General features: G+C 41.1%; 1 protein-coding gene across 1 annotated transcript; it reads right to left on the reverse strand.

Moving 5' to 3' along the window:
- Positions 1 to 655: 655 nt before the first annotated feature.
- Positions 656 to 32429, reverse strand: LOC131399826 (sulfotransferase 1C1). The gene is made up of 7 exons (XM_058534346.1): positions 32241 to 32429; positions 29654 to 29782; positions 8800 to 8897; positions 5760 to 5886; positions 3908 to 4002; positions 2583 to 2763; positions 656 to 2365 (listed from the first exon to the last, which is right to left on the reverse strand). The coding sequence occupies exons 1-7, from the start codon at positions 32410 to 32412 to the stop codon at positions 2253 to 2255; spliced, it is 915 nt and encodes a 304-aa protein (XP_058390329.1). The 5' UTR covers positions 32413 to 32429; the 3' UTR covers positions 656 to 2252.
- Between the last annotated feature and the right edge of the window lie 39660 nt (positions 32430 to 72089).

Raw genomic sequence — 72089 nt, forward strand, 5'->3', positions numbered from 1 at the left:
GCAGGGCAAGGAGCACCAATCCACGCCATTTCTGCCGGACCTGACTGGGGGGCCGCCCCTCTCCTGGATTCTTAGTCTTCTCATCCCAAAAATCTCATCCCCAAAGTGAGGCTGTTGAACAGTGTGACCTTCTTCTAATTCTCATTCCAAAGTTTCATGATTCCAAGCTCCTAGTTCCATTTCCCATTGCTGCTTTTTTTCTCCTTCTAAGTGAATGGTTTCAAAGTAACTTAACTATGAACAGCTACAGTTTGATCTTTCATGACTGTGGTATATGTAGGAGAGCGTGTGTGTGTGTGTAAATATGTATATGTGATTAGAGTAAAAGTTCTTTTAAACGTATCCATAATCATTGAGAATACTGGATCGTCCAGGATACATGGATGTATCTTTATTTTATAGTGCTGGGACTAAAGATCTTTTCAAATTGAATGAAACATTAATTCTTCTTCAGAGTACATACATCAAGTATTTTTTTTAAAGGACATAGCAGAGCTTTGTAAGAGAAGTCCATAAATACTTTCAGTGACTGAAATTTACGGAGAATATAAGAATGGAATTGATTTTAACAATTAAAGTAAAAGTAATTTTACAATTTATAACAGATGAAAAGCAAGTTTTGCCTAGTAGGAAACTCTAGACACATTGCCTATTTCTTACCATTACCTCCTATATGCCTCTGCTACATGGTATACAGAGAAGGAGCTGTTACGTGCTTGCTGTCTAAATTTTTAGGTAGTTCCTGGAATGTACACTGAAGACACGTGGTGTGAGGGTTTCCTGATAAAAGTTTATGTGCTATTCAATCTGCTGGCTCCCTTCACCTTATCTTTCCTCCTCGGTGCAGCTCAGCACTGTGCCTAAATCCTATATCGGATTATTTGTCACATGGCTAATGAGTCGCATGTTTACCTTAGAAAGTAGAAAGATGAAAGAATGCAAACAGAGCTTAATTTGTTCCTGGGTGGAGCAGATAATTTTCTGTATCGTATGATTTAGTGGCACAGGAAAGCACAACTCCTACAAAATGCACCTTCCTGACCTTTTAAAATAATGCACCGATCTTTGCACAAATTGTGTAAATGATGGTACACACTTTCTTGAGATAGGTTTTAATAAAAAGAAGCAGCAGAACACAATTACACGTGTTGGCCAATCCTGACAATTTTGCTAGAAGCGTCTTTTTAAGAAGCATAAAACGTGATTCTTCCCAGAGATAAGGGAATATCAATTCAAGTTTTCCTTAAAGTGCATGTGATGCTGGCTATTGTATTTTATTTTTTCCTTGTGCTAATCTAAGGATTTTTTCCTCTCTGTCTAAGAAGTCCACTTGAAATATAAAATCTTTTTCTGCTTTCCAGCCTTGTAGTGGCCACAGAAGTGGGCTGTTTCATGTTAATCGTGTGCTCCTCATCACTTGTTGCCCAACTTTGGCCTTTCTCTTTGGTATTCAGACCATCTCCGGCTTGAGACTGCCCAAGTCAGGTGCAGCTCACTGGCTTCCCTTCCTCCTTTCATCCTCTGTACCTCGTAACCTAATATCTCTCAGAGCTGGGCCATCCTCTGTGTCTCATTCTTTTTTTTTTTTTTTTTATAATTTTATTTATTTTTTTCCCCAAAGCCCCAGTAAATAGTTGTATGTCATAGCTGCACTTCCTTCTAGTTGCTGTATGTGGGACGTGGCTTCAGCATGGCCGGAGAAGCAGTGCGTCGGTGTGCATCCGGGATCCGAACCCGGGCTGCCAGTAGTGGAGCACACGCACTTAACTGCTAAGCCACGCGCACTTAACCGCTAAGCCACAGGGCCGGCACTGTGTCTCATTCTTGACTGGTAAGGATAAAAACTGGTTCCCCTTTCACATTCTCCCTCATGGTCACTTCTCATCTTCTTTGCTTCTCTTGTTCATTTTCTCTTATGTTGAATCTCTACTCTTGTTTATTTCTCTCTTTTCATGAATTTGCCTCTGGGAGGCCAGGCTATTGTAAACTAGTGATGGAGTTCACTCGGGTGTTTATTTTGCCTTAGTGTAGGTAGTATCATGTGGCAGGTGAGTACATGAATGATCATATCATTTAACTTTAAACATCTACTCAGGATTTGATTACATTTAATGAAGTTATTATAGTGGCATAGAATCTACGGACAGTGTAGAAAAGCTTAGGATTAGAGGAAGGGTGTCATTGTCTTAAGAATCCTTGGTTATGAGGCTCAAATGTCTAAAACCTAGTAAGGAAGTCCTGACCAGTTGCTCTCAGATCTCTGTGCGGAAGGTCAGGGTGCTTCCTGCCATCTTCTTCTGGTAGTCCTTGTCAAATTCTTCATTCTGAGCCACAGTAAAGTGGTTCTTCCAGTCCCCAGGCATCCCTGAAACAAGGCAAAGTCTCAGTGATAGCTACAGGAGTACAGGGAGAAGTGAGCATGCACCCTTAGAGCCAGCAGGAGAATGGGGAAAAAAAGGAAGTTTGCCTTCCTGTCACTGACAAGAATAAGTAATGGTGTGTGAAATGTCACTGGAAAACCTAAACGGATCATGAGGACCACAGAGTCTAATTTGGCATCTTAGAATATAAGTCTTATGTACCTTTCCTCATAAAAGGGGAGATAGAGTGGTCCATGATGCTGGTCGGTAAAGTGGTGTAGTTGGCCATTGGGTTTTGTTTCATGATGTCAAATGAGGTGTGATAGATGATTTTATCCAGAACTTCCTCCGGCGTGTCTTTCTCTAGGAACTTCACTATCTTCTGAATTTCCCGCTTTGGGTCCTGCATGTAGAACAGTCACACAAAACAAATAATTTTGGGTTTTCCATTAGGGATGACATTCTGTTTGGACAAATAGTGTTTGGGGAGGGATGATTTAAGGGATCAATTCAACCATATTCAACGAATATTCCTCAAGTGGTGACTGTGTGAGGCACAACACAAAGGAGAGAGCCATCCCTGCCTTACCTGGCAGTAGGGGATGAAGTGTAAACACAACTAACTGCAATACCTGGCCCAGAAAATACGCTGCCTCCATACAGAGAGAGTGCCATGAGCTTTGATGGGAAAGATGAATTATATGTCCTGGGGGAGATCAGGAAAGGTCATACAAAGGAGGGAAAGTGCTGCTGGTGAGGCACAGTATGGCTAACTCTAGTATTTGAGCTCTAAGAGATGGCAAAAGAGTCTATGAGTTTAACAGAAGGTCAGTAAGAGGATGACTAAAACGGATCTCAAGTTGCCCCAGAAATGTGAATCCTGTACCTTGTTTCTTTCTGATCAGAGACGGAGAAAAAAGGAGCTATAGCATTTGATTAGATTTCAGAGGACTTCTTCTTAGCATTGGCATAAGAAGTAGCTTTTTGATTCTAGGACACTAATCCACTGGGTCATGTGGGTGAACGTGTGATGCCACTTGTACACAATGACTTGAAATGGAGAAATCAGTCGCCTGACCCAATATGTGGGATCAATTCTGCTAATGTTTATATGGGTTTATATGGGTGTGGGGTATGGAAGAGGAAGAAGGAAACTAAATTTATTGAACACAACTAAGCACTTTACAAATATGATCTCATAAACCCTTAACAATAATTCCATAAGATACAAAATGAGATGACACTCATGTTGTGTGTGGAGAAACACGGTTCATAAGTGTCAGGTTTAATTCGACCATAAAGGCATGTGATATTTCCTGAGGAGGAAGGATCTTTTGGAAATTGTAAACTGTAGCAAAGAAAATATAGAAGACCAAAAGAGTAGTTAGAGCTTTTGAGGATAAAACTGAGTTGGAAATAGTGTCATGGAGAGAGAGGATTCACATTGAAGGCTTTTCTGTGGGTGAGAGCACATGTCAGGGTTCTAAGTGGTGTTTGCTGCATTGGAGAATGTGGGAGGAGCTGATGGAGACTGCCGTGGTCCTCACCTCCTTCATGTCCTCGTAGAAGAGGTAGAGAATGCGGTGCTGGTCTTTCGCATCCCACCATCCCTTTACATGGTCATACCAGGAGCCCCACAGCACTGAGGGGAAGGAGAGAGATTTGGCATCAATACCAACTTGAAACTTATAAAATGAACATGAATGTCTCAAATAAAAAAGGACATTTAATAAATACAACCAGAAGACAAAGACCCTGGGCAGAATTCTTATTTGTGGAAGACAGGGATTTTTTAATATTTAGGGAGACGATGAAAAGTATTCTGGATTCCTTGGTTTATATTTCCACCCTTGAACTTACTACCACATGAGATACAGTCTTGTGGCCAAGGATTCATAAGTTTTATTTCCCTTGCATCACTGCATAGATCAGTGTTATGCAATAAATCTTGTTTCCCAAGAGGATGATTTTGAAAGGAAGACTTTCATTCTGAAAAATCCATAATTAGCATATATTTGGGCACCTTTACTCTCTGTGATGGTGAACGGGAGGAAGAGAGGTGCACTGGGTATCTTTTGTTGACCCTGCCAGATCCAGTCTCCATCCTCTTCCACCCTGCGTGGTTGACCTCTATGGACTGTGTCAATGGGCTCCTTTGACCTCAGAAGGCTTTTGGAGGCAGGAGGAGAGTGAGGATGGTGTGTTTATTTCCCTGATGTCCTCCCTGTTGGCTTACCATGGTTGACTGTTTCCCCTACCAAAGGACTTGGCTCCTGTTAAGGGGCCCTCTCGTTTCTCCAGGGGGCAATGGCTCTCTGCTGGCGCTCTCCCCAGAATATTGTACTATCACCTGTTGGTTTCTTTAAACTCTGCCCATAGCTTTCTAAATAGTCTCTTAGCTAAACTCTCCCCAAATGACCCAGTTTGAGTGTGCCATCTATGAGATAGGCAGGAAGCTAGATATTAGCTGGGAGCAAGGTTACTCCACCAGTTGCAGCATCCTAATTGCTGGGCAGCAACTCTTCAGATGTGTAACACTCCCCCCGACTGACAAAAAGGTCACTCCACCAGGCGCAGCATCCTAATTGTTGGGCAGCGACTCTTTTTTTCTTTTTTTGCTGAGGAAGACAGGCTCTGCGCTAACATCTATTGCCAATCCTCCTCCTTTTTTTCCCCCAAAGCCCCAGTAGATAGTTGTATGTCATAGTTGCACATCCTTCTAGTTGCTGTATGTGGGACGCAGCCTCAGCATGGCCGGAGAAGCAGTGCGTCGGTGCGCGCCCGGGATCCGAACCCGGGCCGCCAGTAGCAGAGCGCGCGCACTTAGCCGCTAAGCCACAGGCCGGCCTGGGCAGCAACTCTTCTGACATGCAGGACTCCCCCCAACCCTAACTGAGAGTAGCCCCAAGCCTCATTATACCTTCCTTTGCATTGCGATTTTGAGCCCCCTGTGGGGGATCACCGCCATAACAGTGCCGGAGATGTCTATGTAAGGAAAAAATCTCCCCCTCCCGACGTGAAGGTAGAGACAATTGCCCCAATTGGCACACGTTCCCAGACCCTCACCTGCCCGCAGACCGACATTTCAAAACCACCAACAACCACAACTTCACTGCAGTTGCTCCCCCTCTAGCCTGCCGGCCCCTCCCCTTGGGGGTGTACTTTCGCTTTGCTAATAAATCCTCCTCTGTTAAAACTTCTGCTATGTGTCCATTCTCAAATTCTTTTGTGTCTGTGGACCAAGAACCTGGGACCCCACAGCATCGATCTGACAGGTGCTGGTAACAATCTACATCCTCCCAGGACATTGATGAATACAGTGTCAATGAAAACCCTTCCTTTCTGATGTCAGTATGTGAATGAATAAGGAAACATGAACCACAATTTCCTTTTATTTACCTTTTCCAGCTTTGAATGTCTCAACATATTCCTCCCACGTACCAGGATCAGGCACCATTTTATTCATTCTTGAGAAGTGGTAGTAGGACACCAGAGAGTCCTTGGCATTTCTAGCCACATAGATAATCTCGGATCAGCCAGCAAGGGGATTTAGACACAGAGAGAAAACAAGACAGAAAAGAAAAATCTTAGACTATCCCATCTGAGTAATTGAATGTCCATGTGTTTTCTATGATCAAGATGACCGTATCCTCCAGCTGTCCAGGCAGAGTTCAATTGATATCTGTGGTCTTAGCATAATTAAGAGCATCCCTTTTCTCTCTGAAAAGTACCAAGTTTGCATGATAAATACTACAGTCACCCTAACTATGATATTCCTGGAGGTTAAGGAGGCTACCGTGGTATTTTTCAGTGTGAAAGGAAGGTCCTCCTTGGCTTTCACTAAGCAGGGAATCTAACTAGATTATAGGATAGAAGGAGCTAAAGCAGTTAGCCCTCTAGTCACATTTGCACACCATGCATTGTGGCCTTACAGGTGAATTATCACTCCTAGTTTTCATTTGCTGATGAGATTCCAGGACCTCTCAGGGCAGTGCTAAGTCCACCTTTGGAGCTGCTTGTGACGATGTTTTCTCACAGGAAAAGCAGAGGTGTGATTTGGCTGAGGAGAGCTGACCTCTTTGCTTTTTGTCCTGCTGTCGCATTTTTCCCACTCACCACCCAGCCTCTGATCCTAGCCTGAGCTGCTGTGTGCACTCTCAGCAGAGCCGGGGTGGAGGAGCATATTATGGTTTCTCAAGCATTTTCCCCTATGTCTCACTTACTGAAGAGAACTTCTGTGTCCACACAACCAGTCACCCAGTCCTATTTTCCTCTTAGCGAATTACCCCAGGCTCCTGCCTCCCGGACTGCGTTTCCCCAATTGCTCTCTCAGACGAACACACACCTCCCATGATTCTGTTTCTCTGCCCCTTTTCCTATTGCTGGATTTCACTCCAATATTCATGAAAGCACTTAGGAAACCAAAAATGTGACACAACCATAAAGCCCAATTATTATGTGAATATATTTCTTAATGCTTATTATGTTGGTTATTGCCTTTTTGCAAATCAAAGCCTGAGTAACTAGAAGACGGGAAGTCTGGGCTAGACAGGGAACGTATTCAAGTGTACTTGTGATGTGGAGTCAGGTAGCTGGGTGTGATCTAACGTCAAATGCTTAAATTTTCTGAGACTGTTGATCCATCTTTGTGAGATATCTATTGCTGCTGTAACAAATTACCAGAGACCTAGTGGCTTAAAACAAGAGATATATACCCTTATGGTTCTGGAGGCCAGATTTCACCGGGCCAAAGTCACGCTGTCGGCAGGCCTGGTTCCTTCTGGTGGCTCTAGGGGAGAATCCATTTCCTTGCTGGTTCTAGCATCTGGAGCCACTTGCATGCCTTGGCTCTTGACCCTGTCCTCGAATCAGTCCGATCTCTTGCTTCAGTTGTCACATCTGCTACCTCCTCCTTTGATCTTCTTGCCTCCCTCTTATAAGGATCCTTGTGAGGCTATTTGGGGCCCACCCAGATAACTAAGGATAATTTTTCCATTTCAAGATCCTCAGCTTAATCTCATCTGCAAGGCCCATCTTACCATAGATGGTAGCATTCACAGGTTCTGGTCATCAGGATATGAACATCTTTCAGGGATCCTTAGTTAGCTCACCACTCCATCATAAAATGGAAAGCTTGGACTAAGCTCTCTAAGCTCACTTTCTACTCAAATAATCCACAATTCTAAGCAGCTAAAGGGAGGTGCTGCCATTGAGATTTTTACATTTTTAGAAGGCCTGATTTTACAAAAAGAAGGTGTTAGTGTGATGACTAACCAAGTATTAGTGTGTCTTCTCACAGAGTCTACAATATCATTTGGAAAGAATATTGTTTCTTATACAGTAAAATTAACATATGAGTGAAGTTATCTATCTGTGGGAATAAACCAAGAAGTTTTCACAAGTCAAGGTGACCTGGGTGTAATCTCCGGGAAGCAATTCAGGAATGGGATAGCATTTTGATACATGAAAACCTATTCAATTGTATCGTATCCTGTTTGGAGTTAGGAGATGGACAAGATGAAGAGCTGGTGAGTCATGGAAATCCAGAAAAAAGGGAGAGTCAAAAGCAATCACTTGCATTGTATATCTGAGCACTGCACTGAGGAGAGGGCGTCTTGGCTACACATTATAGTTTCCTTGGTAAGGGTTCAGCCCAAAAGTTGAAAGAGTCCGCCATTGGGTTTCCAAAGTAGCTTGTCCGTTGGGAGAAGGTGTGCTGGTTCAGCTGATACAAGCATTTGATTCTGCTGGGTGCCTACACTTTTCACCACAAATTTATAAGCTGATATTTGGTTTATATTCCATATTTCATTGATTTCAAGACTCACTGATGAAGCAGATATCAAAAAGAAACACTAGTAAATTCAATGCACACTGCATTTATAGGGTCTGAATTTCAAAGTGTCAAAATAATAAAATTTTTGAAAATGGAGGACAAGAGGTAGAAGAGTACCTGGGAGATTGCTCCACGAGCGATGCTCTCTGTAAGCGTGGACCAATTTCTAAACACTGAGTCATGGTCTTGTGGCTCTCCATCCTCCTTTGTCTTGCTCCACTTTTCCCCACACGGGTTTTCCTTAAATAAATCCTTTCACATCTTACTCTGCCTTGGCTTTTGTTTCTTGAAGGATTCAAACTAAGATAATAGCCTTCCTCAGGAAACATGTGCTTTGTTTCACTGCTCAGTCTCTTTGAATGTGGCTTAATTGGCAGCCAATCAGAACGACTTTGTCTGAAAACTTCCTAGTGTATACCCAGAAATAGTATTTTGAAGGAAAGGTGGATCCAGAATAGAGTGTGTGGGAATGTCGGGGTAATGCCGCCATCTGCCCTGTATCTCCACTGGTTATCTTTTGATATCTTTGTTGTTTCCACTTAGATAGAGACATTCTGTGGCCATACTGATCAAAACTGGGTTTGAAGAGTTGGCTCTTCTTACCTTTGAATTTTCTTTCCAGAAGGAAGGTGGCAGCATCTGAACAGGCAGATGAGTCTTCAGAGTTCTAGGAGAGGGCATTTTGTTGGCTCGATCCAGACCTGGGAAATAAGTTCACACCATTTAGCTGAACATTTCTCAATATTCTTGTTTTGTCAAACATCTGGAATCAGGCTTATCAAATAGTTGGCTCTGCCTATAAAAACCATACCATTATGGTTTTACATGTCTAGTTTTCCTCCTGATGAGAACTTTACCGTTCCTTCTGGTAGAGGAAAGCACTAAGGAGATACTGAAAACTACTGAGGCAACATTACTCTCCTTATCTGCTAGGTATTGCAGTGTGCTTGTGTGGGAAATAAACTGCTTTGGGAGGTTTGAGGTTGGTGATAACTACGACCCCAACAAGCTCTTAAATGTTTGTCCTTTGCGGTTTTCTGTTACTGCAATGGGAAGTAGAGAAAGGCAGCTGGAGAAGAGATGACATCCCTCTTAAGGGAGGGACATTGTTGGGCCAGCTCTACAGCCTTAGAAGCTTTGTCTAAAGAACTTCAGTCTTTCTTTCCACGTTTACTTTCAAGGCCAAGAACCACAATGGCCACCAGTCATATGCCAGCACTGTGCTCTGTGCTGGGATGTATTGTCACATGAAAACTTGAGCCTTATAGTGGTCAAGTAATTTTTCCAAGTTAGTAAATGTGAGAGCCAGGATTAGAATTCAGTTAGTCTATGGGTGTGGAGCTACGGAGGGAGGCTTAAGAGACTTTGTGAAAAATAGTAGAGAGGCAAGAAAGACTTAGATAAATACCAGACACAATCCTCCCTGGAAATAGAAAGTCCACTGCTAAATGTGAAAATCCTGAATACAGGCTGAAGTTGGCCATACACAGCACTAACCATGGGGAAGGGGTTTGCAGGTAAAGTAGAGTGGCAGCCTTGGAGAAGAACAGCGTCTGATGGAGAATCAGATATCTAGAGAAGGGGAGGTACTCCCTGGAGACCTGGCAGTGAAGGGAAAGAAGAAAGTAAGAGGGAGAAGATTTAAAGATCCTGCAGAAATGAAAGAAAAACAGAGCACGCCTATTTCTCCTTGTCCCCCAAACACCAATGTCATCCATACACAAAACTGCACAGCAGAGGGCAGAACTGACAGAAGAGGGTGCTTTCAACCAAGACCCACGGCCATGAAATGAATACAAAGAGAAAGAGGCAGATTTCACTGATACAAAACTACTACAAAATCAGAGCCTTTAACTTGATGAAATATTCTCCCCAAAAGCCAACTACAAAGCTGAACAAAATTGTAACACAACACTCCAAACTGAATGAAATATGCTGAAACAAACATTTGAGAATATGAAAAAATAACTCAAATATATAAAAATTCAGAACAGAAATAGACCAAAAACAAAAGGAGACGTAAAAAAAGATCTGATTGAACTCAAGAAAGAAATAGAAGACAAAATAACATAAGAAATGATTAAATCATAAGGTTGACAATATAAATTTAATGAAGGACAGGGAAGAACAGAAGGAAATAACCAAGAAAATGATACTGCGATAAGAAAGAAGTAAAAAGGGTCTGAGAGACAGCAGCTGACCTAGAAGACAGGCAAAGGAGATCCAACACTGGTGCAAATTGGAGTTTCTGAGAAGAAAATTAAAATAGTGGAGTAGAACTAATATTTAAACCTGTAGTCTGAACAAACTTCCTGGTAAAAATGAGACTTGAATTTATATCTGTTGCCAGTTTAGCTAAACTGATACCAGCTCGACACCAGGTTGACATAAGGGAAGCCATATTGTAGAAGAGAAACCCTGTTGTTACTTTGAATGACCTCTAATTAACTAGCCCAGACATGCTCTGTGGATTTTATGGCCCCTCTCAGCTGCTATAAGTTGATAACTTTGTTTTCTTGAGTTCCTTAGGAATGTGATGACTCCCGGGCAGAGAGTCTACACTGATGGCCATCATCGAGGACAACTGAAAGATCAGGGTATAGGGCATTGCTCTGGTCTCTGATGCATATCCAGTAAAACCAAAGACTATCAGGAACTAAGATCAGATGTCTGCCCCCACCTGGAGATCAGATGGATGCTCCACCTGGAGATCAGATGGATGCTCCACCTGGAGAGCAGATGTATGCCTCCACTTGGAGATCAGATGGATGCCCCCTTCTGGAGATCAGAGGGATGCCTCCACTTGGAGATCAGATGGATGCCCCCATCTGGAGAGCAGAGGGATGCCCCCATCTGGAGAGCAGAGGGATGCCCCCATCTGGAGAGCAGATGCCTCCCCCACCTGGAGACCAGCCCCCTATATACCCGGCTCGTAATCTTTGTTCTGGAAGATGGTTCTTTCAGACATTAGTCGGCCATCTTCCCTCTTGCTAGCAAGCTGAAATAAAAAGTCCTTTCTTTCCTACCACCTTGCCTCTTGACTCTCGGGATATCTTGCGGTGGGCAGACGAACACCCTTTATGAGCGGTAACAAAACTATTCCATAATGTCACTGCCTCGGCATCCATTCCATGTGGCCAAGCAGGCTGCAGGGGTCTTGAGCTGACACTAGCCCCTCCTGCCAGCTCATGCCCTCAGATAACAGCCTGCAGAGACTCGTCCAGTGGCCCTTGTGATAAACAGTCTCCCTGGCATCCCAGGACCTTTCCCTTAGATAAGACCCCCTTGAAACTTACCAAAACCTTGCTTTTTGTTTTGAATTGACCAATCCGGCCTCATCCCAGGAACCTCAAAGCACTCCACCTGTGGACCCTAATAAGGGTGTGTGTCCTAGGTCCTGCTGAGCTCTCTGCCTGCAGCCTGCCTTGACCTCCCCACGTAGCCCCTCAAGGCGTGCTGTGTACTTCTTCCAGGACTTGTGAGTAATAAACCTCTATTTTAATTCCCTGTGGTCTTTTGTTGGACTGAGGCTCACCATCTGACACCCTGGGGCTCTACTTAACGAAGGTTCATTTGACAAAGTCACTGACACTTGGCTTCAAAAGCAGGATGGATTGGGTCAGCTTGCAATTGACCATGGGGAATGCATATGGCTTACTGATTAGCTCTCCAGAGGGGTAATTCTATCTGGGAGGGGCCCACTGCCTGCTGGCACCTGGTTGCCCTGCTTTGTGCTACTGCATCCTGCCTCTGCAGAGTGCTGCCTGAGTTCCCTCCCAAAGTGCAAGCTCTGAAAAAAGCAACCCAGGTCCTCACGAACCTTGGAGCATTGCTCTTTGGAGCTGGTTTGAGGGGCCACAGATGTGTTTCCCACCTCTTAACTCCCCACAGGGGTAAATTACCCCAGCAGATGTTAGACTTTGGGTGTGTTTCCCAACTCTAAGCACAGACCCAGCTGCTGACTCAGGACAATTGGCTAAGATTTTCACAAGGTCCTGCTGCATTTGTTAATAGCTGGGACCTGTGAGTGGCAACCCCTGCCCTGCTGTTGGCTACTGGATAAAGGTGCCGAGCAGTGCCCTTAGAAGGAGCAGAGGGACATTCCCCTCCCTGACCACTGTTCTTACTGGAGGCTCTAGGACTCTCTCTGGGTTCTCCCCTGTATCATAGGGACACCCTTGCTGGGGAAGTCATGGCTTCTCATAAAGGCAAGAATGGCTGAGGACAGCAGTCCGTCTGTTGCTGCATATACCTTGCTGCTGTCACACTTCATCCTCTGACCCATAGGTTATTGTAGGTCCCACTCCTGGTGCATGGTGGCACAAAATCTAATGGCCCGATACAAACAGTCTGAGCACCTGGTGCCTGCACCAACTAAAATGCCCGAGGAAGGTAGCAAGCTCCTCACTAAATGTAAACTGCACATAATGGTGGCCTGGGTGCTGCTCGGTGACATGGAGTGCCAACATGCCAAGACACTGGTTCTATGCTCTCAGGGTCTAGGAGCCACCTAATGATCCTGCCACCATTGGGCTAGTAGAGGTTGACCCCAATCCCAGAGAGGTCAATTGGGACACTCTGGAGAGGGAAGTGGCCTCCTAGGAGTCTGGCCACTGGGGACGTCCACCACAGATCTTTCCAGTGACAATTCATAAGGTCAAATCAGTGTGGAATAATAGAGAATTAGAAACTGAAACTCAGAACTTTATACGCCTTGAGATTCAAAATATTTGAAAAGACTTTGTACAGCAGGAAGGAGAAAAAGGGGCTGACTGGCTGTTGAGAGTGTTTAATACTGGCTCTGAGCTCTTACTCACTGATGCAAAAATGGGGCAACTAGCCCATATTTCCAAGAACCCCAAAATGCATAGCCTTTAAAAGACCCCCAGAGCCTGAGGGCCAAACCTTGAGAGACACAGGTGATCCAACCCTCCACTTCTGAGAGGCCGCCCCAGGACTAATTAAACCAGAATTAAAGCAAAGGCTGATGCCATGGACAATTCCAATGTTATAGTTGAGATTTCTAATCATGAGGGAGAGTCCAAACCCAAGGCACAAGCCCTAAAGATGTAGAGGGAGAATCCCTTCCTCTGCTACTTGGATTTTTATGGCTTGGCATCGAGCCCACCCTTCTCCCTTGGTTATTACTGCAAAGGCTCAAAGCCAATGGAAGACTTAGGTGAAGCCTGACTTCTTCTCCATATGATTAGTATGGTCCAATCGGTCTATCGCTTCTTTGAACATAGCAACCCAGATGACTCGGGTTTCATCTCCAATCCTGAGGAGGCCCCAGTAGACCTCGAATTCAGAGAACTCTTCTTATAGGGAGTCCCCCTCCCCACCAAATTACCAGGCCATACTCCATTTTGTGGGGACCTCCCATATTATTCAGGAGGCCTTGGTGGGAATAGACATAATGGCCCATAATGAGGGAGACACTTACCCAGACTCCTAGATTTTACAGTACCAAGGCAGCCCACAACCCCAAGGATAGCCCTTGGGTGCCATGCCCCACAACCCACCTCCTGGTTCTGGAGCCACCATGCCAACCCCATCGGGAAGCAACACCCAGGATGATTCTAAACAGCATAAGATCTTATGCTGGCAGCTCTGCCAATTGGGGGTCCCCAATGATCTTATATCTGGACAGTCCTGGTGCAAGTTCCTCTCAAAAACAAGCGATCACCTCATGACAGAGTCCAATCTCAACGGCCCAGAGGCCTTCAGTGTTTCCTGAGACTCCCTCTGCCTCAAACAACTTCCCTGACCTGCGGGCTTGACAACCCCCCAGAGTGTTACTGTAGAACTCAGCAGCTGCCCAGTGCTTATCATCTCATGGAGACAATCACCTATTCATGACTCTGGTGGTCCACTGGGACAAAGGCAATAACCAGAGATTCTTGGCTCTATTAAACACAAGAGCCCAAGTCATAGTAGTTTCAGGTAATTCTAAATTCCCCAAGGGAACCTCCTACAGCCTACAAGTCATAGCAGGTAAAACTGTAAAGGGGGTATGCGGTAAGCTGGATGTGTCTATTGGCACCCTGTTTCCAAAACAGTTGCCACTGGTGGTGGCCCCCCCGGCTCTTTCTTTTCCTGTTAGAGGTATGGATGCCTTCACCCAGCAACACTCTGGTGGAGTAAACCTAAATTCCTGGCCTTTCTCGTGGGACCTGCCAGATGGGAACCTGTCCAATTGTTCCCTCCAGTGAAAACAGTAAATACACCACCATATCGGTTGAAGCAAGGTACACAGAGCCTTTGCCCTCGTTGGAGATATGCTTGACACTGGGTTCATCAGGCTACCATGTCACCCTTTGGTGGTCCTATCTGACCAGTGTTAAAACTGCCACCAATGAATGGAGATTAACAATTGACTATCGATGCTTAAACGCACAGGTTCCTGCCATTAAGGCTCCCATTCCCAATATGATAGAGGTAGTAGATGACATCCAAAAAGCTCAGGGCCCCTACTTTGCTGTCCTAGATTTAGTCAACATGTTTTACTTGGTGCCGATAACGGAAGACTCACAGCCTCAATTTGCTTTCACCTGTGTACCTTCACTCGGCTGCCTGGGTTATCTTAGTAGCCCTACCATGACACATAACCCATGCAGACAAGATTCTGATTCACTCCAACTAACCCACTGCCACCTTTGGCATTATATAGATGACATTCTGAGGGCCCTCTGAGGATGCCATCAGGGAAGATTTGCATCTAGTAACACAACATTTACAGCAGAGAGGATGGGCCATTGCCCCAAAAATATCCAAGGACCCGCACTTCTGTCAAGTTTCTTGGCATAGTGTGGCAGCTGAGGGCCTCAAAATTCCTCTCACTATAAAATATCAACTCCTCACCATCAAGCCTCTCATGTCGTTATGGCAGGCACAGCATGTATTAGATCTCTTCACCTTTTGGAGGCAACATATTCCACACTTATCTGTTTTACTTACGCCTATTTATGCTGTTACATGCAAATCAGCTTCTTTCCATTTGGGAGGACCTCATCAAATGGCCTGGGGCTAGCCAAGCAAGCCATAGAGCAGGCCCTGCCCTTAGCCTCTCGGGGCTCAGACTTCCAAGTTGAATCGCTGGCGAAACCTGATTATGCCTCATGGAGTCTCTGGACTAAGCATGCTCTAACTGGCTGCCCATGGGGTTCTGGACCAAACGCCTACCCTAGACAGCAGCCTGGTACACAACACTCAAGCACCAAATTTTGGCAGCACCCTGGACCCTTCTAGAGATAGAGGCATTCACAGCCCACACTGCTCTGCAACAGGTCCCCATCATGTGTTGGGTCAGAGATTCAACCCAGCATGGCCACTGAGGCCTCATTGTTAAAATGGAAATGGTACCTTCAAGAAAGGGCTAAATCTGATGTCAGTGGGGCTTCCCCCACATTCAGCCTCTTGCCCACTGACATGGAGGTGCAGCTAGTGGCACCCCCACTGCCAGCCACTCTAGCAGCTTCGAGAGCCCCTTGGGGCCAACTGTCTGACATGGAAAGGGAGTCAGTGTTCTTCACCTACAGCAGCACCACCACTGTGCACAATGCAGCCCGCTGGAAGGCTATAGCATCTCATCCTGCTAGTGACATATCCCTAGTCGAGGAGGGCTCTCCTGGCTTGGCCCAACTGGCAGAATTGGTGGCAGTGCGCCTGGCTCTAACAACAGGCAATAACAATGGGACTCTCAAAGGCACACATTTTTACTGACTCCTGGGCAGTAACCATTGGGCTCACAGTCTGGTCTGTACAATGGCAAAAGGATAATTTAATGATTAGGGAAAGCCACTCTAGGGTGCCTCCGTTTGGAGAGAGAGAGCCTACTCGTATATGCCGATTGTGGTCACTTATGTCTCTGTACACACATGCCAACAAATCCCAGAAGCACATTATAATAACACTATAGACTCCTTATCCAAATTGCATTCCTGTTCCAAGGCCCTGCATGAGCCACCTCGCAGAATACCAGACACAGCCCCAGATGTAACTATTCCTCCTGCAATGCCATACCCACTAGGAGAGTGGGCCATTATTACATCAGGCCACAGGCGAGCGACAGCACTCACTGATTGGGCATGCACTGTGGCATTCTCCTCACTCTGGCTCTATCCAAAGTGGTGGTAGTTACTTGTCGGGTTTGCTTCCAAACAAAACTCTGGAAGGGGCTCCCAGGGGCGACAGACTATTGATGGCAAATTGATTTTTATTAAACCGCTGCTGCCCTCTGCTGGAGCTAGTAGGTATGCAGCCACCATCATCAATGCGTCTCTGGACTCCTGCTGGCTGCTCTGTCCTGAGCACTGCTTCCTATCCTGAAAACTCCTTCTTAACTAGGGATGTGCACAACCTCTTTGGACCACCAGACATTATGGACTCAGATCAAGGTATCCATTTCAACTTCCAAGCTGTTCAGTCATGGGCTCTAGAACATGGAATCCTGTGGAATTTCCATCTAAATTACTGGCCCCCAGTGGGTGGACTCATAGAGAGGCACAATGGCCTACTCAAAGACATGCTCCTCAAGCTTTTAAATAATAGGGGTCCCCCAAATGGACTGAAATTTTACCCCAGGCTTGAATACTGCTTATTCCCTAGCCCTCAGGTGTCCAACCGCCCACACCAATTATCAGTCTTCTCCAAAGACTCCCCTGCTAGCGCTTACAGGGAAGCCCCACTCCTCTGACATCAGAGAGGACATCATTCACATCTGCTTACCGGATGAATGCTCCCTACCATTTTGACTTTTTGATCATCTCCCATCTTCCACATGCTGGCAACATGATCGAGGGTAGAATGTGCAGTATGACCATCTTATAATGGAGGGGACAAACCCCTACCCACTAGTTTAGAGATTATGATTATACAGATTTCGTTGGCCAGACAATGGCCCAGTACCAGTGCAAAGCTAGGCCCACAGGCTTTGCCTCACTATCTGGGTTATAAAGGCTAGTTAATTAAACCAAATTCATAAAAAGTTTTGCAGGAGATTGAAATTACAGCTCCAGGATCAACTAGCAGAACTGTAGATCTCGGAGAGAGGAAAAGAGGTCCTCTGCCTAGTGGATGCCCGGCACATAAAGAAACGAAGTCCTCAAGGGAACCCGGGAACCCTGCAGTTGCTATCAGTGGAGGAAGGCCAGGTCTCTACCCCACCTTAGATGAAGAGGTAAATGACCTCTTGCTCTAAAGCAACCACACTCTGCCTTTGGTCAGATTGCTGGTTGGAAGGATGCCCCTCAAAGGTAGTCAAATGCAAATACTATCCTTTTTTTTTTTTGTGAGGAAGATCAGCCCTGAGCTAACATGGTGCTAATTCTCTTCTTTTTGCTGAGGAAGACCGGCTCTGAGCTAACATCTATTGCCAATCTTCCTCCTTTTTTTTTTCCCCAAAGCCCCAGTAGATAGTTGCATGTCATAGTTGCACATCCTTCTAGTTGCTGTATGTGGGACGTGGCCTCAGCACGGCCGGAGAAGTGGTGCATCGGTGCGCGCCCAGGATCCAAACCCGGGCCGCCAGTAGTGGAGCGTGTGCACTTAACCGCTAAGCCATGGGGCCGGCACTGCAAATACTCTCCTTTGTCGTTGCTATTGCTCTTATTGTGTACAGCCTGGATACACAATAATTGCTGCTGGGCCCCTCCAGCCTAACCTTGTCTCAGATGTGCTGGAGCAAACCCAGCCAGATGCACACCTGCACCACAGGATGCCTGGGTACCAGGTGCTGGCAGGCCCTGTGAGAAGGGCTTCTGCCAGTGTGCCACCAGGCGTGGATCCTGACCCAGAGTTCACATTCCTCTACGTTAAATGGTGCCAATGGAAGCAATGCTTAAATGAGCCACTCCCTCCTTATACCACGTCTCAAATTACACCCCTGGCAGAATAGCTCTCTTCATGTAACCAAATCAGACCCATCTGGCCAGCAGGTTTGTGTTCTAATGAACCCACCATAGTTTTAATGGGGCGATCTCTAGTTATAAAGCTGCCATCCACAAAATGTCCCTACAATTAGCTTATCAGTGTGCCCGGAATCTATATGCATTGTGGATGGAGTCCCCACAAAGCTCAGTCACAGGCTTCACACGCTCCTTTGCAAGGTGCACCCTGATGATCTGATGGAGATCACTGAGATCTGCTCAACCAGCAGCAGAGCCCACACTTGTGGTTCCATCCTGAGCCAGGCCTCTCATGTACACACTCAGAATTAACACCAGCAGCCACTCCTACCATTCATGGATGTCCACCTGGGAAGGCCACCCTCCCCTGGGCAGGCCTCCACCACCACTCCCAAGTATACCAATGCCTCAAATGATGTTGCCCCAGCCCAAGAGCTCGCCATTGGAGATGGTCATGCCTCAGATGGTGACGTTACAACCCAAGAGGATAAGGAGGGAGGCAATGCACCTCAACCTCACTCGACGTTGGGACTTTCCCCCTAAGATCGCATCTGCACCAGGAGGGAAATAGCTGTGGTAACTGTCAACCCAGAGGCTGAGTTGCAAAAATGCCTCTAGTTGAGGGACCTTGAGGACCCTATAGAATTCTATTTTTCTGAAATAGCTAACTGCTTGCCTTGGGAACCTTGCCTCTACCAAAACACTTGCACAACCATGAGTAAGTCTCCTGCTGATGGCCTGGCAGCACCAGAGGTCATTTCACCTTTATGGCAAGCCAAACTGTGTGTTCTAAACCACACTAGCCACAATAAGGCACTTCCTTGCAATACCCCTAGCTTGACTTGCCTAGACCCCACGGCTGGGAACTCTTACTGCTGTGTGCACTGCTCACTGTACCAGACTACAGCTTTCGCTTTCCATCTGGTGCATCCATTACAAATCCTACTCTCCTCGCCATTCACACCACCACTGCTGTCACCTTCTCCACACCCAAAATTGCCACCTCCACTCCTCTCCACATCTTAGGCTTAAGCCCCTGTGCCACACCACGACCAAGTGGGACAGATCTGACATGCCAAATATATTCCTGCAAACCTCTGAGATAACAGCCCAGGCCTTGCAAGTAAAAAATGTTGGATCTGTCACCACGCAGGACCAGACCTACAGCCCCATGTCACTATCTATCCCACAGTTCTCCCTAGTGATCAGCCCCTGCAAAACACTGCCAAGTCTCATTTAAGCTAAACCAAACCTCTAATCTAGACCGCAAACAGGACACCCTGTGGGTAAGTATCAGAATAATTAACCCCCATCCCCACCAAGATGATACTTTCTAAAGGCTACCAATTATACTCAGACACAAAGGCTGGACCTCACCCTGTATACTCACTGCCTATAGTGGTAAATAATGCCTCATTTGGATTCTATTATGGACTTGACTCAAGGGGCCAGGAGCAAGTCCACTTAACCCTACCCCACCCACAAGCTATCTGTGGAGATGGCTCCTATTATTGCAACATTAATACTTTTAATATTTCCAGCCACTCTTTATCCTCCCAGCACCTCTCCTCTGAAGAAGTCCTGCTCGTGTACCAAAAGGACCATTCTTATCCCTATCCTGTTGAGACTGGCTATCCTGTTGGGACCGGTAGGTATAGGAACAGGTGCTACTGCCTTTCCCCAACAAAATCAAATACGAAAATCCACCCAGCAATCATCAGCCACCCTAGCCAACTGCATGCAAACACTACACCATACTCTGAGTCTGATGCAGCAACAGCCTATGTCACTAGCACAAATGGTGATGGATCACTGACTGGCGTTAGATTTCCTATTGGTTGGATGAGGTGGAGTCTGTTCTTTACAGGGCACCTCTTGCTATATGCACATTAACAACTCAGGGCACGTCCAGGCCAACCTCCAGATGTCTCAAAGTATACAGCTCATGCATAATGTAACTAAAATATTTCAACAAATTCCCACACTCTCTGAGGTCGCTGATTTGTTCTCATGGCTCTTGCCATCTGCTTGGGGGCAATGACTGAGAACAAAATTTCAAACAGTAGCTAGTCTATTATCATAGGCTTCGTTGTTATTGCCTTGGTTAAATGTGCTTTACAATGGCTTCAGAAAACAATACCCTTATCGTTTCAGATATCTGTTACATGAGTGTTTGCTATTCCTGATGCTGAGACATCACGGGATGGATTATTGAGAGTTTAGCTAAATTACTCCATAGTATTGCTGCCGCAGCATCCATTCTGTGTGGCCAAGCGGCCTGCAGGGACCTTAAACTGACACTTGCCCCTCCCTCAAACACATGCCCTAGATAGCAGCCACAAGGTCACAAGTAAATCTAAGTCCCTGATATGACTCCCCCAATGGCCCTTGTGACAAGCAGTCTCCTCTACCTTCCAGGGCCCTCCCCTTAAATGAGACCCCCCCAGGGAGCTTGCCAAAACCCAGATTTTTTGGTTTGAATTGATCAATATGGCTTTAGCCCAGGAACCCCAAAGCACTCCACCCGTGGACCCTAGTAAGGGTATGTGTCCCAGGTCCTGCGGCCCTGTCTGCCTGCATTCCGCCTTGACCTCCCTGCAAGGCCCCTTGAGGCATGCTGTATACTTCCTCCAGGACCTGTGAGTAATAAACTTCTCTATTTCAATTCCTTTGTGGTCTTTGTTGAACTGAGGCTCACCATCCAGCACCCTGTGCTCCACTTCACAAATGTTAATTTAACAAAGTCACAACATCCTAATAATGGTGTATCAGGGAAAGTTGACTCATTATGATGAACTCTGAAACGTATCACAGTAAAATTATTATATTTTAAGATAAAGAAGAACATCCTTAGTGCCTGCAGGCAAAAGATTAAATAATTCATATAGTCAAGAGAATTAAATTGACATCAGACTTCTTGAAAAACAGCATACGATGCAAGGAAAGAACAGAGCAGCATTTTTTTAAGAATTTAAGAAAGAAAGTGTGAATGAAAGATATTATATCCAGGCAAGCTGTGCTTCAGGTATCAAGACTATAGAAAATGTTTAAAATATTCAAAACTCAGAGAATGCAACACGCATGTACCTTCCTGAGCAATCTACTAAAATGAATTTGATTCAACCAAGAGATGACTGGGAAAATATTATCTAAAGGACTGATGGTGAGCATTTCACACTATTTAATACTAGAACTAAAATTAAGAAGAGTGAGGTGATGGGTAGAAGAATAATACGTAAACCTTATAGGTTCTGACAAAGTAGAAAGAAGGCAACTTAAAATTTAGAATAAGACCATGGTAGTTGTATAAGTAATAGAGAGAGTTGAAGGATTGCTTTGAAACTGGCAGATCAGATAGTAGAAGCCTAAGTAAGAGAAAAGAGGATTAAGTCCTTATACAAAGTAATAATACACAGGCAACCAGCTACTAGGAAAGAAATTAAAAGTTTCCTAAAAACACCCCACAAAACAAAACTGCCCCAATAAAGACAATACAAAAAACTCCCACACAATTAAAAGAAAAAGAAAAACAAAAAGGATACACCAAATAGGGAAAGAACTACAGTAATAGTACTTAGTGCACATAGAAGTTTCAACACATGATAATATGACATAATTATGACCAAACATATCAGTCATATCAATAAATGTGAATGGGATTAAATCATCTATTAAAAATTTTCCAATTGGCTCATAAAGGAAATCCCAACTATATGTGGAATACAAGAGAGACACCTAAAACACAGAAAGCATAAAAATAAGAGGATGGATAGAGCTAGAACATGCAAATGCAAACTATAAGAAAGCAGGGATTGTGATGCTATCAGATAAAGCAGGATTCAACTCCAAAAGCATTACATAAGACAAAGAAGGAACTTTATAATGCTAAAGACCCCATTATATCAGTAAAATACAATAATCATGAATATCTATGAACCAAATAATATATAAAGCAGAAACCACAGTAGATGTAAGGAGGACTAGAAACACATTAATAACAGGAAACTTTAACTCTGAGTGCAAGGCAAATGAGCAAAGGAAAAAATAGGAGAAGGATATAAAAGATTTAAACAACAAAAACACTTTAGTAGATCTTTTGGATAATAGAGAATATATCTTCTTCTCAAGTGCACATAGAAAATTCACAAAAACTGATAATCCATTAGGGCACAAATAAAGCATCAGTAGGTTTCAAAAAGTTGGAATACTACAAACAACACTCTGATCACAAATGCAATAAAACTAGAAATTAAACACAAAGCCAAAAATTAAAAATATCCTTTCATCTGGAAATTAAAAATATTTACTAAACATCTCTTCTATAAGATTACAGAAATTCTAAAAAATGTAGTGAAATGGTACAGAAAACACTACATATCAAAACCAAGTATATTGAAAATAGTGACCAGAGAAAAATGTATAGCCATAAACAAAGAGTGAATGAAAATAAATTAAATCCCCAGCTCAAAAAGCATCTGACAGAATCCAACACTGATTTATGAGTAAAAACTCTGAGAAAACAAGGAATACAACAGAACATCTTCAGCCTGATAAACAGCATCTACAAAAAAGCTACCACTAGCATCATACTTAACGGTAAAACCTGAATGCTTTTCCACTAAGATCAGGAACAAGGCAGGGATGTCTGCTCTTGTGATTTCTATTCAACATTGCACTGGATGTTCCAGTCCATGCAATAAGGCAAGAAAATGGAATAATATGTATCCAAACTAGAAAGGAAGAAGTAAAATTTTCCTTATTCACAGAAGACTTGATTGTCTATGTAGAGAACCCAATAGAATGTACAAAAAGTGGCTCCCACCCTGGAGGGGCACACTACACACTACACACCAGTGTGCCCACAGGAATCATGGCCCAGGCACAATAGGAGGGTGCATGCAACCCAAACAGGGGACACACCTGGAGCACCTGGGTCTGGTGACCAGGAGAGATTGCACTACCAGGCCCACATGACATCGTTTACACAAGGCCACCCCTTGTGTAGACCAGGAGATGTAGCTGATCTACCTAATACATAGAAATGAACACAAAGACAGGCAAAATGAGGAGACGGAGGAAGGTGTTTCAAATAAAAGAACAAAAACCTCAAAAAAAAGAACTAAATGAAATGGAGATAAACAATCTACCAGATAGAGTTCAAAGTAATGATCACAAAGATGTTCACTGAACTCAGGAGAAGAATGGATGAACACAGTGAGAACTTCAACAAAGAGATAGAAAATACAAAAAACAATCAATCAAAGTTGAAGAATACAATAACTAAAATGAAAAAATAAGATGAGAAATAGAGGGAATCAACAGCAGATTAGATGATACAGAAGAATGAAACAGTGATCTGGAAGACAGGGTAGTGAAAATCACCCAAGTGGAACAGCAAAAAGAAAAAAAAATTTAAAAAATGAGGATAGTTTAAGGGAGCTCTGGGACAACATTAAGCATACTAACATTCACATTATAAGAAATAGAAGAGAGAATGGAACAGAAAACCTGCTTGAAGAAATAATGGCTGAAAACCTCCCCAACCTGGTGAAGGAAACAGACATCCAAGTCTAGGAAGCACAGAGAGTCCTAAATAAGATGAACCCAAAGAGACCCATACCTGACACAGTATAATTAAATTGTCAAAAGTTAAAGAGAGAATCTTAAAAACAGCAAAAGAAAACAACTAGTTACATACAAGGGAACTCCCAAAGACTATCAGCTGATTTTTCAGCAGAAACTTTACAGGCCAGAAGGGAGTGGCACCATTTATTCAAAGTGCTGAAAGGAAAAAAACTTACAACCAAGAATACCTTACCCAGCAAAGTTATCCCTCAGAATTGAAGGAGAGGTAAAGAGTTTTCCTGAGGGGCAAAAGCTAAGGGAGTTAATCACCACTAAACCAGACTTACAAGAAATGTTAAAGGATATTCTTCAAATGGAAAAGAAAAGCCCATAAGTAGAAATAAGAAAAATATGAAACAAAAAATCTCACTGTTAATGGCAAACATACAGTAAGTGTAACAGATCAACCATCTATATAGCTAGTTTGAAGGTTAAAAGACAAAAGTAGTAAAATCATCTATATCTACAATAATTTGTTAAGGGATACACATAATAACAACATGTAAAATAGGACTTCAAAAACAGAAAACATGGGGGGAGTAAAAATGTAGCATTTTTAGAACATGCTCAAACTTAAGCAGCAGTATATAGACTGCTATATACATGGGCTGTTACATATGAACCTCATGGTAACCACACACCAAAAACCTGTAATATATACATAAAATGTAAAGAGAAAAGAATACAAACATAACACTAAAGAAAGTCATCAAATCACAAGGGAAGAGAGCAAGAGAAGAAGAAAAGAACAGAGAAGAACAACAAAAACAACCAGAAAACAATTAACAAAATGGCAATAAGTACATACCTATCAATAATTACATTAAATGTAAATGGACTAAATGCTCCAATCAAAAGACATAGGGTGGCTGAATGGATAAAAAACAAGACCCAAATTTATGCTGCCTACAAGAGACTCACTTCAGAGCTAAAGACACATTCACACTGAAAATGAAGGGATGGAAAAAGATATTCCATGCAAATAGAAAGGAGAAGAAAGCTGGGGTAGCAATACTGATATCAGACAAAATAGACTTTAAAACAAAGACTGTAACAGGAGACAAAGGAGGGCATTACATAATGATAAAAGGATCAATCCAACAAGAAGATGTAACACATGTAAATGTATAGGTACCCAACATAGGAGCACCTAAATATATAAAGCAAAGATTAACAGATGTAAAGGGAGAAGTTGACGGTAATACAATAATAGTGGGGGACTTTAACACCCCACTTACATCATCGGATACATCATTCAGACAGAAAATCAACAAGGAAACATTGGCCTTAGATGACACACTAGACCAGATGGACTTGATAGATATATACAGAACATTCCATCCCAAAACAGCAGACTACACATTCTTTTCAAGTGCACATGGAACATTCTCCAAGATAGATCTTTAGGCTGCAAAGGAGTCTCAATAAATTTAAGAAGATTGAAATAATATCAAGCATGTTTTCTGACCACAATGGTATGAAACTAGAAATCAATTATAGGAAGAAAACTGGAAAAAACACGAAAACCTGGAGGCTAAACAACATGCTAGTAAACAACCAACAGGTCAATGAAAAAATCAAAGCAGAAATTAAAAAGTACCTTGAGACAAATGAAAATGGAAACACAACATTCCAAAATATATCGGACACAGCAAATCAGGTCTAAGAGGGAAGTTGGTAGCGATACAGGCCTACCTCAGGAAACGAGGAAAATCTCAAGTAAACAATCTGACTTTACACCTTAAGGAACTAGAAAAAGAGGAACAAACAAAGCCCAAAGTTAGCAGAAGGAAGGAAATAATAAAGATCAGAGTGCACATAATGAAATAGAGACTAAAAAGACAGCAGAAAAGATCAATGAAACTAAGAGCTGGTTCTTTGAAAAGATAAACAAGATTGATAAACCTTCAGCCAGACTCATCAAGAAAAAAAAAGAGAGGGCCCAAATAAATAAAATTAGAAATGAAAGAGGAAGTGTTACAATGGGTACCTCAGAAATACAAAGGATCATAAGAGATTTCTACGAACAATTATAAACCAATATTTGGAAAACCTAGAAATGAATAAATTCCTAGAAACATAACTGTTCAAGACTGAATCAGGAAGAAAGAGAATCTCGAGAACAGACTGATACTAGTAATGAAATTGAATCAGTAATCAAAAAACTCCCCACAAACAAAAGTTCAGGACCATATGGTTTCACAGGTGAATTCTACCAACTTTCTCAAACTATCCCAAAAAATTAAAGAAGAAAGCGTGCTTCTAAAATCATTCTACAAGGCCAGCATTACCCTGATACCAAAACCAGAAAAAAGCACTACAAAAATAAAGTACAAGCCAATATCTTTGACAAACATAGACAGAAAAATCATCAACAGAATATTAGCAAACCAAATTTAACAATACGTTAAAAGGATCATACACCATGATCAAGTGGGATTTATCCCAGGGGTGTGAAGATGGTTCAATATCCACAAATCAATCAACCTGATTTACCACATTAACAAAATGAAAGATAAAATTCACATGATCATCTCAATAGATGCAGAAAAAGCATTTGACAAAATTCAACATCCATTTATAATAAAAACTCTCAATAAAGTGGGTATAGAAGGAACATACCTCAACATAATAAAGAACATCTATGGCAAACCCACAGCTAACATCATCTTCAACAGTAAAAAGCTGAAACCATTTCCTCTAAGATCAGACACAAGACAAGGAGGCCCACTCTTACCACTTTTATTCAGCAGAGTATTGGAAGTCCTAGCCACAGCAATCAGACAAGAACAAGAAATAAAAGGCATCCAGAATGGAAAGGAAGAAGTAGAACTGTCATTATTTGCAGATGATGTGATACTATGTGTAGAACACCCTAAAGACTCCACACAAAGAAATATTAGAACAAATAAATGAATTCAGTAAAGTTGCAGGATACAAAATCAATATACAGAAATCTTTTGTGTTTCTATACACTAATAATGAACAATCAGAAAGAGAAATTAAGAAAACAATCCCATTTAAAACTGCATCAAAAAGAATAAAATACCCAGGAATAAATTTAACCAAGGAGATGAAAGGCCTATACTCTGAAAACTATAAGACATTGAGGAAAGAGATTGAAGATGATACTAATAGATGGAAAGACATACTGTGCTCACAGATTGGGAGAATTAATATTGTTAAAATGTCCATACTACCCAAAGCAGCCTACTGACTCAATGTGATTCCTATCAAAATACCAACGGCATTTTTCACAGAATTGGAGCAAATAAGCCTAGAATTTGTATGGAATTACAAAAGACCCTGAATAGCTAAAGCAATGTTAAGAAACAAGAGCAAAGCTGGAGGCATCACGTTCCCTGATTTCAAACTGTACTACAAAGCTATAGTAATAAAAACTATATGGTACTGGCACAAAAACAGACATGTAGACCAATGAAGCAGAATAGAGAGCCCAGAAATAAATCCATGCTTATATGGTCAATTAATCTATGACAAAGGAGGCAAAAATATACAATGGACAAAAAGACCCCATGTGTCTTCAATAAATCGTGTTGGGAAAACTGGATAGCTACATGTAAAAGACTGAAACTGGACCACTTTCTTATACCATATACAAAAATAAACTCAAAATGGATTAAAAAATTAAATGTAAGAACTGAAACCATAGGACTTCTAGAAGAAAACATAGGCAGTAAGCTCTTTGACACTGGTCTTAGCAATTTTTTTTGTACTTGTTTTCAGGCAAAGGCAACAAAACCAAAAATAAACAAACAAGACTATATCAAACTAAAAAGCTTCTGCACAGCAAAGGAAATCATCAACAAAATGAAAAGGCAATGTACTGAATGGGAGAAGATACTTGTAAATGATATATCCAATAAGGAGTTAATATCCAAGATATATAAAGAACTCCTACAACTCAATATCAAAAAAACAAACAATCCAATTAAAAAATGGGCAGACGACCTGAATTGACATTTTGCCAAAGAAGCTATACAGATGGCCAACAGGTACACGAAAAAATGCTCAACGTCACTAATCATCAGGGAAATGTAAATGAAAATCACAATGAGGTATCACCTCACACTGTCAGAATGGCTCTTATCAAAAAGACAACAAATAACAAGTGTTGGTGAGAATGTGGACAAAAGGGAACCCTTGTGCATTGTTGGTAAGAATGTAAATTGGTACAGCCACTATGGAAGACAGTATAGAGGTATCTCAAAAAATTAAATATAGAACTACCAAACGATCTGGCAATTCCACTTTTGGGTATTTATCCAAAGAAAACAAAAATACTAACTTGAAAAGATATATGCACCACTATGTTCATTGCAGCATTATTTACAATAGTCAAGATACGGAAGCAACCTAAGTGTCCATCAATGATGAATGGATAAAGAAGATGTGGTATATATGCACAATGGAATATGACTCAGCCATAAAAAGGAATGAAATCTTGCCATTTGTGACAACATAGATAGACCTGGGGGGTATTATGCTAAGTGAAATAAGTCAGGTAGAGAAAGAAAAATACCATATAATTTCACTTCTATGTGAAATCTAAAAAACAGAACAAAGAAACAAGCAAAACAAAGCAGAAACAAGCTCTTAGATACAAAGAATAAACTGGTGGTTACCAAGGGGAGAGGAGTGGCAGAATGGGTGAAATAGGTGAAGGGGATTAAAAGGTACAAAATTCCAGTTATAAAGCAGATAAGTCACGGTGACATGATGTATAGCATAGGAAACGTAGTAAATAATATTGTAATAACTTTGTATAGTGACAGACGGTTACTAGACTTGTTGTGGTGATCATTTCATAATGTATATAAATGTTAAATCATTGTGTTATACAACTGAAACTAATAGAAGATCGTATGTCAACTATACTTTAGTGAAAAAAAATGGAAAAACGAATATGTTCTCTTAAAAAATAATAACAGTGGATTTTCAATAGGTATTACTTTATGAATGAAGATACATTAGGTTTTGAGAGGTTTAATAACTTGCTTAAGGTAACCTCGATAAGAATCCAAACCAGCATTTGAAGCTGGACTGTTTGATTCTGAAGTGGGTTGTCTCCTATTGCAGATGCTATTATTTACTATTTGTAAAAACACGTCCTTGAGCCAGCCCTGATGGCCTAGTGGTTAAAGCTCAGTGCTCACTGTTTCGGCGGCCCAGGGTTCAGTTCCTGGTCGCGGAACCACACCACCCATCTGTCAGTTGCCATGCTGTGGTGGCTGCCCGTATAGAACTAAAAGGACTTACAACTAGATGTATACAACCATGCACTGGGGCTTTGGGGACGGAAAAAAAAGGAGAAAGATTGGCAACAGATGTTAGCTCAGGCCAAATCTTTCCCTGCAAAAGAAAAAAAATCCAAAAACAAAACACAAAACATGTCCTTATTCCTAATTGATTGAAAGCTCCTCAAGAGTGCTATGTTTTATATTTCTTAGTATCTTTGGTGTGAAGTGTAACAATTTGTTGATAATAATGATACTACATACAATTTAGCTTGATTCTCTGGTAGACAGGTTGTAGATAAAGCATATTTGAAGACAATCCTCTATAAGAGGGTGGCACAATGACACAGGAATATGGTTCTTAATTACTGGATGCTAGGAGTCCTCAGGCCTGCCTTTACCATGTTATACATTCGTGGTCACTCTCAAGTTCTCAATCAGTAGCAGGGTATGTGCTCTTTCACGCGACCCAATCATATATTTTAGGAGAGGAATTTAGGAGTCTTTTTTCCCAATTGAAGTATGTTGACCTGACGCCCCTTCAAACTCCTTCCCAGTTCCCTTTGGAAATATTTTCCAGAAGTCTGATTGTAGAAATAATTCTCTTCTCAGATGCAAAGTGACCCAGCACAGCAGTTATGACCTCATGCGTCCTAGCTGGGCACTTACCTGAGGGGCTGGGCGGGGGCAGAGTCCACTCGATGAAAGGCTGCCTGTCAAAGGTGTTGGCCCGCTGGCACTTCTGCACATCTCCGTCATTTTGGATCATGTCCACAATCTCCTGTGTCCAGGTTGTGCCTAAAAACATTAGTTATTCTCAATTCCACCCACTCAGTGCACAATTTAATTCTATTTCCTTGACTATTCACATATTGAGTAAAATTCACATTTGGTGAGTGTTGAGCCATATTAGCTCATTTGTCATCTCCTCTGCATAACACCCAGCGTGGACAAAGCCTCTGTGTGACACCCAGGATGGATAGAGTCTCTCCTGTGAACACTGGTGGCCCCTGTGCTCATTGTTAAGGTCTGCTTACATATCTGCCTTGTGAGACTCAGAGCTCAGCAGAGGTAGGGACCTGTCCTTTTGTTCCTGTTATCTTTAGTACCTAGCATAGGGCTTTGAACCCGATAGATGTAGCTCGAGCAAAAGAATACTGAATCAAATCAATGTGGGGAAATACAAAGCTGAGTTAGCCACTGTCCCTGCTCTAACAAGCTTACAATCTTTTTGGAGGAGTTAAGATATGACAGCGACTGCTTCTAGCCTAGTTAATATCCACTCTTCCCTTCTGTCTCAAATTAATAGATCCTCAATTTTTAGCTGGGCATATAGGTACTTGGCTCAAAGGTGACATTTTTCGGTCTTTCTTGAAGCTAGATGTGGCCATGCCATTAAATTTTGGGAAGCTGTCTTTAAAGGGAAGGAACATGACCTTATGCCTCCCTTCCTACCTCCTTGCTGCTGTTTGGAACGTGCATGTGATGGCTGAAGCTCCAACAGTCATATTGGACTATAAAACCAAAAGATACACATGAAGACGGTGGAACAGAAAGTTAGAAGGACCCAGGCTCTCCGCTGATCGATGCGGCCACCATTTTAGCCCTGGACAGGCTGCTTTTTCTTTTGTGTTATTTTGGGTTTTCTGACGCTTGTAGCCAAATTGAATCCTACCTGATACAGAAGAGGGATATAGATAAACATATGAGTAGCAAAGACCTAGACTGTGTCTGTTGTCCATCAAATATCCATTTTCCTCTTTACACCAAAAGTATTTGGTGTCTCCCCGACTCTTAGCCAAACCTGATGCTCAGTGATACGTAAGACATACACACAGATAACTAAAAGTGTACAGTCTACAGTAAGAGCCATAGAGGACGTGCAAAGGGCTATAGTAGTTCTGAGGAGGAGGGCCAACTTATGGTGGAAGGGATCAGTAAGGCTGGGTTGAGATGATAGCTTTGGAGTGAAGAGTTAAAGCAAGCCTAGAATGTCCACCCACATTAAGAAGCCAGGGCATCCCCGGTGTGGAAACCTCAGGAGCCAGGATAAAGGCAGGCATATTTCCACATTGGGAAGTAAAAGTTGGGCTCACGGGGAGTTGGGAGGTGGTGAGGCAGGTGGGAGAATAAGGCTGGAGAGAGAGTTTGCACTGTTGTGTGGCGGGTCTTGGGGTTGACTGCATAATTTCCAAGTTGAGCTGAAAACAAATATCTGCTCTGAGGTGCATTACAAATTAAGTTCAGGTCTGAGCAAGAGACGTACAAACCAGACAGGACAGGAGACTCTTGAGAAATTGAACTGAATTTCTCAAGAAATTCAGGGGCCCAAAGGAAGCCCCTACTCTAAGTAAGACCTGGCTGGCTAGCAATGTTGAGTGGTGAGAACAGAGTGAAGCCTAGGGAGGGAATTCTGAGCCAGAGAGGACAGAAATCCGTTCCAAGATGGTTCACAGAACTGCCCTGAACGAACTCTTCTGAAATCGTTCCAGTTATGAACATCTAGAGTTCTTTTTCTTGAGCCAAATGGCCACTGAGAGACTTTCCCAAACTGGTTACAGCTTAAAGTTTCTGACCTCACTCGGTCCCACTAGTTTAAATGATGAATACAGAGAACACAGGGGATGACCAGCTGTACACAGTCTTCCCTGATTGTGATGGGTTCTATTCCTCTGCCCCTGCACAAGCCTGGCATACCCTTTGCCTCTTCCGACTCTTACATTTTCCAAACTCCTCTTCATTTCATAAGATTCTGGTATGTGTCACCCCCTTTCCCAGATCCTTCCCACTGTATGGTGCAGGTTTGGGCCCAACACTGTTAACACTTATTACAGTGGGGTGAAAGCACTCAGTTCCACTAAGTTCCACTGTCTCCTCCACTAAGAGAAGCTTCTTATGGGCAAGGGCTGTGATTACTTCCAGGAGAGCTTAGCAGATAAGACAAGGAGTGGCTGGGTTGGCAAGATTTACTGTAAGAACTTCTGTGCTATTTTTCAGACTCTATGCTTTTAAATCATTCTGTACTTCATTCAGTCCTTTGATGGTTTGGGATTCTGCCCGTCGTTTTCTCCATCAGGGACCTAAATAAAAAGGAGGATCTTGGATTGTAGGGGACTGGAGCTCACAAGTGAGTCTGGTTTTCATTTTCTCAGGCCCTGCCCTGGTGACAACCTGCACTTTTAAAATCGAGATGCCCCTTCCAGGTGTCACGGCTTCTCTGAAGCTGGCTTCCCCACCACCAGTTTCTCAAACCTACCTGCCTTTGCATAGGTCGCAATGAGGAGATCATCAGGTTTTGCTTGGAAATTCCAGATTTTGTCCCAGTTATCACTCATTATCTTGGTCATGAGGATTCCATTCACTTCTTTCGTTTCTGGTTGTAGGTATTTTCCCTCCAGGCAGAGATCTTTCATTTTCTCCAAGGACATCTTTCTATGTGGACTTACTTGACAGGTGCTTAAAAGAAAGTTGTGCTTGTGTCGTTTCTAATGCTTAGAGCCGTTGTTCCTTTTTAAAAAAATTATTCTCTGAGAAAGTTAGGAGAGATACTATGTTTAGTGTTAATTTGAGAGAAGTCAAAACTATGGGAGCTTGAAGCATTTTGAATAGCTTTGTTTCAGAGTGTAAAGAAGATAAAGAGATGAACATATTTCTGATGGAAGTAAAGGCCACAGAGGAAGATAAAACTGGGAGATGTGTTAGACAATGGGGTTCTGGATTGGCTCATCAGAGATGGCCTGTTTGAGGCCTGAATGACAAAGAGGAGACAATCATGCAGGGAGACCAGGGAAGAGGGCCATTAAGTTCACAGACCCTTTTCAAGTTTGAACCACAAAAGAAGGCCAGAATGGAATCAGCACTTAGGTTGATTGGACACAAACCAGTGTTGAAACAGGCTGGGGGTGGGTTGATGAAACTATGACTGACCTTGACAGCTATAGAGCTGAGAGAAGAGGCAGGAGCAGGTGAGGCTTAACTAAACTCGAGTCAGGGTTCCCTGCTGGCACAATGGCCATCAAAAAGTTTCATTGTGGCAGTCTGGTGTACACAAAAATCTCCCTGCATGTTTACAGCTTCAGGTGTCACGTCCTGCCCCAAATCTCTGGGTGAAGAGCAACATCTGCCAGCTGAGGAGGTGACCCCAATGTGTTTGGAGGAGTAACGCCGACTGACTTGGGACGCTGGGATGATTCCCTTAGTAGATGACTTTGTTTCAGTCTCTTAAAATCTTGAAATTAAATTTATTATGGAAATGTAATAAAGTAAATCAAACTATAACATTACTATTTTTAAGTTTAAGAATAATCTTGGCATATTTACTAAGTACTTATTATGTAGAAGAAACTTTGGCATATTGGAATATACAACAGATGAGCCTTACAATTAGAAGTTAATATATTATTGAGTAATTTCATATTTAGACTCAGGATTTTAGGTTGAAAGGTTAGGCAATTTTACTTAGTTTCTAAATGGTTAAGAGAATTTAAGAGTCACCATATTCATAAGCTTAATTTATTAGATTTGTGAGATTTATTGAAGTAATTAGGATTCTTTTGTTTTTGTTATTGTTAGACAACTGAGATACTTAAAAAAAGAGTAGAGGGCCATGTGTGGTGGCCTAGTGGGTAAGTTCAGTGTGCTCTGCTTTGGCAGCCTGGGTTTGGTTCCTGGGCGCAGACCTACACCACTTGTCTGTTGGTGGCCATGCTGTGGTGGTGACCCACATACAAAATAGAGGAAGATTGGCAATAGATGTTCGCTCAGGGTGAACCTTCCTGAGCAAAAAAAAAGAAAAGAAAAAAAGAGTAGACTATACTAAATTAAATGCAATTTAAAATATTTAGGGGAATTTTATTAACTAGGTTGAAACAACCTTTGTAAGTGGAAAACATTTACCCGTATTCCCGATACACTGTGGCTCAGTGTGGGGTGGAAGTCTTAACTCTGAGTTTTGCTTTCCTCATCTGTAGAATGAGGAGGTCAGACTGTAACTCTAAGTTCCCTATGATTTAATAATTGCATATCTAATTTAACGTTTTCCTTAGCTGAGAGTCAAATAAAAGAGTGACGACTCCATTTACAAGAGGTTTTTGCTTTCTGAGACCTCTTTCCTCAATCCTAAAATTTAAAGAGATGGACCACACGCTCAATTGTGCGTTTGACAAAGCTTGACTTTGAGACTTCCCTGCACCTTTTCTGTCTTCCGCCTTGGGGCTCCTCGTGCGCACACCACACCCAGGCCTGTCCCTCTTCCTCATTCTCCTGGCCCAGTTTAGCAGTCTTAGTATCCATTCTTTAAGGTCTGACATTTTCAAGCAGCTGTAGGTGTTTCTGGATCACTTGGGATGCCTCAGTGACCACCAGGGAGGCCTGGGTGCATGTGGTTCCTGAGCGGATGGGCTCTGGGCCCCGCCCTCCCATCCGGTTTGAGCTGAGCAGGTTCACATTTACCTGTCTTCTACTTTGGAACTCCGTGTACATTTTGTTTTGAAGAAAAGGTTCTGGAATTAGTAAAACAGGTGTGACAACCACCTTTTCAGGACACTGCTCTCCACTTCTAATGTGGCAATCAGTTCATGCTAACAGTGTGTTAAACTTTTCTGGGAACTAACCTCCCTGAAGTCAGAGGAGATGAAGCATATTGGGGGTGGAGGAGAAGGGGCAGCTAGAGGTGTACTCTAAAGAAGCCTGAGGCAAAAGAAACATTTTTGGAGAACTTTCTTCTGTCTCAAATATTAAACAAATTACAACAGCATATTATTCAGCACTAAAAAGAAATGAACTCTCAAGCCAAGAAAAGATACTGAGGGGTCTTAAATACATATTACCAAGTTAAAGAAGCCAATATCAACAGGCTACATACTGTATAATTCCAGCTATATGGCATTCTGGAAAAGGCAAAACCATGGAGACAATAAAATGATTGGTGGCTGCCAGGAGCTAGGGGGAAAGGAGGGATAAATAGGCAGAGCACAGAGGGTTTTTAGGGCAGCACTCTATTCTGTATGATACTATAATGATGGATACATGTGGATGGACACATTATATCTTTGTCCAAACCCATAGATTGTACAAAATCAGGAGTGAACCCTAATATCAGCTGTGGACTTTGAGTGATTATGATGTGTCAATGGAGATTTATCAGTTGTGACACATGTTCCCTCTGTGGGAGGTTGTTGATAACAGCGAGGTTATGCATGTGTGGGGGCAGGGAGAGTATGGGAAATCTCTGCACCCTCTGCTCAATTTTGCTATGAACCTAAAACTGCTCTGGAAAATAAAGTCTATCAAAAAAATTAAACAAATTTTCCATTCCTCCTTGTGATATTTCTATTAACTTTTCACATAATATTTTTTCTCCACTCAGACTGTGCAAGTAAAATTGATGCTTCAGAGATATGTAGCGTGTTTCAGGCACACCAAGGCCCACTATACATATTTTCTGTGGCATCTGTGATCTCGTTTGAGAACAAAATGAATGACATACTAGTCTCTGGCAGGATGGTTTTAGTAAGGCCAGGGAGACATAAGTCAACTTAAAGAAGCGAGTCCAGTGGTGGAAAATCCAAAGAGGCCAATGGAGCTGGCTTTGTCGGTCGCAGCCTCCAATAACTGTTTGTGCTACCTCTTCCTCCTAAATGGAAGGTACATTCTACCTGAGTGTTTTAGACATTGCCCTAGGTTTGGGTAGAGTTTGAGATATTAAAAATGGCATTTTTTCCAACTGTGTAGAAATACGATTCTATCAACTATTCCAAAGAAGGCCTCAGGAAGAGAGAATCTGGTCCCTGACGGACATTTGTTTTCATCTGTCATCACTCTCCTCCCCCCAATGTCCTGTTATACCCACACTGGACTTATTTCCATTTTCTGAGCAGCCTTAGACCTTTCATGACCTGGGCTTTGTGTATCCATGCCCATGTCTTTGGGTAATCAATCTTTGACCCATTCTTCAAAACACTCTAAAATATACCTTCACTGAGCTTTGACCCTATGTGTTAATACACAGTACAACATCCTGCTATACCTTTATCTATACTTTACATGCCATGTTTTTACAGGGAAGGAATTAAGTCATTCACTTATCTCCAAGGAAAAAAATAGATGTGATCTGTTTCAAGGCATGTAGCACAGAGTATACAAAGAGCCTATACTTTAAATTTGGAAAGAATATGCCTATTATGTTTTGTCTCAATCCACACATTTTTGTAGCATTTTATGGATAGGTAGAGCCCTTGAGACCAGAAATATGACTCATGGTCCCCCCTCACCCGCCAGCAGACCACTGTAACTCCTGCAACCCAGGCCTGACACCCTCAATGCTGTGCTGGGGGGATAGGGAGCTGCAGCTGCAGCTGCTGCCAGGGACTATTAGGGCACCTACGTCTGTGCTCAGAGGGACACGTTTCACCTCGACCTCTAAACAGGAAGCACTCTTTTCACTAACTTCCCCTGCAACCCCACGGAGCTGGACAGAATTGAGTGATAGGTACGATAATGGCCCCCAAACACATCCACACCCTAGTCCCCGGAAACTGTGGTTATGTCACTTTACATGGCAAAAGGGACTTTGTAGATTGATTAAGTTAAGGTTCTTGGCATGGGGAGATTATCCTGGATTATTCAGGTGGGCCCAACATAATCACAAGATCCTTATATGAAGGAGGCAGGAGGGTCAGAGTCAGAAAAGGAGATGCGATGATGGAAGCAAAGGTTTTATATATATATATATAGATAGATAGATAGATAGATAGATATATTACGTTTATATGTATGTGTATATATGCGCACACATACACACACACTCTCACGCATACTATGCTGCTGGCTTTTGAAGAAGGAGGCCACAAGCCAAGGAATGCAGGCAGCCTCTAGAAGCTGGAAAAGGCAAGAAAACAGATTCGCCCCTAGAACCTCCAGAAGGAAAGCAGCCTTGTAGATATCTTGATTTTAGGACTTATGATCTCTAGAACCCAAAAATAGCAAATTTATGTTGTTTGAAGCCAACAGATTTGTGGTAATTTATTATGGCAGCCAGAGAGACTGACACACAGTGGTGATCCCACAGAGAAACCGTAAACCTTAGGGCTCGCGTTAGAGAAGCAGGCCAGGAGCAGCAGCCAGCTAGAGCCAGGACTGTGCAGAGTGTATTGGAGCAAAGTCTTCTGTGAAATCAACTGGATAAGGACTTAAAGAAGGCCCATAATTCCTTATTAGCAATTTCAAAACTCCCAAAGCTCTGACAATGTTTTTTAATAAATCATTTGATGGCAAACCCGCCCTGCCCTGTACTCATTAAGGGGCAAAATCTGACCTGAATGGCCATGAGTCCCTTTTGGGCCTGTGTGTCTCCCTGGTGTGAGTGTTCATATGCTTTGTGCAGTAGATTCACCTGCTTGGACATGGGTTCTGTTCCAGACCCCACCTCAGGTGGTGTGTAATCCACAGCATACTCCCCCTGTTATCTTTTTAAATCAGCATGTTCTGAAACCTGAAAGATGTCTGGCCCTGGGGGTTTCAGATAAAGGACTGTGGACTGTACTTCCACACGACAAGACTGCACAAGAAACATCTTCGTGAGAGAGTTGAGAACGTAGAAGTATCAGCCCTGAAGCACTTGGAAGACTTCCCTGTAGAGAATAAATGATCCCAGAGGGACAAGACCAGATGTGCCCAGATAGCACTTTTGTGGGCAGAGCCTGTATGTGCACAAAGTGGCTTCCCTCGTCCTTCCGGTGTGTGGCTAGAAATAGGTGGTTCTTACTACAGACTGGATTCAGCTGTTCTCAACAGGCCTCTTTAATGGAGTGCACTAACCGTTGAGTTAAAATGTCCTCATTCAGTGCGAATCCTAATACCGGAGGATCTCCCACCTCACCAGAAGAGTCTAGACTCTGGGGCCAGAGTGGCCAAAAACAGACCAGCCATTTCTCCTCCTTCTTATCGGTCTGAACAAAGGCAAAGTGTCTGGGTATGGAGATAAAAATTACTCCAATTCCCACCTAACTTCTCTTGAGGAAAGAAAATTCAGATGGAAGGGCATAAATCATATTTTAGTATGAATATCGGAAAGCAGTGTTAACATCAGGGCTGACATCTTTGTGGCTCTCATCCAGCACAGAAGGTTGTTCTGAGTTCGACTCTGATGTCTGTTCCACTCACCCTTTTTCCACTGTAGAAACTAATGGAATTTTTGTTGGTTTATATTTTCAATTATTAATTGTGAAACAAAGCAAATATACCAAAAGAACCGCGAGAAATGAAACAGACATTCATGGACGTACCAGGAAATTTCAGGCACTGTTCACATTAGCCTGATGCGGTTGAATAAGACACGGTTACAGAAGCTGACGCTGTCTCCAGTCCCCTTCCTTTCCTCCCTCTTTCCCCGGAGAGAATCATAATCCTGAACTGAGTGTGTCATTTATGAAGGTGTGTCACCTTCATAAATGTTTTTGTAATTGTAATTATATCTGTATTCATAGTAAATGATAAATACTACTTTTGTGAGTTAAAATTTTTTACATAAAAGTTTTATGCATATTCTTTTGCCTTTTCATTTAGCATTACATTTTTGAGGTTTTATTAATATGGTTAATATTTCCTATAGTATTCTTGCCAAAATTATTTAATCTGAATCTAAACATGAGGAAATGATCATATAAATCCAGAATGTGGGACATTCTGCAATACAATTGGCCTGAACTCTTCAAAAGGGTCAGTGTCATGAAAAACAAAAAAAGCCTGGGAAACTATTCTAGATGAAAAGAGGCTAAAGAGATACAACCAAATGCTTTGATTGCAATTTGATCAGATCCCAATTTTTAAAAAAAATGCTATGAAAGGTATTCTTGGGACAATTGGGGAACTTTGACTATTGACTGTGTTTAATAGTGTTATGCTTATATAAAAGAGTGTTTGTGCAGATTCTAGCTAATTTATTCCAGTCACTGTGTTGTGGTTCATTTACAATGAACTCAGTTCATTTATTCACTTCTCTACTGACATTTGTTATTTCTTGTTAAAGTCTTCAATAGCTTAGCTATATTTTGTCTGAGTCAACATTTACTGGAAAAGAACAGCCACTAAGATTATAAAATTTGCCAATTTCTTCTTGTAATTCTCTCAGTTTTTCCTTTTATCATTATGAAATGCCATCTTTGTCTCTAATATTGCTTTTTTCTTAAAGTTTAGTCTGTCTGATGTCAATAGCCAAACAACCTTTAGGTAGTATTTGCCAGGTCTGCATTTTCCTAGCCTTTTATTTCCAACTCTATCATCCCATTGTTTTTTGGCCTCATTTTGCTATTGAGAAATCCACTGCCTCATAGATAGTTCTGTTGTGGCTAAAATGTCTTTCTTTCTTAGTTTTAAAAATAATTCTTCTCTTTGTTCTTAGATTTATAGGGCAATATCTAGGCTTGTATTATTTTTATCTATCTTTCTTGGAACTTGTTCTTTTTGATTTCAAGGATTCATGAGTGTCATAGATTCTGGAACATCTTCAGCTCTTCACATATTATCTTTCTCCCATTCTCTGTTCTTTCCTTGTGGAACTCTGACTGGCTCTACATTTGACTTTCTCACTGTGTCTTCATATTTCTTAGCCTCTCCTTCATGTTTTCCTTTGCTTGGCTTCTCTGGCTATGGTCTCTACAAATTTTTCAGCCCTATCTCTGTTGTATGAATTCTCTTTTCAGTTGCATTGAGTCTGCTATTTAATGCTTTCTTACTTTCAATTATTGTTATTATTTTTATTTATAGATATTTTATTTATTTCTTAAAAGTGTGCCTGTTTATTTCATATGGTTTATGATTTTTCCCTTTACATATCTTAGTGTATATATTTTACATTCTGTTGCTGACAATTCCAGTACCAAATCTTTGCAAGTCTGACTGTGTTGTCTGGTACTTCAGCTAGCTCTTGCTCAAAGTGTCTTGTTCCAAAGCTGCTTTGTAATTTCTCATGGTGATTATGATCATTAGCATTTTATTGGTGGGAATTCTTTAGCTCTGTTTCGAAAGTGGGCTCCTCCAGACAACATTTGCATTTGCTTCTGCCAGGCTCTGCGACTGCTTTTTAAAAGTCTCAGCCGATCTTTAGAGAAGAATGTCAGCTAATAAATGTGGAAGGAATGATAAAAATAAAAAATCACCAATGGATGGTAAACATCATTGGAGAAAATGTTTAGAGAAATAAGATATTCACAGTCTCAAAGTATCCACCCACAGATTACAAAGGGGAAAATGTGCCTTCAGAATGGAAAGCTCTGTGGTGATCACCTTATTCAAGTGTTGTAAATTAGCATCCTTGATAGCAGGACTACCTGGCATTACGCGCCGGCTGTGACATAGTCTGCTATCAACAACCTGACCTTTGTAGTTTACCAGTAACAATGTTTAACCTGAATTTAATCATGAAGAAATAATCAGAAACAACCAGACTATGGGATGTTCTATGAGACAACTGGCCTGAATTTTTCAAAAGAACCAATATCACAGACCTATACAGCAAAAGAAAATGAAATGGTTTGGGCTAGGAATACTGTTCTAGATTAGAAGAGGCCAAACAGACATAACTAAGTGCAATGCAAGAAACTAAACTGAATTCTGAATTGGTTGGGACAGTTGGGGAAATTTGAACACAGACTGTATGTTTAGTAGTGTTATGATAAGGGAGGAGAATGTCCTTCTTCTTAGGAGATCAGCTGAAGGATGTAAAGGTTAAGTGTCACAGTGACCGCAACTTACATTCAGATGTTTCTTCAAAACACTATACACTTATTTGTATATATAGTGATGAAAATAATGAGAATAATGAGAAGTTTTCACATATTGAGGTATATGGGGAAGCCATTCTGGTCTAAATCTGATTCAGCCTAAAATTTGTTTTTCCCGGAGCAGCCCGATGACTTAGGGCCCACTGAACATGCATTATACAACTGCTTCAAACATCCCCAAAGCAAAGAATGCACTTGTTAAAGATAGGGATGAATATCTCCCTTTCTCTGATGCCGATACCAGTACTTCTTTGGAAATAAGCTTTTCTTCCCAGAGAACCAAGGTCAAGTTGCCTCCCGTGTAGGTGCTAATCTGTGGCAAAACATCTCCTTGTGACTTTTGGAAAAAATTGTATTCTTGTCATGTTTGACGCGTGTGCTTTGTTCTGACGTGGTATATAACCATGCTGTGAATTACGTGTCCCTGGAGTGCTTTCTTCCCTGGGGAAGGGAACACGTCCAGGCTGGTCCTCACATTAGCTCATTAAATTGGTTATTGATTATTTGCATAGACATTTCTTAGCGTAGTCAGCAGGATTTCAGAGAAATTCAGCTGAGACCCCCTGGAATTTACTTTGAGCCAGGACTGGTACCAGCATGGGCCCGTTGAATGTCTCTGGCTTCGCTAAACTCTTCAGGTGACTTGGAGAGTCCTCCTAAAGTCTCGATGTCCTTGCTTGAGTTCATGGTCCTGATATTTATTTGAGCAGTTTCGGGTCTTAAGGCTAGGTGTCTTAAGGGAGTATTGGTACGTTTCCTAGGCAAGAAGAACCTAGGGGGACATTTCCTAGGCAAGGTGGCTTTGGGGAAACTTTGAAATGAACTGGGTTTTGGCTTTTTTGGTTTTGTCCTTTTAATTTGGCTTTAATTGGAAAGGAACAGTGCTTATAGAGTCTGAACAAACTGTTTGATAGTAAAATGACAGACTGAACTCCTTCAGCTCAGAAGAGCAGGGACACTAGCTCCGTCCAGCTGTAAGGTCTTTTCAGGCAACTGAGAACCAAGCGGAAGTGTCTGAGGCTGATCCTCATGACATGCAATGGTCCATGGGGAATTCCACCACGATTGCGCACTTTAAATAATTAAAGGCTCATCTGGGGATGTGCTCATGAGGATTAGTCGTCTAGCGCTCTGAGCCCCCACGGTAGTTTTAGATTACCAGAGGCAGAAACTGAGACACATAAGAGAGTGTTCATGGCCTTTTAGGAAGTGACACTCACACGCAGCACACTTCTGACCCACTACACTGTCCTTAGAAACTGTTCAGACTTGATAATAAAATGAAACTAAAAGAAAATGGGAAATCCTGTTTCTAAAGCTGACTAAAGCAGTTTCTAAAGCAGTTCCCCGATGGGCAGCCACCCACTGGAACTCTGGCTGGCTTCATGTACAGTACGTATACAGCCAATACTTGCAAGTACTTAACAAAATGGGAAGGTTTAACTAAAGATGACCAAGTCTTAAAAGGCCAAAATGGGGAACATTCAACCTATCAAAAGTAGTTTACTTGCATGCACAGTTGGAAAAAGCTGGCTATACAATTAAACAAATAGAGTATAGTATAATTGGTATTTAGAAGCGTCAAAGCATGGTAATGAGAAAATGACATCTTTATGAGAAACTAATCAGAACTTTGTAGAGACTGTAGCAAAATTAGAGAAAGAGAAACTTCAGAGGCTGCCTGCCTCCTCTGACTCCTCCTCCACCTCCGCTGCCACTTTGGCACCCACAACTTGCCGCCTCCTGCGACTGCTTTCTTCTCCTTTGGCACCTCCTTCTGTGGCCACTCAATATCCTCTCCTGTCTGAACTTTGTGCCCTGACTTGTCTACTTCGCCTCTTCCTCCTCCTCTACTCTTAGAGGAAACAATAAGTGCATCCCAGGGAACTATTGCTGAAAGTAAATCTCAGGAAACAAATACCAGAAGTCCTAAGGCCATTGTGGCTCCCTTTAAAGAGAAAGCTACTGGGAGAGGTGAGCCTGCACTTTGTATACTTCCTGGACTAGAGCTGAACTTAAGAATTTAACTAAGGACTTCCCAGACCCTTTACAATATCCTTTAGAGTTTGCTCAGGAATTTGACCTAACAGTTAAAACATATGAATCAGGATACTCAGATTTATATCGGCTTGTGCATTTGCTAATATCCAAAAGTAAAGCTAAGGATTGGCTAACGGAGGCAAATTGGAAAGCATTCATCGAAGATTTCCATAAACATGAGTTTCCTGACCTACAGAAGTGCAAGGACCTTGCTTTTAACTTGTACCAAGCCATTCCCAGGATTTTTCCTAAGAAAATAGATTGCAGCAAGGTCCAGCAATGTATACAGAGGCCCAGATAAACTATTTTTGATTATTTTGAAAGATTTGAAAAAACCTTCAAACAATACTCCATGATGGCTCCTGGGAGTTTCCTGCATCATCAAAATGATCCAATTTTATATTTCATCTCTTTGGAAGGATTAGATGAGGAATTAGCAAGGCTGATCAAAAGACATGAATTGGATTGGGCTGCATTACACACCAGAGCACTTGTCACTATTGCAGAGAAACTCTCTAAAACTTCACAGAATAAAGAAAAAGAGAGAGACACTAAGGTTATGAGTGTACAACTGCAACAGCTTAGTGGCCCAGTTAAGATATCTTTTTCAAACGCTGACCAGAAGCAAAATGACCGCACTTGTTTCTGTTGCAAAAAGCCTGGTCATTTCAAATGTGATTGCCGCAAGCTTAAGTGAGATTCAGAACATGGAGAAGTTAAAAAGGAATGGGGGTGCTCTGAGGATTATGAGACGGCATTTCCCCTCCTCCTCACTAACTCCTCACTTAGGGAAAATCCAAATCTGACACTGCAGAAGCTAAAGGAGATCAATTTGCTTACGCAGCTGCTAAGCAGGCAGCTTTAAAAACCTATCCTTTTCTAGAACTTGAGATCAACAATCCAAAGAGGCTTATGCACCCCTATGTTCATTGCAGCATTATTCACCATAGCCAAGAAGTAGAAGCAACCCAAGTGTCCCTCGACAGGTGATTGGATGAAGAAGATGTGGTATATATATAAAATGGAATACTACTCAGCCATAAAAAAGACAAAATAGTCTCATTTGCAACAACATGGGTGGGCCTGGAGGGTATTTTGTTAAGAGAAATAAGCCAGATAGAGAAAGACAAATTCAGTAGGACTTGACTCTTATGTGGAATATAAACTAACACGCAGACAGAGAGGACAGTTTGGTGGTTACAAGGGGTAAGGGAGTTTGGGGGTGGGCACAAGGGGTGAAAGGACACATTTATATGGTGATGGAAAAATAATAATGTACAACTGGCATCTCACAATGTGATAAACTATTATGACATCAATAAAAGAATTTTAAAAATATAGTTAGGATGGCACATTTAATGTTATGTAATTTTTACCACATTAAAAAAGTAAATAAAAAAACAAACAAAAAAAACTTATCCTTTTCAGCCTCAAGAATGCCCAGTGCTCTCTGTTAACCCTGCTAACCCAGTGAAAGATTTCCTTCAACACGCTCAAGACATTGCCATGGGAGAAGAGAAACAAATATGGCAACAAAAAGGGGGAATTTTGACCCCACCACACAAATGTGGTTTGGGCCCAATAAAAAACCCATATTGCCGATTGGAGCACAATTGCTGCTTCTCTGGCATGTACATCAATTAAGACATCAGACACCTGAAAAGATGAAATTGTGGGGAAAACTATATTTTTGGAAACTTTCTCCCACAGTGGCTCACAAAATCTATGCTCTTTGTACTATATGTCCTAAATATAACCCTGGGAAACCACTCCATGGGTCACAAGGCCACTTTTCCCTTCCAAAAGGATGGTTTGAGATATGGCAATTGGGCTTTCTTCAAAGGTCACCATCTCAAGGATATAGGTATAGCCTATAGTAAAATAGGAAAGTAGTAATGATTTGTATGTGTTCACATCAGGTTGAGGCTGTCCCTTGCAGAAAAGCAATGGCTTTACCAGTAGGTAAATAGTTACTAGAAAGAATAATTCCTGTTTGGGGAATTCCTATTGAGTTACACAGTGACTGGGAACTCATTTCACCAGACAAATAATTAAATCTATTTGTGACATTTGGCCAAAAATGCAACACTTTCACTGCGCTTATCATTCCCAATCCTCAGAGTTAGTGGAAAGAACTAACGGCACAATCAAAACTCAATTGGCAAAACTTTCAGAAGCATTTAGTCTCTCATGGGCCAAAGCTTTTCCACTAGTGCTCCTCAATCTTAGGTCTACACCGTTTGGTAAACATCGGCTGTCTCTTTTTGAAATAAAAACAGGACAGCCTATACAATTAGATAAAGGAATGTACGAACCAACTTCGGTCAAAGGAGATAACTTGCATTATTGTCAAAGTCTTATAGAGACACTAAAAGAAATGAAAAACTGGTAGCAGATTCTTTTCACAGTGAGCTCCTGGGAGAAGACCTTAAGGATCATGGACTACAACCTGGAAATTTTGTTTATGGAAAGAGACATCAAATTATAGAATCTTTGCAGCCTCATTGGAAGGGACAATACCAGGTAGTTTTAACGAATCCATTCACTGCAAAATTGAAAGGCATACTCAGGGATTCACATTTCTCATTTAAAAAAAGCCCCTCCCTGGCCCCTGTGGCCCAGTGGTTGGGTTCAGTGCACTCCACTTCAGTGATCTGGGTTTGGTTCCTGGGTGCAGACCTACACCACTCATTGGTGGCCATGCTGTGGCAGCAACCCACATATAAAACAGAGAAAGATGGGCACAGATGTTAGGTCAGGGTGAATCTTTCTCAAGCAAAACGAGGAAGATTGGCAACAGATGTTAGTTCAGGGCAAATCTTCCTCAGCCAAAAAAAAAAAAAACAAAAAACGCCCCTCCTCCTGAGTGAATTTCAACTCCCGTTACTGACACCCAACTTCGACTACTAGAACAAGTACTCCCAAACCAGGATGAGAAGAAGCCAACATCTGTTGTAAACAGCTGTCCCAAGATCTCAGACCAGGCTTGTATTCCAGACCTTCTATCTCCTCATTTAAATCTTTTTAATGCTTAAGCTGTATACCCATTTAAAATTGCTATAATAATCATATTTTGAGTATATTAACAATTTAGTACTTTTATGTGACCTGGGCACCTTCCTTGTATTTTAGATTGCCTTTTTTGTACCTTTTAATTATTGTTCCTATAGCTCGGATACTTTCTTTCTATCCCTTTAGATTAAAATAGATCAGAGCTTAAGTACAGATCTTTTAATTAACTCCAGAATGTCACTTAAGGTTTTCCTGATACTGTGGTCGTTTATTCAGTCTACATCTGAATGGACCTCTAATGGCAATGTCTTCTTACAATGGGCTCGTTCCTTTGCTCCACATAACAATCAGTCCAATTGTTGGATATGTGGCCAACTTCCCCTGTCTAGTACATCTGGGTTAACTTGGTGGGTTTCTCCCTTTCAAGTTGTAGATTGGAAAGCTCTAAAACAATTTATTATGATAGAGAGGTCGAATTCCAATGTTCACAGTTCATCTGATATTACTAATTATGATGCTGGAACCTGGCCAATAGCCAATACTCTTAACGGTACAGGACATGATTATTCCTTTTCTGTTGCTCAAACTACTCAATTATCCCAACAATTTGCCATTAAACAAAAGAAATTGGATTCTACAACAAGAACTGCGGGAGTTTTCATGCAATCTGGGATGGATTTGTTTGGCTCACTCCTAGTTATGGGTCTTTAAGCACATCAGCGCCTTTGTGCTGGGAACAGAGAAACCATTCCAAACAAAACTAACCTAACTGAACCCAAAACATGGGATGGATACCCCCGGAATCACAACAAAATACTATCATTCTTAAAGAAAGTGATTGGTTTGGAATAGACTGTTCTCAAAGGCCAGGCATTTATTGGATGGCTCCTAATGGGACTCAGTGGTTATGTGGAAGACATCTTTGGCCTCGCTACTGCCTGGATGACTAGGACACTGCATCCTAGGGCTCCCTTGGATGCAGGGAAGAATTTACCCTAAGTTAACAACTGTTGCCAATCTCCCTCTCCTTAATGCCAGATGGACTCATTCAGTGTTCCATTGGTATGACCACCAAGCAGCTATATTTGTTCCCTCCGTAGGATTAGAAGATGTCATGTCATATATAGAAGTCCTGACTAAATTTACTCCAGCCCTTAATGATAGCCAAACAGGAATATCTCTATTGAATACTGAGATGTCCTTAATGAGAAAGGCTGCCCTTCAAGATAGAATGGCCTTAGATATTCTAACTGCATCCCAAGGTGGTACATGTGCTATAATTCAAAGTGAATGCTGTGTTTTTATACCTGGTGAACCTTACAATGCATCATTTCTGTTAAAACACATGAAAAACCAGGTGAATGCCCTAAGCTGTCCCTCACCATGTCTCGATTTGTTTAGTTGGCTCCATTAAGATATTGGTGCCCTTCTGTGATCCAGATTATAATTCTTATTTTTGTTACTTCTTGGAATTCTTATATTAATCATAATATTCAAGCTAATTTCAGTTTTCTTTACTCGATGTCATAAGACTGATATGCAAGCTAAAGTAATGATCCCTCAACAACTTGAGATGGTCTATCATTCTTATAATTCTGAACGAGCCTCTTTTTCTGATAAGGACAGTGCTTAAGACGCTCTTCTGAACTAAACACTTTATTATCATTACTACTATATCTGCTCTATAGTTGCTAACTGTTATAAGTGATGATCACAAAATCTTGTTGAAGTATATGGACAAGGTTTGTGCACCTGTGCAAAATTACTGGGCTGTGGAGTGCTCCTCTATCACCATATACCTCTACGTCTGCTCACTACGCTCAGCTATTTTCCCCTCAGTGTGGGTAACTGGGTAAATCAATCAAATAAAAGCCAAGCTCTGAGGGACATGATGGACCCAGGGCAGGCAGCACCTACCCTGGCGCTGAGGGACAATAACTTGATCATCAGTGCTTTCCATTGAAAGATTATCAATCAAAAGGGGAAATATGATGAAAATAATAGGATAGTGAGAAGTTTTCACATATTGAGGTATATGGGGAAGCCATTCTAATTTAAATCTGATTCAGCCTAAAACTTGTTTTTCCCAGAGCAGCTTGACTTATGGCCCACTGAACATGCATTATACAACGGCTTCAAACATTTTCCCAAAGCAAAGAATGCACTCTTTAAAGATAGGGATGAGTATCTCCTTTTCTCTGATGCCGATACCAGTACTTCTTTGAAAACAAGCTTTTCTTCCCAGAGAACCAAGGTCAAGTTGCCTGCTGTGCATGTGCTAAACCGTGACAAAACATGTCCTTGTGACTTTGGGAAAAAATTGTATTCCTGTCATGCTTGATGCATAATCTTTGTTCTGAAGTGGTATTTAACCATGCTGTGAATCACGTGTCCCCAGAGTGCTTTCTTCCCTGGGAAGGGAACTCTTCCAGGCTAGTTCTCACATTAGCTTGTTAAATATCTCTCTTATCTATAGATTGGTTATTGATTTTTTGTGTCAACAATAGGTATTTGTATATATAAAGATATACATATACATATATTCAGGGGGCAGGGGAGAAGAGAAAGAGAGAGAGAGAATAGGTCCAGCAAAATCTTATCAGCTGGTGAATCTAGGAGAATGTTTATAGGTATTCTTTGTACTAGTTTTTAAATTTTTATGTAGTTTTAAAATTTTCTAAAGAAAATATAAGAGAAAAACAAAAATGTGTATGTGGGCTGCTAACATGTGTGACAGCCAGCGTATGGTTTCAAATGCACAGGGAGATTTCTCCTCCTCCCTCCCAATACCCAAGCCAAGGCAGGGGAGTTCTCTTGCTGCCTCTCTCCTCAGGGTGGGCTCTTTCTGGAGTGTCTCTCATCAGATTTCACCTGTTTTGGTGCTGGGCTTTGTCTCCTGGCCCTCCTGCCCTCCTCGGCTGCCAGAATGAGAGCTCAGGGTCAGACTCCCAGCCCTCCCCCTGGCCCTGCCCTCCTGGGCAGCTTTCATATCTATGGATTTTTTTTATAGTTTTGTTGGTTCAACACTGTGTTTTAAAAATATATATATATTTATTATTATTATTTTTTGTGAGGACGATCAGCCCTGAGCTAATATCTGTGCTAATCCTCCTCCTTTTTTTTTTTGCTGAGGAAGACCGGCTCTGAGCTAAATCCTCCTCCTTTTTTTTTTTTCCCCAAAGCCCCCAAGATAGTTATATGTCATAGTTGCACATCCTTCTAGTTGCTGTACATGGGATGCGGCCTCAGCATGCTGGAGAAGCAGTGCGTCGGTGTGCGCCCGGGATCCGAACCTGGGCTGCCAGTAGCGGAGCACGCACACTTAACCACTAAGCCACAGGGCCCGCCCTATATATATATTTAAAAAATATTTTGTCTAGCTTTTTAAAAGATGTTCTGCAGCTGTAGGCTTGTTCAGGGTATTTACTTCTCTAAGCATATAATCTCTTTCTGCCTATGCCTAATCTATATTTTTAAATATTGATGGCTATATATTCATATTACCTGAAATTCTAGGAGGTCTTAGTATACTGGTTGTCTTTTCTGCTGGTTCTTTCTCAGTGAGGTTTTAATTTTGGGTTGTGAGTTTGTTTTCCACTGGCATACATGTCACAACCCTATGTAGTGTGGTTGTCTCTCCAGAGAGGTTTTAGATATGCCCCTGTCAGGTAGCTCGGGGCATTACTAACTTGTCATTTAATTTTATGTTAATTTATTGTCTTGGGGTTTGCTGGGCCAAGTGGGTTGTATAATTTGGTCTGCAGCACAGGCCCATGCTTACAAACTCTAAAGGGACACTCGTTCATCCACAGGCAGTGTGACACCTCAATCTCCCTCACTATCTCCCTGCGTGGAGACCCATTTTCAGCCGAGCACTTGGAGGAATTCAAGTTTGTGACAGGTCTATTCAACTCCAACTGCCCTCACTGCAGCGGCCGAGGTCTCCCCTCCCGAGCTTCACAGGCGCAGAAACAGAGACCGGCATTTCACCGCCTCACCCAGTGCGGCAGCGGCGTTGGGGCCTCTCTGGGCCTGTGGGTTGCAGTCCCTTTTTTCTGGGCACCGTTGAATGTCATTTTATCCCTCCACGTTCAGCTCCACATTTAAAAGAATGTTTGTTGTATGAATCTAGAATTTCTAGTTGTTTGCTTTGGGAAGATTTTTCAAATAATCTGGTCTGTTTTGTTACTGGAACTGGAAGCTCCTTAGTCAATTATTTTTAGCTTAAGGAAAAAACCTATTTATTTTGTAAATTGGCAGAAAGGACCTTTGTGGATGTAAGTTTTAAACTTTTTAAGGTTCTTACACTGAGTCAAAAAATAAATAACATTTACCTAAAAATCAAATTCTTTCTTACATTAGAATATAATCTAAACACATTCAGTTCAGGAAAAACAATTTCAATGTCATAGAAAAACAGTGATACTTAAGCAAACCTTTGTTCTGGAAATCTATAAACAAACTAGTTTTAGCTTCCTGATTGCAAGAACCATATTCTATTCATGTGGTCTGATAACTGGCACAATGTGAGAGCCCGATTTTTGTTATTGTTGTTAAATGACTTTAAACTGGCTTATCCACCCATCAAATAGGAAGACGTATCTTTTTCTTCTTGAATCACAGCTTGCTTCCTTGTACAACCCTAACCCCAACTGCACATGATCATTACTACTACTTGCAGACACTGGGCTGGCCCGTGGATTTCCTTGTGGGAAAATGGAATTGGCACATGGCCAGCCCTCCTGTTGACTATGAGAGTGGGGTTTCATCCTGGGCTCCCATGGGAGTTGCAGGCCCCCAGGATCCAGCTTCTACCACAGCTGAGCCAGTGTAGTATGCGTGAGACAGGACTTGCCCAGGAAACTAGCACAGGAGTGTTCCCTGCAGAGCTCCCAGTCCAGGTCACCTGCCCTGGTGGAATGTGAACGTGTCTCATTAGGCCAGGGATGTATCTTGCTTCCCCATCCACCTATTGGCTGTGTCCAATCCACCTATTTACTGCATCCTCATGTGGTTTTGTTGGGCTCCAAGGGAGGGTGAAGGGCCCAGGAGCCAACGCTGCTGCAGTAGCCTCTGTACAGTGGTCTCAAAAAGTTTACTGGAGACCAATCCTTCCATGATCATTACCAGTGCCCACCTGATGGGTGGAACCCAGAGGGTACTGGATAGTCACAGGCGAGTTCACTGACTTGATCCTGCTGGGCACACAAGGACCGTCTCCATGACCCAAGTTCATGCCTAAGTGTCTCTAGCATCTGAGGGAGCTTCAGTGACAGGTCAACCTATTACTGGGGTAAAGGGTGAAGCTTGCAGGGAGCATCTGAGCCTGATTTATCGGAGATCTAGGTACACCCAAAAAGCAGCGCCCTACACGATCTCAACCTCCTTCTCTCCTGTGGCCTTGGAATGTCACGACTATCTGGCTGAGGCTCCAGGTGCCTGGGACCTACCTCCTTCCCATTGCCCTTCTGCTCCCCTAATAAAGAACTTTGCTAGACTTCTGTGGATCCAGACATCAAAGCTAAATGTCTGTGGTTGTCCAGCCTGAGCCCTTTCTGAGGATGATAAATTAGGAGGTGGGAATCCTTCCTGCAGCCAAAAGAAAGGCACAGAAGGCCTTTGGTCACCCCTGGCTCCTCAGCCCTGGCCCCACGACTCTGCAGGCTGTATGCCTGGGCCCCTGAATCTGCTGTCAGTTTGCCCTTCAGTTCTCTTCCCAATGACTTCCTGTGAACAGGCAGGGAAATCTGGCTCAGTAGTGACGCTCTTGGCAGAGAAGCTGGAATGGGGCTGTCCTTGGTTGGTCTGGGCCCTGCTTTAGGATGGCCTCAGTTGTCTGACAGTCACACTTAGGTTGGGAGCCTTACTGCATGGAATGAATCTGCATGTCTCCCATCTGCAGGGAGTGGAAGTTCTGAGGGAAGAGTTGCCCGTTAATGCAGTAAGGCCACCTGGGACTACAGGACAGAGGTTTTGGGAAAATTTGGGACTAGGGGCAGAAAAGTATTTTTTTCTCCTTCAGATCTTTGAAAAATTGTTTTTCCCTTACGAGCTGGAGAGAGTGACCAGCTGTTTTCCCTTCTTCCCAAGCTTGCTCTCTGTTCTCCTTGAAGAAAACTAATCTGGTAATACCATATAAGGACTTTCAAGTAGTACTCACACGATTCCAGTGAGTGGTTTTAAATATCTTGATCTTTGTTTTCTGTTTGTTGATGCTTGACGACTGTGCTTTATTTAGCCTCTTCCTCCAGGGTGCTCCCTGAGTTCTGAAGCCCTAGACGTGTGGATACTTGGAGCAGTTCTTACATTAATCCTGTCCCTTCAGTCCCTTGATATAGGACCTCCCTAAGGCAGGTCAGGAGTCGGGTTACACCTAAATGCTTAGTAATTGAAGGAGGAGGTGAAGAAAGTAACCAATGAAAGCCCTGGTCATTCCAGGGTCACTCCACTGGTCCTCCTAATAGCACAGTGGGCCTTTGTTTACAAATTGTTCTGTCCTATGGCTGCCTATTTCCTGGTGCTGGCAAACAATTTTGGAATTACAAGTTTGAAATTACAAGGAATAGTAATTACACGACATGTGCAGCATCACTTTCCCTCCTGTCCCTGTAGTGTATGCCAGCAATTGATTGGAGAACTCTTTTACAATGAACCCAGATGTGTCCTCAGAATCCTCCTTAACACAGTTTCTCAGAGAGTCATTTCCAATTGATAAGAGTTGGCTGAAAGAGAAATCCTGTTTGCCATCCCTGATTTTTAGTGTACATGATGTTCTGGTAAAATAAAAGTCAATGGTTAAAATGCAATGGAATTCCTTTTTTGTTTAGGATTCCATTTATTGATAATTACTAACAGGGCATTTTTATTTTGTTTTGCTTGTTTAGTTGAACTGCCTGGGTTTCTCACACAGTTCTGTCATCATAAAATGTCCTCGTGTTGGGCCGGTCCCGTGGCTTAGCGGTTAAGTGCGTGCGCTCCGTTACTGGCGGCCCAGGTTCGCATCCTGGGGGCGCACCGACGCACTGCTTCTCCGGCTGTGCTGAGGCCGCGTCACACATACAGCAACTAGAAGGATGTGCAGCTATGACATACAACTATCTACTGGGTCTTTGGGGGAAAAATAAATAAATAAATTAAAAAAAAATTTAAAATGTCCTTGTGGACACATGGCATGGTTATCTTGCACATTTGCTAAAGTCTGTTTTTATTTATTTCATAAAGTGATAGCTACTTATATCTTAATGTGATTTTGCATATGTTTTATCCTACTTGCAGTTTAAACTGCAATTGTTTTCTGATTTTTATTATATTTGAGAGGCTTACATGGTAATTTTTGCCCATTTATGGCAATTGCCGTGCAAGGAACCTGTGGACCCCCAAATAAATTAAGCCAAACAATGAACAGCTAACACTTATGAAAGGCTAATAAATATTGGGCTTTACTTATATTACTATAATTTTAAAATTCTTACCACAGTGTTGCCAGATAGGTACTATCATCTTTCCCATTTTACAGATAAGGAATCTCAGTCCTAGAGAGCTTAAATAACCCGCCAGAGTCCACTGTTGGTAAGGGATTTGAGGTTCAAAGCCTCTTAGCCACTATACTATTCTTCCTACAATAGAAAGAGAGGCTTCAACTGTAAGGTGGTTAGTGCAGTTCGATGCCGGGTTGCTTACTTTGAATATAACAAATCAGATTTATTAGATCTGTTGGATTCTCCATATTTTGAATCTATGACTGTAGATTATGAAAATAGACTAAATTATGAAATTAAATTAGCACAGTTCTAATTGTCTAAATAAACTATACTTTAACATTTTATATGTTAAACTGATCATCTTAAAAGCCTACCAAATCATATATATATGTATATTACCACATTTAAAAAGAGCTTATTAGGAGGAAGTCAAGATGGTGGAGTAGGCAGACTCTGAACTCACCTCCTCCCGTGGACACAGCCAATTTACAACTACTCGTGGAAAAATTACCCCTGAGACAGAACTGAAAACTGGATGAGAGGAACTCCTGCAACAACGGACAATCCTAACTGAGGTGGAAGAGGCAGAAACTCCCTTCTGGAGAGGAGAAATGCTGCCTTTGCAAGCTGCAGCGCCTCACGGCCACCAGGAGCAGCCCACAGGTACGCAGCCTCCCTGGAGGAGCAGGGCCCGGAGCCGGGAGTGCCCCCGCGGTGGGCATTTTGTGCAGCCAGCACAATCAAAACGAGTGGCATAATATCTGACTTTGCCTGCTACTAAAACATTGGGGAATACCCACAGAAAAGCTGGTTGACAAAGAAAGTAAAACTGCTCTTAAAGGGCCCACGCGCAAACTCACCCGTTTCAGAAAGCAACCTAAAATGACCAGAAAGAAAGGTGAACAGTGCTTTGGTGAAAGGAGACTCACCTAATAGGCCCTGTGTGCATCTCGGTGAGGGGTGAGACCTCTCCAGGGACTGGGACATTGGCGGCGGCCATTGTTGTGGCCTGGTGTGGGCGTGCTGACACAGACGCCATTGGAGTTCTCCAAGGCCTGCTAGCCCAGGGTCTGCCCCACCCACTAGAACACCCATTTAACCCAGCTCAGCCAGGGCAGGCAGCCCACCGTGGAGACTGGCCCCACCCAACAACAAGCCCTTAAGCCACTTGTGGGCCTGAATAGATTTGTGACTGGATTCTCTGCAGCCTGGTAACTGATCCCACTTCAGTGGGGCAGGGCATGCACAAGGAGTGGGTGGAGAGTGTGGGGCGGTGGTGGAGTGTGTGGGGCTCCTGCCGTGGAGAGACTGGGTCCACTTCAGGAGGTAGGGGTGCACACACGGGGCAGGACTGTGTTGACTGTGTGTGTGTGGACCTGTGGGCGGCAGGGCTTGTCAGCTGCAGAAGACTTGTGCTTCTCAAAGACCCACATAGGGGGTTTGCCCCACCTTCCAAAGCCTGAAACACTTGGGTGCTCCTGTGCCTGAGGCCAGCCCCACCCAGCTGCAATCCTCAAGGAGCTGACAAGAGACCTAAGGCTGGAGGTTTATAGCAGTTGTAAGGCCCTGAGCCTAACAACCTGCCACACTGGAGGCCTACTCACTTAAAAGAAATACTGCAACACAAATGTGGTATTAGAACTTGCAGCCAATGGTCCTGGGGCTCCCCACACCTGATAAAGAGACTGAAGGGCCCACAACAACTACAAGCAGCTGAGCATTACAACAGCTGGCCAGGAGCATAACTTGGCCTCCCTGGGAACCTACAGGGAGAGCAAACAGGCCACAACAGAAGGACACACGTAGCCCACATAGGGGTCACCCCTGGAACATTGAGAACTGAGGGAAACACACAGCAGGCCTCCTAAGCCATCGCTTACATAAGGTCACCTATCCAAGAGCAGGAGATGTAGCTGACCTACCTAATACATAGTCACAAGCACAGGGAAAGAGGCAACATGAGGAGGCAAAGGAATACATTCCAAGTAAGGGAACAGGACAAAACCCCAGAAAAGGAACTAAGTGAAATAGAAATGAGCAACCTACCCAACAGAGAGTTCAAACTAAGAGTGTTAAGGATGCTCACTGATGTGGGGAGAAGAATAGATGAACTCAGTGAGAATGTCAACAAAGAAATGGAAGATATAAAAAAGAACCAATCAGAAATGAAGAATACAATACTGGAAATGAAAAATTCACTAGAGGGACTCAAAAGCAGAGTAGAGGATACAGAAGAACGGATCTGTGAGCTGGACGAAAGACTAGAAGAAATTACCCAAGGAGAACAGGTAAAAGAAAAAAGAATTAAAGAGTGAGGACAGTCTAAGGGACCTCTGGGACAACATCAAGCACACTAACATCCATGTTATAGGTGTCCCGGAAGGAGAAGAGTGAGACAAAGGGGCAGAGAATCTATTTCAAGAAATAATAGATGAAAACTTCCCTAACCTAAGGAAGGAAACAGACATCCAGGTACAGGAAGCACAGAGAGCCCCAAACAAGATAAACCCAAAGAGGCCCATGCCAAGACACATCATAATCAAAATGTCCAGAATTAAAGATAAAGAGAGAATCCTAAAGCTGCAAGAGAAAGTCAAGTTACATACAAAGGAAACCCCATAAGGCTGTCAGCTGACTTCTCAGCAGAAACCTTACAGGCTAGAAGAGAATGACATGATATATTTAAAGTGCTAAAAGGAAAAAACCTACAGCCAAGAATACTCTACCCAGCAAGGTTATCATTCAAAATGGAAGGAGAGATCACAAATTTCCCAGACAAGCAAAAATTAAAAGAGTTTGTCACCAAGAAACCAGTGCTACAAGAAATGTTAAAGGGATTGATTTAAGGGGAAAAGAGACCACAAATAGGAAAAATTATCTATTTTCATGATAAAAGGGTAATGGATACAAATGCACAAAAAAGAGGTTAGATATGATATCAAAAACATAAAAGGAGGGAGGAGGGGAGTTTAAGAGTAGAGCTTTAAGACACAGGTCAAACTAAAGAGACCATCAATTCTGTATAGAAGAAAGAAGGAACAGAGAAGGACTACTAAAACACTGAGAAAAAAAAGTTAAAAAATGGCAGGAAGTACATACTTATCAAGAGCTACTTTAAATGTCAATGGACTAAATGCTCCAATTAAAAGGCATAGGGTGGCTGATTGGATAAAAAAACAAGACCCATATATATGCTGCATACAAGAGACACACTTCAGACCTAAAGACACTCACAAACTGAAGGTGAAGGGATGGAAAAAGATACTCCACACAAATGGCAATGAAAAGAAAGCTGGGGTCGCAGTACTCATATCAGACAAAATAGACTTTAAAACACAAACTGTAAAAAGAGACACGGTCATTACATAATGATCAAGGGAACAATCCGACAAGAGGATATAAGATTTGTAAATATCTATGCACCCAATGTAGGTACACATAAATATATAGAGCAATTATTAACAGGCATAAAAACAGAAATAGACAGTAACACAATAATACTAGGGGACTTGAACACTCCACTTACACGAACAGATAGATCATCCAAACAGAAGATCAATAAGGAAACATTGGCTTTAAATGATACACTAGAACAGATGGACCTAGTAGATATATACAGAGCATTCCATCCAAAAACCGAAGATTACACGTTCTTTTCAAATGCACATGGAACATTCTCCAGGATTGATCACATATTAGGCCACAAAACAAGTCTCCATAAGTTTAAGAAGATTGAAATAATACCAAGCATCTTTTCTGACCACAATGGTATGAAACTAGAAATCAACTATAGGAAGAAAATCAGAAAAGCCACAAATACGTGGAGATTAAACAAAATGCTACTGAACAATGACTGGGTCAATGAAGAAATCAAAAAATACCTGGAGACAAATGAAAATGAAAATACGACATGCCAGAATTTATGGGATACAGCAAAAGCGGTTCTAAGAAGGAAGTTTATAGCAATACAGGGCTATCCCAACAAACAAGAAAAATCTCAAATAAACAATCTAACAATGCACCTAAAGGAACTGGAAAAAGAAGAACAAACCAAGCCCCAAATCAGTAGAAGAAGGGAAATAATAAAAATCAGAACAGAAACAAATGAAATAGAGATCAAGAAAACAATAGAAAACATTAATAAAACTAAGAGCTGGTTCTTTGAAAAGATCAACAAAATTGACAAACCTTTAGCTAGACTCACCAAGAAAAAAAGAGAGTACAAATAAGTAAAATCAGAAGTGAAAGAGGAGAAATTACAATAGACACCTCAGAAATACAAAAGATTATAAGAGAATACTATGAAAAGCTATATGCCAACCAATTCGACAATCTGGAAGAAATGGATAAATTCTTAGAATCATACAACCTTCCAAAACAGGATCAAGAAGAAGTTTAGAATTTGAATAGACAAATCACCAGTAAGGAGATCGAAACAGTAATCAAAAACCTCCCCAAAAATAAAAGTCCAAGACCAGATGGCTTCCGTGGTGAATTCTACCAAACATTCAAAGAAGATTTAATACCTATCCTTCTCAAACTCTTCCAAAAAATTGAGGAGTGGGGGAAGCTCCCTAACTCATTCTACGAAGCCGACATTACCCTGATACCAAAACCAGACAAGGACAACACACAAAAAGGAAATTACAGGCCAATATCACTGATGAACATCGATGCAAAAATCCTCAACAAAATACTAGCAAATCGCATACAACAATACGTTAAAAAGATTATACACCACGATCAAGTGGGATTTCTTCCAGGTTCCCAAGGATGGTTTAACATTTGCAAATCAATCAACGTGATACACCAAATTAATAAAATGAAGAATAAAAATCACATGATCATCTCAATAGATGCAGAGAAAGCATTTGACAAGATACAGCATCCATTGATGATAAAAATTCTGAATAAAATGGGTATAGAAGGAAAGTATCTCAACATAATAAAGACCATATATGAGAAACCCACAGCTAATATCATCCTCAATGGTGAAAAACTGAAAGCTATCCCTCTAAGAACAGGAACCAGACAAAGATGTCCACTGTCACCACTCCTATTTAACATAGTACTGGAAGTCCTAGCCAGAGCAATCAGGCAAGAGAAAGAAATAAAAGGGATCCAAATTGGAAAGGAAGAAGTGAAACTGTCACTATTTGCAGATGACATGGTTTTATATATAGAAAACCCTAAAGAATCCACCAGAAAACCTTTAGAAGTAATAAACGAATATGGTAAAGTTGCAGGATAAAAAATCAACACACAAAAATCAGTTGCATTTCTATACACTAACAACGAAGCAGCAGAAAGAGAAATTAAGAATACCATCCCATTTACAATTGCAACAAAAAGAATAAAATACCTAGGAATAAACTTAACCAAAGAGGTGAAAGATCTGTACATGGAAAACTATAAAACATTGCTGAAAGAAATTGAAGAAGACACACAAAAATGGAAAGATATTCCATGCTCTTGGATTGGAAGAATTAACATAGTTAAGATGTCCATACTTCCTAAAGCCATCTATAGATTCAATGCAATCCCTATCAATGTTCCAACAACACTTTTCACAGAAATAGAACAAAGAATCCTAAAATTTATATGGAACAACAAAAGACCCCGAATAGCTAAAGGAATCCTGAGAAAAAAGAACAAAGCTGGAGGTATCACACTCCCTGATTTCAAAATATACTACAAAGCTATAGTAACCAAAACAGCATGGTACTGGCACAAAAACAGACACACAGATCAATGGAATAGAATAGAAAGGCCAGAAATAAACCCACACATCTATGGACAGCTAATCTTTGACAAAGGAGCCAAGAACATACAATAGAGAAAAGAAAGTCTCTTCAACAAACAGTGTTGGGAAAACTGGATAGCCACGTGCAAAAAAATGAAAGTAGACCCTTACCTTACACCATACACAAAAATTAACTCCAAATGGATTAAAGACTTGAATGTAAGACCTGAAACCATGAAACTTCTAGAAGAAAACATAGGCAGTATGCTCTTTGACATTGGTCTTAGCAACATATTTTCAAGCACCATGTCTGACCAGGCAAGAGAAACAATAGAAAAAATAAACAAATGGGACTACATCAAACTAAAAAGCTTCTGCACAGCAAAGGAAACCATCAACAAAACGAAAAGACAACCTAACAATTGGGAGAAGATATTAGCAAACCATACATCTGATAAGGGCTTAATCTCCAAAATATATAAAGAACGCATGCATCTCAACAACAAAAAAACTAACAACCCAATTAAAAAATGGGCAAAAGACCTGAACAGATATTTCTCCAAAGAAGATATACAGATGGCCAACAGACACATGAAAAGATGTTCAAAATCATTAACTATCAGGGAAATGCAAATCAAAACTACATTGAGATATCACCTCACGCCCGTCAGAATGGCTATAATTAACAAGACAGGAAACAACATGTGTTGGAGAGGATGTGGAGAGAAGGGAACTCTCATACACTGCTGGTGGGAGTGCAAACTGGTGCAGCCACTATGGAAAACAGTGTGGAGATTCCTCAAAAAATCAAGGATAGAACTACCATATGATCCAGCTATTCCACTGCTGGCTATTTATCCAAAGAACTTGAAAACACAAATGCATAAAGATACATGCACCCCTGTGTTCATTGCAGCGTTATTCACAATAGCCAAGACTTGGAAGCAACCTAAGTGCCCATCAAGGGATGAATGGATAAAGAAGATGTGGTATATATACACAATGGAATACTACTCAGCCATAAGAAACGATGAAATCCAGCCATTTGTGACAACATGGATGGACATTGAGGGTATTATGTAAAGTGAAATAAGTCAGAGGGAGAAGGTCAAATCCCGTATGATTTCCTTCATTAAGTAGTAGATAATAACAACAATAAACAAACACATAGAGACAGAGATTGGATTGGTGGTTACCAGAGGGGAAGAGGGGAGGGAGGAGGGCAAAAGGGATAATTAGGCACATGTGTATGGTGATGGGTTGTAGTTAGTATTTGGGTGGTGAACATGATGTAGTCTATGCAGAAATAGAAGTATAATGATGTATACCTGAAATTTATACAATTTTATAAAGCAATGTTACTGCAATAAACAAAATATTAAAAAAATAATAATAAAAAGACGATATTAAACCAAGTGTCTTCTAAAGATACTTGCTCTAAGCTGTAAGACTTTAAATTCTAAAATACTATGTGTTTGATCTCAATTTATGAGATCTGTTTGTTCTGGAGGAAAAGAGTGCAATGGGAGAAACGGTATATTTCTCTTTACAAGTAATGGCGATTTCTGGTAATTTTATGTTCTAGACTTTCAGTGACACTATTAATTCTTGTCAACTCTTGAGTCCTATACCCAGAACTTAAACCATGGTTATCTGAATGATGTGTGTTTAATTGTGAATCACAAATAAAACTCTATTGCTTCTGCTGCCCATGTACAAATCTCTTAGGACTTCTAACGGACTATCCACAGGGAAGGATGGCAGAATCTTAAGAGGGAAGTGACCGAAGGAGGCCAGACACATCTGGACCACAACAGCTGAAAATGGTAAGTGGGTCTGTGGGTACTGTGGAGGGAAATACAGAGTTTAGGCACTTACTCAGATAGTTCAGAACTAGATAACCATGCAGTTTTTCATCTGAACTCTATAGGTAGATAGACAGTCCTTATTTGTCCATGCATCCGTCCATCCATGCATCCATTCATCTATGCATCCATGCATCCATGCATCCATCCATCCATCCATGCATCCATCTGTTGTCCAACAAATAGTTACTGAGCACCTTCCATGTGTTAGGCACTGCTTATGTGTTAGTGTTATGGGATGAAGCATCCCATCCGGTGCAGGGAGACAGATAATAACAAAATAATAAACAAGATTGTAGCAGGTGCTATGCTATGAAGAAAATAAGGAGAGTTAGCAATGGAAAGCAATGAGATGGTGGCCAAGAAGCCAAGAGTCGTGGAAATGCTCTCCAAGATAGTGGAATTTAGACCTGAAGGAACCAGGCTGGCAAAGAGCCTTGGCAAGGGAATGCCCAGCAGAAGAGGCCACAGGTCCCAGGACCCAGAGCTTGACCTACTCCTGACATCAATAGGAGGCCCAAGCTTCTGAGTGCGATGATCAGGGGCAAGTGTTAGGGGTAAGATCAGAAAGGTAGGTGGGGCTCAGTTCAAGTAGGCTTTGGTGCTGAGGGCGAGTTTGGGTTTTATTCTACATCAAGAGGCTTAGATCACCTGCTAAAAATCAGGGCTTTGATTTATGCTGGACAGAGAGCACACAGGCCACTGTTGGGAAATGGTTTGTAGGCAACAGGAATGCCAATAGCAAGAGCAGCTCAGAAACTCTTCTGCAGTCAAATAATTGCTCACTAGAATTTATTCAGCCTTGGAGTAATGCTAAAAAGACATTCACTGCATAGACACATTCTTTTTTTTAGACAATTGATTTTTTTTTTTTGAGGAAGATTGGCCTTGCACTAACATCTGTTGCCAATCTTCCTCTTTTTCTTTTTTCTGCCCAAAACCCCAGTACATAGTTGTGTATCATAGTTGTAGAGTTGTAGCTCTTCTATGTGGGAAGCCGCCTCAGCATGGCTTGATGAGCGGTGAGTAGGCCTGCACCCAGTAGCCAAACCAGCGAACCCTGGGCCTCCGAAGCTGAATGCACAAACTTAACTGCTACGCCACTGTGCCAGCTCCCATAGACACATTCTTGATTACAAGTTTTGGCAATAGTTATTGGAACATGTACTCTGGCTAATACTATTACAGACATGTGTTGACCATGGACAAAGAACCATTCACAGATCCCAGCTGCCTTATCTGTTCGCCCCTTTCCAGCGGATACACCTGTTGGAGTGTATTGATTTACCATTTGGACACCTGCAGAGATCATTTACTTCTCTCCATAATAGACGGGTTTTTGGGGAAAACCAGACTCAGGGCTCAGTTACCTGGGAGACTTAACATGATTTCGTCATTGGTGGACATAAGCTCAATCACGTGCAGCCACAGAAGGATTAAAGAATTGTTTACCTTCCCATGAGGAAGTAGAGCGCATGGAGGAGCCTGAGAACAGACGTACGGGCATACGGGTTGTAAGGGGTAGACTTGTCAGGGCCACCCACTGACTTCCTCCTTCCTTACCACCCGAAGAGGAAAAATGCAGTGGAGTGAAATTCACCTCTCAGAAAGGGACAGAACTATAATTTTAGGTAGTCCCGCATTTGAAAACAAAACAAAACAAAACAAAAAATTTTCTAGGTGACAAAAGTAAACTTTTTGAGAGATGGAGTCCCACAGAAAGAAAATAAAAGAGGACATAATTCCATGGCCTAATAAGCTTGCTAGCATTAATTGAAAATTGAAAGTAAGAAAAAATTTAAAAGAACAAATACATATAGGATGGAAAGTAACGTCTTTCTCCTTTCCATTTCTACTCTCAGCTCTTCTCTTCAAAGGTAAAACATTGTCAACAGTTTCTAGTGTATCTTTCTATTAAAAAGTTGTGCATATGTGCATAGGTCTACTATCTATCTGCCTGTCTACCTACCTATCTATCTGTCATCTATCACTTCAATATTTTATTTTGTTTACCCAAAAGAGATCATCCTAAACAAATTGCTCTGTAACTTTTTTTTTTTTAACTTACTGTAGCCCGTAGATTTTTCCATGTGAGGACTTACAGATGTTCCTTCTCATCCATTCTTTTGAAAGTTTACTCTTTATTCCATTGCATAGATGCACCATAATTTATTTAGGCAGTCCTCTAAGCTGTGAAGGATGTTTTAGGACATGTGTTTGAAAAATTTTATGACCATGTCTGCACTGTGAATTACAGGCCAAGGGAATGTACATTTAACATCTTGATAGATACAACCAAATTTCCCTCCAAAAATGGGGTACTCTCCCACTACAGGATGAGAGAGGCCTGCTTCCCCATACCCTCTGGCACTTGGTGTTCTCCAACTTTGTGATATTTTTCAATCTGTGAGAAGAAACATACCTTGTTTTGAATAGAAGTCATTTACATCTAAGAAAGAGCAAACACACTTTCATAAATTTGTTGGCTTTCTTTCACATTTCTCTTTTCTTTTATCTGCCTGTTCATATATATTGCCCATTTTTCTGTTGAGTTGTCGTTTTCCTGTTGTTTTATGTGACATCTTTGTAATTAATCAAGTTAGCTATTTGTTGTCATGCATGTTTCAGTATTGTTTCCCTAGTTTGTCTTTTAACTTTGTGGTGTTTCTCTTCTGAAAGAAAAACATGTAAAATTTATGTGTTCAAAGTTGTCTATATTTTCCTTTATGGCTTCTGGGTTTTGTGTTCTGCTTTACAAGGGCTTCTTTATTCTGAGATGATAAATAAATTACTCTCAATCCTTTGATTTCTAGAAATTACCTTTAAAACATTCATTCATTAGGAATTCATTTTAATGAGAAGACTGAGATAAGACTTCAGCTTTCTTTTATTCAAGTATTAGCCAGTGATTTGAATATATTTTACTAAATACTGTATTTTTTCTCCACTGATTTGAAATGTTACCTTTATCATAATCTAAATTTCAACATGAATTTGGAATTCTCTGTTTTGTTCCAAAGGTCTATTTCTTCTTAGTTGTAAAACCTACGTTTTATCTATTGTCATGATATGTTCTATTTCTGGCCTAGTTCTTTCTTATCACTCTTATTTTTCAGGCATTCTCTAACTATTCTTATATGTTTATAAAATGTTTTTTGGTCAAATTCTTAAAAATAAAAGAAAATAAAAAAGAAAAAGGAATGAAAAAAAGAAACCATGATAATATTTGAAACTGTGGAAACTGCATTAAACTTTTGGTTAATTTAAGGAGATTTGACAGATTTCAATATTGAGTCTTTCTATCAAAGAGCATAGTATGTTTTAAAAAGTATTTAAATCTTTTTTAATGTCTAGAGATATTTAATACAAAAAGATGTATCAGACATGAATTTAATACTAAAGAATACTGCATTAAATTCTACAAAGTAAAAATTAATGGTTAAACAAATCTTCCGTCTCCTGGTAGAATTGATCACATCTTTCTCTGAATTTGGGATGTCACATGGATAAAAACAAACCAGAGTTTATAGCAGGGAATAAACTCCGATACTTCAAGCACAGACTGGCAAAGTTATTTCAGGAGGGGGATGGATACAGTAGGGCCTGCGGTGAAGTGCAGAGGCTGTACACAACGTCAAGGCATTTGAATTAAAGAAACTTTTTTTTGAGGAAAAAAAAATATTTTTCTGAGTGTGTAAATCATGTTTGTTGTTTCAAAATAGGAGTATATCAAGATAAAAGGAAGAAATGGTAATCACTTGAAATCTCATCATACAAAGCAAACCATTCTTTAATACATCTCCACATCCACACATATACTCAAGTATAAGTATTCTGCACCCACACTTATAATGTATCTATCCATAGTTATATTTACATATGTATATATAATTGTTTATATATAAATGGTATTGTATCATAGAGACAATTTTTGTATAACATTGTTTTAAAAATGCAGTTTTGTGTGTGTGTTTGCTTTCTTCCTCTCTATTATATACTCTGCCCCTCTTTAATTAACTAGAACTCTGATATGTATCCTTTTTCATGCTTAAACACTTTTATATAATGTGTATATGTGCATGTGTATTGTTTATTTCTTAAAAATGAGACCCCATTTTATGCACTACTCTGCATTTCATCCCCATGTAAATCCCACTAATTCGGCTGACAAATAGCTCAAGTTCATTCTTTTTAATGGAAGAATAACATTCTGTGACATGGATGTGTGGGGAAATAAAGCTTCCTGGATTTCTAGCTCTCCTGAAAAAGACCTAGCCTCCTTAATGAGAATTAGATATTTAGCCATTTGTCTAGCTAATTGATCTGATTTAAAAGGATAATAAAACTTCTCTTTATCTCTTCCCCTGAGGGCCAAAAGTTTATGGCCTGGATTAGGTTCCCTGGTTAAGCCCCAGGGAGTGGGAGGAGACTGGAGCAACTATCTTCCTGGGAATTTGCATGTCAAGGTGGAATGAGCCCCAGGACTTGGAGATATCTCTAGGTCTTAGGTGCTATCTTCGTCCTACAGAGATTTTATTTCCATACCAAAGTGTTGGAGGAAGGAGGAGACCCCTTCAGGAGAAGAAGGACACAACAGCCTCTTTCTCCTTTATGAGCAGGGATTTTTGCCCCTCATCCCTGGCCTATGGAGTGTCTGGCTGCTTGTGTGGAAAATATTCCATCTAGCTTTCATTATGTCAGCCCAGGGATATGGTCTGGGGTGTGAGGTGGGGGAGTGGGGAATTGGGGGAAGGTGACTATTTATTATTTATATAGTAAAGTAATTAATAAGAAGTCTATTTCAGATCTAGAACACCTCATGTGTGCAATAAAGAAAAATATGAAAAACCCAATAGGATGTCTGAAAATTTATTAATTTTTTAAAAATGAGCATTCATGTTGTTTACAGATTATAGCCACTATCCTACCAACCATATGGCAACACATATTCTTATATGTGTATCAATATATCCCGTGTTTTTCCTGGGAAACTTGCCAATAGTGGTAGGAGGTTTATGGGCTCAGAGTATTTATATATATATTTTAACAGATACCATCTGTTTTTCAAAAGGTCTGTAAAAATTTAGATATCTCCAAGTGTACATGACAATATACTTCACCCCAACTTCCTTCATCCAGTATAAACTTGGGCCCTCTAGGACCAGTTCAACTGGCCCCATCTTATCCACAGAGTAATTAAAAGTGGTTTTTAGGAACTGAGACCTCTTGTGCAGTTCAGGCCAGTTGAGACCACCAACACGTCAAGTAGGTCTGTGCAAATGCCTGATAGGTGATCTTTTTGATGTCAAAGGGCTGAAAACTCCACCCTCGGATCATATTAACACCACCATTTTATGAACATGTGTCCTATGAAGAGCCATGAAGCTTGACTACAAAACAGCTTGTGCAGATCATCAATTACCTCGCTTATCCTTACCTCCAATTACCTATCTCCACACTTCAGACTGTCCTGCCCCTCATCCCATCAATTTTGCCCCAAGCCCTGGATTGAGGAGACAAATCTGAGAGCCTATGCCTCCTGTCTCCTTGCAGATCAATCTCACAAATAAAGCTATTTATCTTATCCCAAAGGCTGATGCCATAATAATTGTCTCTTTATGTGCGTCAGGTGGCAAGCCCCTACTCGGTAACAATTTTTGATGACCATGAAGGGACGAGGTACTGTGATTGTGCACCTGAGGAACCCCTGCAGAGTGTGGAGTCGTTTTGTAGACCCTAAGTGGCCACCTAGACAATTTTGTCTAGAGGCTTGGCTAATCAGATTCCCATTTCCTGCTGTGGTGCTCTGGGCCCCAAGGTGTTGGTTTTTTTTTTGGGTGAAGAAACAGCTTCCAGATTAAGACATCTCTGGGATCTTGGTGAGTAAATTTAAGAAAGTGACTGTCCTTTATACTGCCTCATTGGTTTGATTCCCTGAAAATATAAGTTTGGCTTGCATTCTGGGGAATCCTAGTGTGCTGAGTCTCAAACCTTGGTCCTGAACCGCCCATGGTAATTAGAGGCGGGATAAAAGGCTCACCCATGAAGTTGCTCCTAAGTAGCTTCTAGCACTGGTTTTGAGCAACTCCTGGTTCTGAGCAATTCCTGGCACTGATTCTGAGTATCTCCTAGGAATTGTTCTGGGCTCCTCCTGGCAAACTAGCTAGTATTCTGGTCTGTGTTAAATGTAGAATTGTATTGTGTGTAAATGCTTGTCTAAATTGAATTGGCTGTTTTGGGGACAGAGTTTCTCGGTGACTGTAACAAACTCTCTTTAGAAATTACTGTGTTTGCTGGAGCCACCTTGGAAAGAGCCCCCTAAAATGGAAATAGCTGTAAGCAGTTGGCAAGATAACCCAGGATAATTTAAAATTACAGTGGCCACTTGGGCTCCTTTTGAGCTTTCAAACCATGAAACAAAGATATCTTTAATCTTTAAAGAGTCAAGTGTTCCACCTTCTGGCACAATTGCTCAAAACCTAAAGGTTCCAGAAGGTGTAAATATTTACCAAGAACTGCAAGATCTTACTAAGCTTGTTTAGTGTCCTGAGGGCTTGGTTTAATAATCATCAGGTTGGAGGTCCCCCCAAAAATGGTTGGACAAGAATGCAGTTGTGCCCCATTTTGCAGTCGGAGATGGTTGGACAGAAATGCAGGTTGCACTCCCTTTGTGGCTAAGGGTCCTATCAAACTGATGTCAGATTAAAGGGAATTACATTGGCCATTAGAAGGAACATTCCAATTGGATATGATCATTTAAAAGTGCACTTAAAAGTAAAGATTTCAAAATTCTGAAGTAACCTTATTGAAAGTGTTGTTGCAAAAAGAAACATAAGTTATAAAAGGTACCTAAAGGAAAAGCATATTAAGTCATGGCTTTACAGACACCCACCTAATCTACTCCCAGAGTTAATGAGACTCTGAGAGATTTTCTGGGAAAGTGCTGTTCAATACAGCCAGGTATAGTTACTGCTCATTCTGGCTGAAACCTGACAGGATATTTGAAAGGATTTAACAACTTACCATCAGAAATTTGTTCAAGCTAGAAGCTGACATTTAGAGCCTGATAGGAATTTTTTTAGGCCTTCTTCCCTAAGTTAAAATAAAACTAAACACCCAAAGGGAAAGAAGCAAATTAGGGATGATGTAGTTGGGCAGGTAGATCAATCCATAATATCATTTAGGTTACAACCCAATTTCTGAGAAACTAAGAGCAACTGTCCTTAAAAAAAATCCTTGCAAAACTAGAAATGCAGCTCTAGAGGTAGTTCAGATTCCACCCATTTCCTTTATCTCAAAAAGCTTGTAACCTCTCCAGGGAACTGTTATGTAGTCCATCACCAGTTTCTAAGACTGAAATATAAAAAGGAAAAAGGAAAGAAAAATGGCCATCAGAGCACCCTCACCAAAATCTAGCATCTTGAGTGTCTTCTCCACAAATCTTAGTAGAAAAAGCTTAAAACAAAATTTGGATCCATAACTAAGGAACCTTGTGTTACTGTACCTGATTCATGGCAGTAATTTTAGAACAGTAGCTGTGGAGTCTGTGTGTATGTGTGTCTATGTAATGTATATGTTATATTTTTACCTCCAGATGGTATAATTTGTAAAAGAGCCCTATTCAATTGGCTTAAAGTAAGAGCTTATATAAATGTAATAGAAACTAACTCAAAGGTCTTTCAAGATAATGTAACGTAAAGTAATCTTTAATTTTTTTAAAAATTATTTATTTATTTATTCCCACCCCCCCAAGCCCCAGTAGATAGTTGTATGTCATAGCTGCACATCCTTCTAGTTGCTGTATGTGGGATGCGGCCTCAGCATGGCTGGAGAAGTGGTGCGTCGGTGCGTGCCCGGGATCCGAACCCGGGCTGCCAGCAGCAGAGCGCACGCACTTAACTGCTAAGCCACGGGGCCGGCCCTAAAGCAATCTTTAGTAAATGAAGGCTTATTTAAGAATATTGGTTTGATTAAAATGGACATGTCCTCTGAGTTATCAGCATTAGATATGATGCAGACATGCAGCCTTCATTCTACATTTATTGGTCAAATAGACTCATGTTATCTCTGTTACAAAACTGTTAGCAAAAATAACAACTTAAAATGATAGCTAGTTTTGTCTAATGTCTCATAAAGTTTTATAGGCAATCTGAATAATTATCAGAACAAGTAAACTAAACAGATGTGAAAAAGATAAAAGTGTTGGATGAACATTTTAACCCAACAATTATGTGTTATGGTATATGTACTTAAAATAACTTCAAAACATTTTGGTAACTTGAAACCTTAGAGTTTTGCTAAATTAAGTTAAATGATAAAATCTATTGAGTAACTAAATCATCTCCACATAGGATAAAAAGTTAGCCATTAATTACTAAACACAGATTTACCTCCTTTTGGCTTCTTATTACAGAGAAACTAAAAGATGTTTGGGTCTATTTGTAAACATGTCCTGTATTTTATTAAAAAATTGTTCTATGAAGTAGCATGCTTCTAGAGGTTATGCAAAGAATTTATAAACTTGCCAAGCCACAGAATGCTAATGTAAAAGACAGTTTATAATTGTGTACTTCTTAGTTTTCACTAAAAATTAAGGTCTGTAAGGGTTAAGAATTCTAATTAATATATGTGATTAAAGCTACTAAAATATAATAAGGAAAACATCTTTGTATTCAAGGAAAGTAAGATGTATGTTTTCAGTAAAGTATGTATAAACAATGAAAATATTTTTATTTGTTTTGTTAAGAAAGATAAATTTGTCCTAAAGTACTAGGAGGGAAGAAAGAAGGCACGGGGCAAATTCTGAATGTTAAAAGAAAGTTACAGAAGGATTGTGGAAGAGGAACCTTGAGGAAAGAATTTTGTGCATGGTCAAGTTGGCTAAGATTAAAATGAATTTAATTAAGTAAGTGGGTTTTAATATCAAAAGTAAGCTGGTGCAAGCTGGTGTAAAATTAGAATTTTGTTTTCTCTCTCTTAAAAGCATAATTTTCTTGAAGTTTTAGTCTGCTCTTGATAAAGAGATTATAAAATGTTTTTCTTTACGTTTGAGTAAGTCTACCTAAAAGAGAGAAATTCTGCATTTTGTCAAAATAATTTCCTATGTTCTAAAAAGCTGAAGTCTCTCTATTAAGAACACTGTTTTTTGTTTTGTTTTGTTTTGTTTGTGTCACACTCTCTGTTTGCCTTTAACACTTTCTGTTGTCCTCTTGGTTAAATAGATAACTAAACATTGTTTCCTATCTGACCAAGTGTTTTAAAACCTTTTGATATTTTTGACAAACTTCCCCAAAATTCAAACTTTGAGAATTTCCAATGGGGCCCTTGGACTTCTCAAAGAATTTGTTTTCTCTTTCTATAAAGAAGAAGATATTAAACTAATTAGGCTTATTTGATATGTTAAATTACATGGGAAGCATTGTCAAATAAATGATGATAAAACTAATTAGGTTATATTGTGTGGGTAAATGGTACTAATATAAGTGTTTAAAACTTTATATAACATTCCTAAAATTCTGATCTGTCCTGGTTATCAGTCATAATTCTAGTTATTTTAAATTGTTATATGTCACAGAAATAATCAAGTTTCTTTGCCAATTGCCATTTTTAAGTCTTTTGTCATTCACAGACTGTTATTGTCTTACTTGGATGCTTTTACAAATATGTTTCATCTTCAGAGAGATTCATGGAAAGGCCTCTGACACTTCTCTAGAACACAGGTGTCTGACAAACTTTTAGATTATAAAACAGAGGTGGGTAAGAAATTACAGAACTCTAATGGAGAAACCAATGGCCTCATAAAACTGCTAACAGAAGATCAAGATCACGAGTTGATTACATGGGACCGAATGAACTGATGAGGATGATTGTAACTTTTATGACTTTTTATTTGAAATCTTGCTGATCTTTAATGTTTTGTTTTTCCAGATTGATGGAAACCTCTTTTTCTTTTCTCTTAAGCTAACTATGCCTTAGAGCAATTTGGTAAAATTATACCTTTGTAAGCAGAATTGAGACAGTTATTTTTTTCTCCCTACCTGATTCCTCCAGAATTTGGAACTCTTGATGAGTGAGCATTCTTATTTTCATGGCAATATAGTTATTTGCATAAGTTTAATAAGAATCTGACCTGCTTATAGCAGGGCACAATTAGAAACATTGGTTATATTACCAAGGTTTTGACTGGGATGTCATATTTGGGAGAAACATGTGTAGACTCAGACATGACCTGATATCTTTGAGGAACAAAGGTTGACTTTGTGGAATAAAGCTGCTTGCAAATATTGGCCTGGTACCTTGTTTATAGGGTTCCCAGCAACCTTACCAGGTGAGTAAAGAAGGTCACTTCCCTGGCAGGAGCAAAGGACCTAAGGATATTTTGAGGAACCTCTAGAAGAGAGGAATTCACCCAAATCTATAGGTATTGCAGGCATAGTCTGATGATGAGCCCTTGGCTTGGCTTTCCTGGCCTTGAGAGACCTTTAAAGTTCAATCTGAGATTCCTTACGAAAGGTTCCAGTAAAGCTGATATAAAAGAGCCTATATGATCAAATGCTATTCTTGCTGTACTTATGTAAATAAGTGGATCAATTTTATTAAAACTAGACTTATTCTGCAAACCAATGATTCTTAATTTGGCTATCTTTGGTAAAAATGAGGGTGATTTCAGAGAGAAAAATGATGTTTCAATAAAAACTATAGCACACATTCATGGATATTAGATTCTAGTTCTGTTAATTGTCTTTGAGGTTTTTGTTTTTTATTTGTAAACTGGGTTGGATCCTGAAATTGTCTCATCTCCTGAAATAACTGACTACAAATCTCCAAGCTAACATTTTCAATTTTTTTCCATCATTTTCATTTGGAATCATTGAGAACTGAAACCATCCTTTTTCCTGAAACCCTAGCAACTGAATTTGGACAACTTGATACAAACTTAAGAAAGAGTCATGCCTGTTGTTGTATAAGCCCCTCAGAAAGATACCTGAACACCTGATGCCATCATCAGAGACATTTCAAACTTCAAAAGATACTTCAACCCTGACATCTAGAAATCTTCTTGACTGGCTGCCCCCTGGGCTCAGAAACTGGTTTATGATTTGCTCCAACCATTAACCTTGTTTTTGTTTTTATTCCTCTAGAAATGCTTCTTATTAAATACCTGGTTACTAGCTTACACAATAT

This window comes from Diceros bicornis, chromosome 40, assembly GCF_020826845.1.
Source record: "Diceros bicornis minor isolate mBicDic1 chromosome 40, mDicBic1.mat.cur, whole genome shotgun sequence".
Lineage (NCBI taxonomy): Eukaryota > Metazoa > Chordata > Mammalia > Perissodactyla > Rhinocerotidae > Diceros > Diceros bicornis.

Bases quoted from the DNA above. Each gene is read 5' to 3' on its own strand.
- LOC131399826 (XM_058534346.1), bottom strand. From the start codon at position 32,412: ATGTCCTTGGAGAAAATGAAAGATCTCTGCCTGGAGGGAAAATACCTA. The intron at 29,783-32,240 runs GTAGGTTTGAGA...TAATGTTTTTAG, and splicing joins TGCGACCTATGCAAAGGCAG to GCACAACCTGGACACAGGAG. The intron at 2,366-2,582 runs GTACATAAGACT...GCCTTGTTTCAG, and splicing joins CTCCCCTTTTATGAGGAAAG to GGATGCCTGGGGACTGGAAG.